Source organism: Pristis pectinata, chromosome 3 (assembly GCF_009764475.1).
Source record: "Pristis pectinata isolate sPriPec2 chromosome 3, sPriPec2.1.pri, whole genome shotgun sequence".
Classification (NCBI taxonomy): Eukaryota; Metazoa; Chordata; class Chondrichthyes; order Rhinopristiformes; family Pristidae; genus Pristis; species Pristis pectinata.
The window spans coordinates 69,113,369-69,178,036 of NC_067407.1; the positions used below are offsets into that span (position 1 = coordinate 69,113,369).

Here is a 64,668-nt window from a genome sequence, read left to right on the forward strand (position 1 = left end):
TCCCTATATACTCACGACTGCGTGGCCAGATTCTGCTCTTTAACTCTATCTACAAGTTTGCAGATGTTACCACCGTAGTGGGCCGTATCTCAAATAACGATGAGTCGGAGTACAGGAAAGAGATAGTTTAGTGACATGGTGTCATGACAACAACCTTTCCCTCAATGTCAGCAAAACAAAGGAGCTGGTCATTGACTTCAGGAAGGGGGCGGTGTACGTGCACCTGTCTACATCAACAGTGCTGAAGTTGAGAGCTTCAAGTTCCTAGGAGTGAACATCACCAATAGCCTGTCTTGGTCCAACCACATGGACACCATGGCCAAGAAAGCTCACTAGCACCTCTACTTCCTCAGGATGCTAAAGAAATTTGGCATGTCCTCTTTGACCCTCACAAATTTATATCAATGCACCATAGAAAGCATCCTATCTGGATGCATCACGGCTTGGTATGCCAATGCTTTGCCCGGGACTGCAAGAAACTGCGGAGTTGTGGACACAGCCCAGCACATTACGGAAACCAGCCTCCCCTCCATGGACTCCATCTATACCTCTCACTGCCTTGGTGAAGCAGCCAGCATAATCAAAGACCCCACCCAGCTGGGTCATTCTCTCTTCTCCCATCAGGCAGAAGATACAGGAGCCTGAGGGCACATACCACCAGGCTCAAGGACAGCTTCTATCCCACTGTGATAAGACTATTGAATGGTTCCCTTGTACAATGAGATGGACTCTTGACCTCACAATCTACCTTGTTTGATCTTGCAACTTATTGTCTACCGGCAATGCACTTCCCTGTAACTATGAGAATACTGATCAACCATATGCAATTCATTAATCTGAACTTTTTAACAAGATATTGCTTTTAATTAACTATGGTGTTTGCTGACCGTTGAGCTTGTTAACAGAAAAATCTCTCGGCTGGGGAGAGCTGTTCAGCCAAGCAGACAGGAGACAGCAGTTTCCATCATATTCAACAGCTATCACAGCGCCAGCAACCCAGGTTCAATTAGATAAGCCTACAAGAGGAGAGGCTGTGCTTGATTTGTTATTGGGAAATGAACCTGGTCAGGTGTCAGATCTCTCAGTGGGAGAGTATTTTGGAGATAGAATTATGATCACTATCTCCTTTACTATAGCATTGGAGAGGACTAGCAAGGTGTTTACTTGGAGTAAAGCGAATTATGAGGCTCTCAGGCAGGATGTTCTCAGGGAAAAGTACAGAAGAAATGTGGCAAATATTCAGGGGATATTTGTGTGGAGTTCTGCATTGGCATGTTCCAATGAGACAGGGGCGTCATGAGAAGATACAGGAACCGTGGTGTACAAAGGCTATAATAAATCTAGTCAAAAGGAAAAGAAAAGCTTACAAAAGGTACAGAGCTAGGTAATGTTAGAGATCTGGAGGAGTATAAGGCTAACAGGAAGGAGCATAAGAAGGAAATTAGGAGAGCCAGAAGGGGGCATGAGAAGGCCTTGGCGGGCAGGATTATGGAAAACCCCAAGGCATTCTACAAGTATGTGAAGAGCAAGAGGATAAGATGCGAAAGAATAGGGCCTATCAAGTGCAGCAATGGGAAAGTGTGTATGGATCTGGAAGAAATAGCAGAGGTACTTAATGAATACTTTACATCAGTATTCACACCGGAAAAAGATCTGGGGGATTGTAGTGAGGACTTGCAGCGGGCTGAAAAGCTTGAGCATGTAGATATTAGGAAAGAGAAGGTGCTAGAACTTTTGGAAAGCGTCAAGTTGTATAAGTCGCTGGGACCGGATGAGATGTACCCCCAAGCTGCTGTGGGAGGCGAGGGAGGAGATTGCGGAGCCTCTGACGATGATCTTTGCATCATTGATAGAGACGGGAGAGGTTCCAGAAGATTGGAGGGTTGCGAATGTGGTTCCCTCTTTCAAGAAAGGGAGTAGAGATAGCCCTGGCAATTATAGACCAGTGAGTCGTACGTCAGTGATTGGTAAACTGATGGAAAAGATCCTGAGAGGCAGGATTTATGAACATTTGGAGAGGTATAATATGATTAGGAATAGTCAGCATGACTTTGTCAAGGGCAGGTCCTGCTTTATGAGCCTGATTGAATTTTTTGAGGATGTGACTAAGCACATCGATGAAGGAGAGCAGTAGATGTAGTGTATATGGATTTCAGCAAGGCATTTGAGAAGGTACCCCATTGCAAGGCTTATTGAGAAAGTAAGGAGGCATGGGATCCAAGGGGACATTGCAATGTGGATCCAGAACTGGCTGGCCCACAGAAGGCAAAGAGTGGTTGTTGAGGGGTTGTATTCTGGATGGAGGTCGGTGACCAGTGGTGTACCTCAGGGATCTGTACTGGGACCCTTGCTCTTTGTGATTTTTTTTAATATAAACTACTTGGATGAGGAAGTGGAGGGGTGGGTTAGTAAGTTTGCGGATGATGCAAAGGTTGGAGGTGTTGTGGATGGGCTGTCAGAGGTTACAGTGGGACATAGATAGGATGCAAAGTTGGGCTGAGAAGTGGCAGATGCAGTTCAACCCAGCTAAGTGTGAAGTGGTTCATTTTGGTAGGTCAAATATGTTGGCGGAATATAGTACTCGGCCTTTTCTCCTTGGAGCGACAGAGGATGAGAGGTGACCTGATAGAGGTGTATAAGATGATGAGGCATTGATTGGATAGATAGAGGCTTTTCCCCAGGGCTGCTATGGTTGCCACAAGAGGACATAGGTTTAAGGTGCTGGGGAGTAGGAATAGCTGAGATGTCGGGGTAAGTTTTTTTTTACTCAGAGTGGTGAGTGCATGGAATGGTCTACCAGCAATGGTGGTGGAAGCTGATACGATAGGGTCTTTTAGGAGACTTTTGGATAAGTACATGGAGCTGAGAAAAATAGAGGGCTACAGGTTAGCCTAGTAATTTCTAAGGTAGGGATATGTTCGGCACAGCCTTGTGGGCCGAAGGGCCTGAATTGTGCTGTAGGTTTTCTATGTTTCTAATTCCAGCCACTGTCTGTGAGGGGTTTGTATGTTCTCCCCATGTCTGTGTGGTTTCCTCCAGGTGCTCCAACTTCCTCCCACATTCCAAAGACATACGGGTTAGGAAGGTGTGGGCATGCTATGTTGGTGCCAGAAGCATGGGAACACTTGCAGGCTGCCCCCAGAACACTACACAAAAATGCATTTCACTGTGTTTCGATGTACGTGACTAATAAAGGTATTTTATCTTAATGAAGGAGACCTTAGGACTAGGAGGTCTGTCAACACATGAAGCAGGTCCTGCCAGTCCCCAGAAATGGCCCCCCACACCTCTGCACCAAATGACTGGACCAATACCCTGCTCCAGCCTCTGCACTCTGTTCTCATGGCTCTCTCCTTCCCATACCTTTAGTATTACTTGCCAATGTGGTACTTTATCAATTGATTGCTAAGACTGACACAAAGTAGCAATGTCAAGTTTCCCACATCACGTGCAATAATCAGAAGATGCTACAGTTCCACCTCACAACTTGCAGGATTTTTGTATGAACAGTTCCGAACATACGACAATGGGTCAAAACCTGTTGCGAAATGAAGGCGGTTCTGCACGTGTTTGAGACTCCCAAACAGGGAAGGGTCAAACATTGATCAGGCTGTTCTCACAAGTTAAACATTGAGATCATTCAGCCCCCTTCTACCATTCAATGTGACTGTGACTGATCATCCACTTCTGCACCCAGCTACCTCCTCTCATCCTCTGCTCCCTTCAGTATTAAAAAGTATACAGTACCTATCTATCTGAATAATTTAATGCCGAGCCAGAGAATTCCACGAGTTCATCAGCCTTGAGGAAATTTCTCCTCATCTGTTCTAAATGACATAGCCCATATCCTGACGCTGTGACCAACAGTGGAGTTGAATTCCACTAGTCATTGTGCTCAACTATCTGCAACTGAACAAGCCCATTCATGTGAAGGAATTGCACAAGGCAATGTATATCCCTGAATTACATGTAATTGTTGCATAATAAGTGACTTAATATATTTAATGTTTCATTTTAATTTTTTCAAATGTCAGAAATATTCAAAATCTTTAAAAAAAAACAAAAAAAAAACTACAGATGACACACAATAAATGGCAGAAGCACTCAGATCTTACAGCATTTGCAGAAACAGCTGTTGATCTTTCATCAGTGGTGTTTGACCAGTGGGAAAGCCTGACTTCAAAACTCTCCCAGCCATTTGGTGAGCACCTCCACGTCAGACCTCTATCAGAACCCAGTCAGCATCTGGGATCTGCAAAAGGCAAGTCTATATTTCAGTAGCTAGCATAAGCCCATGATGTTCAAGATGCCCCTTTACTGGATGAGCTTGTTACTGATCCAACCTGCCTCTTTGTGAGTTTGTGAACATAAATTCATTTAACACAAGCAGTAACAGGACATCAGAGTAATTCTTCAGGGCAGAGTGGAGAATGTGTAAGTGTGACAAATCTCACCATTCCAAAGCTTAAAATATGAAAATGTTCCAGTGAACTTGACAGATAAAACACAGAAGCCAATATAAATTTCTATCCTTTCATGACAAACTTTTATTCAAGACAGAAATGAAAGTCACAGTTTTCAGCAGCTCAGAGAAACTGCAACACTCCTCCCTCCTGTCACTAGAGCCTTGAGCCACCCAGACAGGAGGGGGAATTTTTCATCCTATTCCTTTTACACAATAGATGGAACTTAAATATTCACTATATGTGCCACTGTAACACAAACAATAGATGAAGGAGCATTTTATGTTGTATTTTGCTAACTAACACTAAAATACAAATTATGTCTGACAAATATTATGGCTGTATCTATAGTTGCTTTAGCCATCCAGTTCTCCACTTTGAACCGCATCATGGTAACTCTTTCCTTTGTCCTGCTTTTCCTCTGGATAAAGTTTGATAAGATCATCAATGCGAAGGATGGTAATAGCAGCTTCTGTTGCAAACTTCAGACTCTTAGTTTTCACCATAGTTGGCTCAAATACCCCAGCTTGCTTGTTGTCTCTTGGCTTACCATTCACTAAATCAAGGCCAATCCTATGTAAGGAAAGAAAAGTGTGTTGTATGTTTCAAATAGGGATTTAAAAATGAGGCTAGGCAATCAGACCAAGAAACCTTCACATCAACCTCACTTGGAGCTTGACCATGACACAAAGTCCCTAAATCGCCTATGAGAGCCAAAATAATCATTCCCTCTAAAAATAATCAAATCTAAGACATCCTATAAAAGTTGTGGGGGAAAGGGACTCAGCTTCAATAGAATGTTCTTCCGCTATTCCAGGCAGCGAACTTGCCTCCTTTGCTAATGATAATTCACCCAACAAAGATGGATTAAAAACCTATTATAAATGAAAAGTCCATCAAAACCAAAGCCATGCCAGAGTTAAATTTTAATGTGCAAGAAGTTGTTACAGTTGGTTTTGCTCTGTCTCTTCAATGCCTTATTTCTACTGTGGACATGAACACAGAACAGTACAGCAGAATCTGTGCCAACCATGATCCCAATTTAAAGTTATTCCGCTGTAACTTGCCTGAACTAAACAGACAAAGTGAACTTATCACTTTAACGCAAACACCCTTTTAACAATGTAATTAATAATTACTGCCAAATTGTCTCATTCCTCCATCTTATGAATTTTTGGATAGTTTTAGAATGTCTTCCCCCTCTCCCGACTTTTCTTCATTCTATTTTCCTCGCTCAAGCTATTTTCTTTCCGCGCCCAATTTTACACTGAATTTCTGCTGACCTCATAATGTACTGACAATGGGCTGAATGTGTCAACGTTCCATGGATTCACCTTCTCCATATCTCCTGTCATTGGTTTGAAGAAACAACCTTTCATTGCTCCATTTTCTCAAGTTCCAGATGCCCAGTCTGCCTCACTCCATCAGTCAGCTTCAGCCTTACCACCAGTCAGGTCTAATGATGGCAGTTCACCTCCGATGTTTTGCTGAAAAAAATTTCTTTCCACTAAGGTTGTATTTAATTTAAACAGTGGAATGGCCTTGAAACTAAGTCTTCTATTTGGAATTATCCCACAAGTGGAGGCAGTTTCCTCAGTCCTTGGGAATGACGTGAAGTTGAAAGCAGGCCAAGCCTGAATGTTACTTATTGACTAGGTTCCCAACTACACATTAAACTGCCAGCAAGTCTGAACTGTAGAACCTCTGTCCAGTGCTGCTCCTACAGTATGAGCAAAAGTGACAAGTGCGTCAATAACTATTCCACTCACTCTGACTGTTGATCCCAAAACAAACTAATGGAATTTAATCTGGGCAAATGCGAGGTATTGATCTTTGGCAGACTAAATGTAAAGGGATAATACACTGTTAATGGCAGGACCCTTAACAGTGTTGATGTACAGTGGAATCTTGGGGTTCAATTCCATAGCTCCCTGAAAGTGGCTGCACAAGTCGAAAGGGTGCTAAGGAAGACATATGGCATGCTTGCCTTTACTGGTCAAGGCAATGAGTTCAAGAGTCAGGAAGTTATGTTGCAGCTTTATAAAACTCTAGTTAAGCTGCATCTGGAGTATTGTGTTCAATTTTGGTCACCCCATAACAGGAAGGATATGGTGACAATGGAGACGGTGCAGAAGAGGTGAATGCTGCCTGCTATAGGGAGAAACACACAAAGCGCTGGAGGAACTCAGCTATGAGGTTGGATATACTCGGGTTGTTTTCTCTGGAGCAGTAGAGGCTGACGGGCACGCCTGATAGAAATTTAGAACATGGAAAAACTATAGCACAATTCAGGCCCTTCGGCCCACAAACCTGTGCCGAACATGTCTCAACCCTAGAAATTACTAGGCTTACGCGTAGCCCTCTATTTTTCTCAGCTCCATGTACCTATCCAACAGTCTCTTAAAAGACCCTATCGTATCCACCTCCACCACCGTTGCCGGCAGCCCATTCCACGCACTCACCACTCTCGGAGTAAAAAAAACTTACCCCGACATCTCCCCTATACCTACTCCCCAGCACCTTAAACCTATGTCTTCTTGTGGCCACCATTTTAGCCCTGGGGAAAAGCCTCTATCTACCTGATCAATACCTCTTATCATCTTATATACCTCTATCAGGTGCCCCCTCATTCTCTGTCGCTCCAAGGAGAAAAGGCCGAGTTCCCTCAACCTACTTTCATAAGGCATGCTCCGCATTCCAGGCAGCATCCTAGTAAATCTCCTCTGCACCCTTTCTATGGCTTCCACATCCTTCCTGTAGTGAGGCGACCAGAACTGAGCACAGTACCCCAAGTGGGGTCTGACCAGGGACCTACATAGCTGCGACAATACCTCTCGGCTCCTAAATTCAATTCCCCGATTGATGAAGGACAATACACCATATGCCTTCTTAACCACAGAGTCAACCTGCGCAGCTGCTTTGAGTGTCCTATGGACACGGACCTCAAGATCCCTCTGATCCTCCACACTGATAAGAGTCCTACCATTAAGACTATATTCTGCCATCATATTTGACCTACCAAAATGAACCACTTCACACTTAGCTGGGTTGAACTGCATCTGCCACTTCTCAGCCCAACTTTGCATCCTATCTATGTCCCACTGTAACCTCTGACAGCCCTCCAAACTATCCACAACACCCCCAACCTTTGTGTCATCCGCAAACTTACTAATCCACCCCTCCACTTCCTCATCCTGGTCATTTATAAAAATCACAAAGAGCAAGGGTCCCAGTACAGATCCCTGAGGTACACCACTGGTCACCGACCTCCACTCAGAATACGACCCTTCAACAACCACTCTTTGCCTTCTGTGGGCCAGCCAGTTCTGGATCCACATTGCAATGCCCCCTTGGATCCTATGCCACCTTACTTTCTCGATAAGCCTTGCATGGGGTACCTTATCAAACGCTTTGCTGAAATCCATATACACAACATCTACCACTCTCCCTTCATCGATGTGTTTAGTCACATACTCAAAAAATTCAATCAGGCTCGTAAGGCAGGACCTGCCCTTGACAAAAGCCATGCTAACTATTCCTAACCATATTATACCTTTCCAAATGTTCATAAATCCTGCATCTCAGGATGTTTTCCATTAGTTTACCAACCACTGAGGTGAGACTCACTGGTCTATAATTCCTTGGGCTATCCCTAGTCCCTTTCCTGAATAAGGGAACAACATCCGCAACCCTTCAATCTTCCAGAACCTCTCCCGTTTCCATCGACGATGCAAACATCATCATCAGAGGCTTCACAATCTCTTCCCTTGCCTCCCACAGCAGCCTGGGGTACATCTCATCCGGTCCCGGCGACTTATCCAACTTCATGCTTTCCAGAAGTTTCAGCACCTCCCTTTTCCTAAAGCTTTTCAGCCCGCTGCAAGTCCCCGCTACAATCCCCCAGATCTTTTTCCGTAGTGAATACTGATGTAAAGTATTCATTAAGTACCTCTGCCATTTCTTCCGGATCCATACACACTTTCCCACTACTGCACTTGATAGGCCCTATTCTTTGGCATCTTATCCTCTTGCTCTTCACATACCTGTTAGAATGCCTTGGGGTTTTCCCTAATCCTGCCCACCAAGGCCTTCTCATGCCCCCTTCTGGCTCTCCTAATCTCCTTAAGCTCCTTCCTATTACTTATACTCTTCCAGATCTCTTAACATTACCTAACTCTCTGTACCTTTTGTAAGCTTTTCTTTTCCTTTTGACTAGATTTATTATAGCCTTTGTACACCACGGTTCCTGTATCTTCTCGTGACTCCCGTCTCATTGGAACATGCCAATGCAGAACTCCACACAAATATCCCCTGAATATTTGCCACACTTCTTCTGTACTTTTCCCTGAGAACATCTGTTCCCAATCTAATCTTCCAATTTCCTACCTGAGAGCCTCATAATTCCCTTTACTCCAAGTAAACACCTTTCTAGTCTGTCCCTATCTCTCTCCAGTGCTAACGTAAAGGAGATAGAATTATGATCACTATCACCAAAATGTTCACCCACTGAGAGATCTGACACCTGACCAGGTTCATTTCCCAATACCAAATCAAGCACAGCCTCTCCTCTTGTAGGCCTATCTACATATTGTGTCAAGAATCCTTCCTGAACACACCTAACAAACTCCACCCCATCTAAACCCCTGGAGATGCCAATTAATGTTTGGGAAATTAAAATCCCCCATCACAACAACTCTGTTATTCTCATACCTTTCTAGGATCTGCTTCCCTATCTACTCCTCAATATCCCTGTTACTATTGGGCGGCCTATAAAAAACACCCCATAAAGTAATTGACCCCTTCCTGTTCCTAACCTCCACCCACAGAGACTTCGTAGACAGTCCCTCCACGACGTCCACCTTTTCCGCAGCTGTGACACCATCTCTGATCAACAGTGCCACTCCCCCACCTCTTTTACCTCCCTCCCTGTCCTTTCTGAAACATCTGAAACCCGGCACTTGAAGCAACCATTCCAGTCCCTGCGCCATCCAAGTCTCCGTAATGGCCACCACATCATAGCTCCAAGTATTGACCCAAGCTCTAAGCTCATCTGCCTTGTTCACAATACTCCTTGCGTTAAAATAGACACATCTCAAATCTGTCTGAGCACGTCCCCTCTCCATCACCTGCCTATCATACCTACTACTAGCTTTTTCTATTTGAGAGCCAAACACCTCTTCCCCAGTCTCTCCAGTTCGGATCCCACCCCACAACAATTCTAGTTTAAACCCTCCCCAGTAGCCTTAGCAAACCTCCCCGCCAGGATATTGGTCCCCCGGGAGTCAAGTGCAACCCGTCCTCTTTGAACAGGTCATACCTGCCCCAAGAGAGGCCCAATGATCCAGAAATCTGAATCCCTGCTCCTTACTCCAATCCCTCAGCCTAACCTCCTCCTCATTCTGTTCCTATACCCACTGTCACTTAGCACAGGCAGTAACCTGGAAATTACTACCTTTGAGGTCCTGCTTCTCAACTTCCTTCCTAATTCTCTATAGTCTTTTTTCAGGACCTCATTCCTTTCCCTAGCTATGTCATTGGTACCAATATGTACCACGACCTCTGGCTGTTCTCCCTCCCGCTTCAGGATATCTTGGACGCGATCTGAAACATCCCGGACCCTGGCACCTGGGAGGCAAACTACCTTCCAAGTTTCTTTCCTGCGTCCACAGAATCGCTCGTCTGCCCACCTAACTATAGAGTCCCCCATCACTAATGCCCTCCTCTCTCCTTCCCTACCCTCCTGAGCCACAGGGCCAGACTCTGTGCCAGAGACACTGCCACTGCTGCTTCCCCCAGGTAGGCTGTCTCCCCCAACAGCATTCAAGCAGGAGTACTTATTATCAAGGGGTACAGCTACAGGGGTACTCTCTAATACCTAACTCTTCCCCTTCCCCCTCCTGACTGTGACCCACTTGCCTGACTCCCGTGGCCCCGGTGTGACCACCTGCCTATAACTCCTTTCTATCACCTCCTCATTCTCCCTGACCAGACACAGGTCATCGAGCTGCACCTGATGCAGACGTAGCCCTCCCGGAGGCAGGGAAACTCCGGGAACTCCCACATCTGACGCTGAGTACAGGATACCACACTCATACCCTTTCCTTTCCTCAAGTCACCTACCTTTCCTCACCCCTTTACGCCAAAGCCCAAAACACTCTGTTCCCTCTCACTCAGCTGCCCGCTCCAAAGCTGCCCGCTAGATATGGCAGTTTGCTTTTTAAACTGCCCGTGCTACGCCTGCGCAGTCCAGCCCCCACTCCTCCCGATTAAAACTTATAAGACACTTAAAACAGAACCTTATAAAAATCTAACCCTAATAACAACAACCCTATTAAAAACTAACCCTTCTAATTAAAACCCTATTTAAAAAGATAAAAAAGAAAAACTTATATGCTCCGAAGTCTTCCGAAGCGAAACCCACGAAGCCTCTGAAGTTTTTTTCTCTCCCCACTTTTATTTTGTAACTTATAAGATTATGAGAGGCATAGATAGAGTAGACAGCCAGTATCTTTTTTTCCAGGATTGAAATCTCTAATACTAGAGGGCATGCACTTAAGATGAGAGAGGGCGCAAGCTCAAAGCAGATGCACAGGGCAAGTTTTTTTTACACAGAGAGGTGGGTGCCTGGAATGCAATGCCAGGGGTGGTGGTGGAGGCAGACACAATAGAGGTTAGATGAATATCTAATACATGAATATGTAGAGAATGAAGGGATATGGACCATGTGCAGGCAGAAGGGATTAGTGTAATTAGGTGTCATTGGCTTAATTAGTTCGGCATAACATTATCAGCTGAAAGGCCTGTTCCTGTACTTCACTGTTCTATGTACTTGATAGAGGCATACAAGATTATGAGAGGAGAGTGGACAGCCAGCACCTTTCTCCCAGTGCGGCAATGGCAAATACCAGAGAACTTCTGTTTAAGGTGAGTGGAGGGAAGTTTGGGGAGATGTCAGAGGAAGGTTTTTTTTACACTAAGAGTGGTGGGTGCCTGGAATGCACTACCATGGGTGGTGGTACAGCTTGATAAAATAGGGACATTTAAGAGACTATTAGGTAGGCACATGGATGTAAGAAGAATGGAAGGTTATGGGTTGTGCAGGAGGGAAGGGTTAGATTGTGGAGTAGGTTTATATACGTTGGCACAACATCGTGGGCTGAAGGGCCCATACTGTGCTCTGTAATCAGAGTCACACTGAAAATCAATAAAAATTAATCTTTATGCTTTGGGGCTTGAGTGATCTGAAAGTTTGTGTAGGCATTACCACCTTTTTTGATCTTGGGGTAATCTGCTTGGAATAGGACTCAGGTTCAGTCTGAACTGTCCCCACAGATCTTAACTGTTGAAACCTTTTATAGCAAAGAATGAACCTTCATTATCAACGCTATATAGCAGAATCTGACAACGCATCCACCTCACAAACCTTGATCCCTATTCAGTGGATCAGGATCCTGAAAATCTCTACTGAAATTATTTATGGTCCTTGAAGACTCCATATCCATTCTTCAGCACTTTTCTCTCTCTCCTTTTCCACAATCTTCTGAATATTATGCTCTGGCATTCAATGTACTGAAGAGCAACTGTTAAAATTGCAAGAGCTGCCTCATTCTTGAAAAACCCCAGAATGAAAGGCAACAGGATAAGATACCAGAAGACTGCAAAGACAGCTTGTTTGATTATACTTTTCCTAATCCCATGTAATACTTGAAACATGCGACTTCTGGGTGGATGAAATGAGCCCATGTTTTGCCCACGACACACCATGTAAACAAAATGTAACTTTTAAGAGGTTTCCAAGGTGCTGTTTAACCTTTACTCGATCAGAAGAATCATCCTTTGAGGAAGGAGAAGCAGAGTACAGGGTATAAAGGTAGAAAGGTGGATGGGCTAAAGTGCATTTACTTAAATGCAAGAAGTATCAGGAATAAGGGTGATGAACTGAGAGCTTGGATAAGTACATGGGATAATGATATTGTGCCTCTTGCAGAGACTTGACTGTCACCAGGGCAGGAATGGATATTGAATATTCCTGGTTTTCAGTGTTTTAAAAGGGATTGGGGGGGGTAGAAGAAGAGGAGGGGTGGCAATACTGGTCAGGGATACTATTACATCTGCAGAAAGGGTGGATAATGTAGAAGGATCCTCTCTAGAGTCAGTATGGGTGGAAGTTAGGAACAAGAAAGGAACTGTTACTCTACTGGGAGTATTCTATAGGCCCCATAGTAGCAGCAAGGATACGGAGGAGCAGATTGGGAGGCAGATTTTGGAAAGATGCAAGAATAACAGGGTTGTTATCATGGGAGACTTCAACTTCCCAAATATTGATTGGCACCTGCTTAGTGCCAAAGGTTTAGACAGGGCAGAGTTTGTTAAGTGTGTCCAGGACAGATTCCTGTCACAGTATGTTGACAAACCGACTAGAGGGAATGCCATATTAGATCTAGTATTAGGTAATGAACCGGGTCAGGTGACAGATCTCTTGGTGGGTGAGCATTTGAGGGACAGTGACCACTGCTCCATAATCTTTTGCATTGTCATGGAAAAGGATAGGAGCAAAGAGGACGGGAAGATATTTAATTGGGGAAAGGCAAATTATGAGGCTATAAGGCTACAACTTGAGTGTGTAAATTGCGATTACATTTTTGAAGGGAAATGTACTATGGAGATGTGGTCGTTTTCAGATATCTCTTGCAGGATGTTAGGGATAAATTTGTCCCGGTGAGGCAGAGAAAGAATGGCAGGGTGAAGGAACCATGGGTAAAAAGAAAGGTGGAACAACTAGTTAGGAAGAAGGCGGCAGCACACATAAGGTGTAAGCAGCAAGGATCAGATAGGGCTCGTGAGGAATATAGAGTAGCAAGGAAGGAACTTTAAGAAGGGGCTGAGGAGAGCAAGAAGGGGACATGAAAAGGCTTTGGCGAGTAGGGTTAAGGAGAATCCCAAGGCTTTTTTCTCTTATGTGAAGAGCAGAAGGATGACGAGAGTAAAGGTAGGACCGATTAGGGACAAAGGTGGGAAGTTGTGCCTGGAAGCTGTGGACGTGGGCGAGGTTCTCAATGAATACTTCTCTTCAGTATTCACCAAAGAGCGGGGTCTTGATGACACTGAGGACGGTGTTGGTAAGGTTAATGTTCTAGAGCATGTAGATATCAAGAGAGAGGATGTGTTGGAGCTGTTAGAAAATATTAGGACAGATAAGTCCCCGGGGCCTGACAGAATATTCCCCAGGCTGCTGTGCGAGGCGAGGGAGGAGATTGCTGAACCGTTGGCTAGGATCTTTGAGTCCTCATTGTCCATGGGAATGGTACCGGAGGATTGGAGGGTGACAAATGTTGTCCCCTTATTCAAATAAGGCAGTAGGGATAGTCCAGGGAATTACAGACCGGTGAGCCTTACATCTGTGGTGGGCAAGCTGTTAGAAAGGATTCTAAGAGATAGGATCTATGAGCATTTAGAGAATCATGGACTGATTAGGGACAGCCAACATGGCTTTGTGAAGGGAAGATCTTGCCTCACAAGCCTGATAGGGTTCTTTGAGGAGGTGACCAGGAAGGTTGATGAGGGTAGTGCAGTAGATGTGACCTACATGGATTTTAGTAAGGCATTTGACAAAGTTTCATATGGTAGACTTCTTCAGAAGGTCAGAGGGCAAGGGATCCAGGGAGGCTTGGCCGTGGGATTCAGAATTGGCTTGCCTGTAGAAAGCAGAGGGTTTGTGGTGGAGGGAGTGCATTTAGATTGGAGGGCTATGACTAGTGGTGTCCCACAAGGATTGGTTCTGGGACCTCTACTTTTCGTGATATTTATTAATGACTTGGATGAGGGGGTGGAAGGGTGGGTTAGCAAGTTTACAGACGACACAAAGGTCAGTGGTGTTGTAGATAGTGTGGAGGGCTGTCGAAACTTAGAGAGATATTGATAGGATGCAGAGCTGGGCTGACAAGCGGCAAATGGAATTCAATCCGGAGAAGTGTGAGGTGGTACACTTTGGAAGGACAAACTCCTAGGCGGAGTACAAGGTTAATGGCAGGATTCTGGGCAGTGTGAAGGAGCAGAGGGATCTGGGGGTTCATATCCATAGATCACTGAAAGTTGCCTTACAGATGGATAGGGTAGTTAAGAAAGCTTATGGGATGTTAACTTTCATAAGTTGTGGGATCGAGTTTAAGAGCCATGAGGTAATGATGCAGCTCTACAAAACTCTGGTTAGACCACACTTGGAGTACTGTGTCCAATTCTGGTCGCCTCATTATAGGAAGGACGTGGAAGTGTTGGAAAGGGTGCAGAGTAGATTTACCAGGATGCTGCCTGGATTGAAAAGTATGGATTATGAGGAGAGACTAAGGGAGCTAGGGCTTTACTCATTGGAGAGGAGGAGGATGAGAGGTATACAAAATATTAAGAGGAATAGACAGAGTGGACAGCCAGTGCCTCTTTCCCAGGGCACCAATGCTCAATACAAGAAGGCATGCCTTTAAGGTAATGGGTGGGAAGTTCAAGGGAGATATCAGAGGGAGGTTTTTCCACCCAGAGAGTGGTTAGTGCATGGAATGTGCTGCCTGGGGTGGTGGTGGAGGCTGATATGTTGGTCAAGTTCAAGAGATTGTTAGATAAGCATATGGAGGAATTTAAAATAGGGGGGATATGTGGGAGGAAGGGGTAATTTAAAGGTCGGTACAACATGGAAGGGCCTGTATTGTGCTGTATTGTTCTATGGTTCTATCCAGTGGGCTACAGTTATAATTACAGATAATGACACATACTACCTGAAGCAGAAAACTGTACTTACCATTTCAAATTTTTGCGCTCAGGATTTACCTGGGCTTCATTGTGGAATGCACGCAATTTAGCCACCAGGTCAGTTGAATCCTGAGCTGCATTTACTGCCAGAGTCTTTGGAATAACCAACAGGGCCCGGGCAAATTCAGCAATTGCTAGCTGCTCACGTGATCCCTAAAAGGAAAACAAAAATTTCAAATACTTCAAATATATTCACCAACTTTTGGTCAATGTCTCCAAAATAAACGAGTGACAATTAATCTACTACACATCTTGAAGGTATCAAAAGAGGACACACAACAATTTAAATGGCCAGCAGGAAGGAAAACTAGAAAGCTTTGTATTTTGCCTTTTTACTGGAAATGCTCAAATTAAAATCCATACCAAACTAGTTGCATAGTTCTCCAAGTAGATGGACAGTGCAGCTTCCACTGCACCACCTCCTGGTACTATCGACTTGGACTCAAGAACTCTCTTCACCACACAGAGTGCATCATGGAGGGAGCGCTCCATCTCATCACACATGAAATCATTTGCTCCGCGCAAGATGATGGAAGCAGAAGTACGACTCTTTGTGCTTAAAAACAAGATGAAAAGCCCGATCAATTTGGCAGCATCACTTAACAGGCAAAATTAAATTCAACTCACTTTAAACTTACTACACTAAAGAAAGTGGAAAGCAAGTCACAACTCGTAATGTGTATTTTAGAACTTAACTTATACAAGCACAAATGTTATGCATTCAAGGTACTTAATAGGAAGAATTATCAAACAACACTGAACACTGAGAAACCCAAGGAGATAACAAGGCAGATGAATGAAAAGAAAAACAGGAAGTTTCAGGATGGGGGCAGAGGGGAAGAACTTACAAAGCTTAACAACCAGGCTTCTAAAACTCAGTCATGCACAGGACATCAAAGGTGCACAAAGGGACAGAATTGTACAGCTGGAGGGGGAATGAGTCCATGAGGTAAACTGAATACAAACATAAATTTTAAAAAAACACTGCCGTACGAGGCCCCAAATGTAGAGCAACAGGCCTTGGTACAGAAATAGAATAAACAGGAGCAGGAGGCCCTTCAGACCTGCTCCACCACTCAACACCATCACAGATCCTCCACCAATACTATTCCTCCATTTGCCCCACCTCCTTTAATCCTTTTGTCATGGATTTAATGGCGCGGTGTCCACTGGTTTTTGTGGAAGAGAATTCTGAAGGTTCACCACTCTCTGGGTGAAGATATTTCTCCTGATCCCCCATATCCTGAGGGTGTGATCTCTGGTTCTGGACCCTCCAGCAATCCAGGAGGGAGGAGGTTTAGAGGGGGAATCTTGGAGTCTGGTACACGCTGCCCTGAAGAGGTGGTGGAGGCAGAGACCCTCACAACATTTAAGAACCATCTGAATAAGTACTTGAATAGACAATACATTGAAGGCTACGGACCTAACGTTGATAAATGTGATTAGTGTGGATGGGTACAATGGGCAGCATGGATACAGTGGGGTGAAGGGCTGTTTCTGTGTTGTACAACTTCGTGGCAATGAAAGTTGATAACTTCAAATTTATCTACATTAAACTGCATCTACTCACTTACCCGACTAAACCACACTGCATAGTTTAAATTTCAGATCCCAGCTCTCAGCTTTGTGCTATTGCCATCAGACATTTAGTTCCCTCACCCGATCACTGACATGCCTAGTGAATATTGGGGGTAAATCACTGATCCCTGCAGCATCCCATTAGTCACTGCTGGCCTCACAGAGAAGTTTTATTTCTGATGTTTCCTGTCAACCAATTCTCAATTCATGAAATAAGAAAATGCTGGAAACACTCCACAGGTCAGGCAGCATCTGTGGAGGGAGAAGTATTTCAGGTCAAAGACCCATTGGCAGAATTGGGAAAAAGAATTTTTAAATCATTTTCCCAATTCTTTTTTAAAAAGGTAGTTTTAAGTTGCAGAGAAGGTGGCATGAGGGTTAGACAAAGGTAATATCTGATAATGGAAAGCCAGGGTTAACATCAAATGAGTTAATGAGGCAGTTAGAGGGCAACAGCAGACAAGATGCTTGAAGTGTTGCTAGGTGATGGGGCATGCCCAGCAGGTCAGTCTATACTAATAGAAAGGAAAACTGAACCAGCATCACAGACGGATGACTTGCAGCAGAAGACAAAGTTCTGATACAGAAAGGCAAATACCTAAAGTTGAATTCAATTTAGATCTAGAAGGGTGCAAGGTGCCCATTCAGAAGATGAGGTGTTGTTCCTCAAACTTACACTGGACCTTGTCGTAACAGTGCAGGAGGTTACAGACAGCTAAGTCAGAATGGGACTGGGATGGTGAATTAAAGTGGCCAGCAACAGGAAACTAAGGGTGGGTCCTGCGGATTGAGCGCAGGTGCTCAGTGATCACCTGATAAGTATTTGGTTTCTCCAATGTAGAGGTTCACGTTGTGAACATCCAGTGCAGTAAATTAGATTGGAAGAAGTGCAACTGGATCACTGTTTCAGCTGGAAAGACTGGGTTCTTGGAGGCTGAGAAGAAAAGTCATGATGGCACAAATATTCCATCTCCTACAGTTGCAATCCATGCCAGCACATTACCCCTAATCTCATGTGCTTTAATTCTGCACACGATTCTCTTATGTAGGACCTTATCAAAACCTTCAATCAAAATACACGTCTGCAAGTTCTCCCTTATTTATTTTGTGAGTTGCACCCTCAAAAAAAACTCCAGTATGATTTCCCTTATTCTGTATCCAATCCTGTTAATGCTTTCCAAGTGTTGTGTGATTACAAATTTTACGACAGATTCTAGTATTTTCCTAGGGATGGCTGTTAGAACCAAGACACCAATTTCTGTTGGACACTGCAACCATGCTAGATCTTATCTGAAACTAGATCCACCATCTGCAATTCCCAGAGAGGATAAATGAAGAACACAATCCTGGCAAGGTTCTCCGTACTTCGGAGCAAAGTCATTCAAACCTGCACTGAATGCCACCCAAGCTGAGATTTAAATTGACCCATATTTTGCACTCCTACCAAATTAACTTTAATCTAAATAGTAGGGTGTGGGTTCAACAAATTGGAAAAGTATGGATAAAGTAAAAGGGAAGAAGAGTGCAGGAGAGGTCACTGAAGTCTCCAGAATAAGGCAGAAAGTTTAGAAAAGGATAAGAATTTAACTTCAGACAACATGGAGGCAGATTTGAGAAAGGGGTGGCGGAACACAGGACTGAATGTGTTATATTTGAATGCACGCAGGAAACAAAACAAGGAAGATGAGCTTACAGTGCAGTTAGAAATCAGCAGGTACAATGTTGGGGCATCACAGTCGTGGTTGAAAGAAGATTACAGCTGGGAACTAAAAATCCAAGGATACATATCCTATTGAAAAGACAGGCAGGTAGGCAGAGGGGGTGGGGTAGCTCTGTTGGTAAAAAATGAAATCAAATCCTTAGCAAGAAGTGACAGAGGATCAGAAGATGTAGAATCCTTGTGGGTAGAGTTAAGGAAATGCAAGGGTAAGAAGACCCCAATGGGGGTTGTATACAGTCCTCTGAAAGGTAACAAGGATGTGGGGTACAAATTAGAACAAGAGATAGAAAAGGCATGTAAGAGAGGCAATGTTATGGTGGTCATGGGGGACTTCAATGTGTAGGTAGACTGGGAAAATCAGGTTAGCACTGGATCCCAAGAGAAGGAATTTGTAGAATGCCTACAAGATGGCTTTTTAGAGCAGCTTGTGGCCGAACCCACTAGGGAAAAGGCAATTCTAGGTTTGGTGCTGTGCAATGAACCAGATTTGATTAGGGAGCTTAAGTCAAAAGGAACCCTTAGGAGGCAGTGATCCTAATATGATAGAATTCACCCCCGCAGTTCGAGAGGGAGAAGCTAAAATCAGACGTATCAGTATTACGGTTGAGATCAGTATTACAGTTAAGTAAAGGTAACAACAGAGGAATGAGAGAGGAGCTGGTCAAAGGTCCCTAGCAGATATGACAGTAGAGCAGCAATGGCAGGAGTTTTTGGGAGTAACTCAGAAGACGCAGGATAATTTCATCCCAAAGAAGCCACAGCATTCTAAAGAGAGAATGAGGCAACCGTGGCTGATAAGGGAAGTCAAAGACAGCATAAAAGCAAAAGAGAGGGAATACAATATTGTAAAAACTAGCGGGAAGCTAGAGTGTTGGGAAGCTTTAAAAACCAACAGAACGCAACTAAAAAAGAATAAGGAGAGAAAAAAAATGAAACATGACGTAAGCTAGCTAATAACATAAAAGAGGAAGACACCGGCAACATGCCAGAAATTCGAGAGAATGGGGGGGAGGGGGGAGGTGTGGTGGGTTGGGGGTTGCCAGAACTGAGTGTTGTCGCAATTACTAAGGAGAAGGTGCTTGGGAAGCTGAAAGTTCTGAAGGTGAATAAATCACCTGGACCAGATGGACTACATCCCAGGGTTCTGAAAGAGGTAGCTGAAGAGATTATAGAGACATTGATGGTAATCTTTCAAGAATCACTAGAGTCAGGGATGCTTCCAGAGGACTGGAAAATCACTAACTCTACTCTTTAAGAGAGGGAGACAAAAGACAGGAAATTATAGGCCAGTTAGCCTGACTTCAGTGGTTGGTAAGGTTTTAGAGTCCATTATTAAGGATGAGGTTTCGGGGTACTTGGAAGTACATGACAAAATAGGCCAAAGGGAGATGTTGCCTGACAAGTCTGTTAGAATTCTTTGAGGAAATAACAAGCGGGATAAACAAAGGAGAGACAGTGGATGTTGTTTACTTGGATTTTCAGAAGGCCTTTGATAAAGCGCCGCACATGAGGCAGCTAAACAAGTTATTTACTAGCATGGATAGAAGGCTGGCTGACTGGCAAAAGGCAAAGAGTGGGAATAAAGGGGGCCTTTTCTGGTTGGCTGCTATAGGCGAGTGGTGTTCCACAGGGGTTGGCATTGGGTCCGCTATTTTTCATGTTATATGTTAATGATCTGGATGACAGAATTGATGGCTTTGTGGCTAAGTTTGCGGATGATAGAAAGATAGTGGAGGGGCAGTTAGTGTTGAGGAAGCAGGGAGTCTGCAGAAGGGCTTGGATAGGTTGGGAGAATGGGCAAAGAAGTGGCAGATGGAATGCAGCGTAAGGAAGTTTACGGTCATGCACTTTGGTAGAAGAATTAAAGGCATAGACTATTTTCTAAGTGGGGAGAGAATTCAGAAATCGGACGTGCAAAGGGACTTGGGAGTCCTAGTGCAGGATTCCCTAAAGGTTAACTTGCAAGTTGAATCGGTAGTAAGGAAGACAAATGCAATGTTAGCATTCATGTTGAGAGGACTAGAATATAAAGGCAAGGATGTAACGCTGAGGGTTTATAAGGCATTGGTCAGACCACATTTGGAGTATTGAGAGTAGTTTTGGGCCCCATATCTAAGGAAGGATGTGCTGATGTTGGAGAGGGACCAGAGGAGGTTTACGAGCATGATCCCAGGAATGAAAGGGCTAACTAATGAGAAGCGTTTAATGGCTCTAGGCCTCTATTCGCTGGAGTTCAGAAGGATAGAAGGATGAGGGGGGATCTCATTGAAACCTACCAAATATTGAAAGGCCTGGGTAGAGTGGACGTGGAGAGGATGGTTCCAATAGTGGGAGAGTCTAGGACCAGAAGACATAGCCTCAGAATAAAAGGACGCCCCTTTAGAACAGAGATGAGGAAGTATTTCTTTAGCCTGAGGCAGGTGAATCTGTGGGGTTCATTGCCACAGACGACTGTGGAGGCCAAGTCATTGGATATATTTAAAACAGAGGTTGATAGGTTCTTGATTAGTAAGAATGTCAAAGGTTACGGGGGGGGTGGTGGGAGGCAGCAGAATGGGATTGAGAGGGAACAATAGATCAGCTATGACTGAATGGCAGAGCAGATTTGATGGGCCAAATGGCCTTATTCTGCTCGTGTCTTATGGTCTACTATCCTAAAATGCCACTCTCAGCTTCCATAGAGTCATACAGCATGGAAACAGGCCTTTCAGCCCCAACTCATCCATGCCGAATGTGTTGCCCAGTGAGCTAGTCCCATCTGCCTATGTTCGGCCCATAGCCTCTAAACCTCTCCTATCCACGTACTTACCTAGATGGCTTTTGAATGTTGCTAATGTGCCCGCCTCAACCACTATTTCTGGCAGTTCATTCCAAATACACACCATGAAGAAGCTGCCCCTGATGACCCCTTTAAATCTCTTGCTTCTGATCTTAAACCTATGCCCTCTTGTTTTTAGCAACCCCTCCCTGGGAAAAAGACTATGTGCTTTCACCATCTATGCCCCTTATGATCTTATATACCTCTAACAGGTCACCCCTCAATCTCCTACGTTCCAGGGAATAAAGTCCTAGTCTACACAACCGCTCCTTGTAACTCAAGTCCAGGCAACATGCCAGTAAAACTTTATTGCACTCTTTCTAGTTTAACATTATTTTTTCTCTCACAGGGTGACCAAAATGGTATACAGTACTCCAAGTGAGGCCTCACCAACGTCTTATATAACTGCAATATAACTTCCAAACTCCTATACTCAATGCCCCAACCGATGAAGGCCAGCGTGCCAAATGCCTTCTTCACCACCCTGTCTACCTGTGACACTGCTTTCAGCAAACTATGTACTTGCACTTCCATTGGAACAGTAATTGCTATCAATTTCAGAAAGGGTAACCATATTCTCTATGTATGCAATTACTAAGAAGCACTAACATTCTTTTGATTATAGTTAGCTTTATAGTTGAAATCATTCCTCTCCACCCCACGTGCACCCCCCGCCCCCCCCCCCCCACATAATGAACAGGCTGATCAACCATGGAAACCAAGACAGCCACGTTATACTGTATATACCTGTCCAATGTTCATTGATATTTCCATTTTAATAAATGGAAATAAAAAAAAGCTACACAGATGCTGGAAATCTTAAATACAAATCAAGAAATTATAGGCCAGTGAGCCTCACATCAGTGGTAGGGAAGTTACTGGAGAAGATTCTTAGGGATAGGATTTACATGCATTTGGAAAACCATGGCCTGATTAGGGACAGTCAGCAAGGCTTTGTACGGGACATGTCACCTCGTATAAACTTGATTGAGTTCTTTGAGGAGGTGACAAAGGTGATTGATGAGGGTAGAACAGTCTGCATGAATTTTAGTAAGGCATTTAACAAGGTCCCTCATGGTAAACTGATCCCGAAGGTTAAGATGTATGGGATTTACAGTGACTTGATAGATTGGATTTAGAATTGGCTGGCCCATAGAAGACAGAGAGTAGGGGTGGAATTGTGTTATTCTGGCTGGAGATGCATGACCAGCAGTGTTTCGCAGGGATTGGTGCTGGGCCCTTTGTTGTTTGGTGTGTATATATATATCAGTAAGATTGCAGATCAACTCCCTAAAAATGGCTACTCAAGTAGATAGGGTGGTAACGAAGACATATAGCATGCTTGTCTTCATTGCTCTCATACACAATGTCCCGACCAATGAAGTCATGTTGCAGTTATATAAAACTGGTTCAGCCGCACTTGGAGCATTCCCAGTGAAGGAAGAACGAGAGCAGGACACATGGGTGTTTCTCAGCCAACACACAATATGCGGAGTGGCTGCCTTCAGTTGTATGCTTAATGACAGGCTTGCTACCTGAACAACTCATTGTACCGACTACATGCAAAAGCACAAGGTATGTATCAGTAGAATTCTGGTCGTGGCGGCTTTGCAAAGGGCGCAGAAGAGGTTTACCAGGATGCTGTCTGGTAAACAAACTTGAGTTGTTTTCTCTGGAGCATTGGAGGCCGAGGGGAGACCTGATAGAGATTTATAAGATTATGAGAGGCAAAGATAGGGTAGACAGAATCTTTTTCCCAGGGTAGAAATGTCAAGTAGTAGAAGACATGCATTTAAGGTGAAGGGGGAAAGTTTGAGAGAGATGTGCGGGGCAAGTTTTGATTTTTTTGTTACATGGAGAGTGGTAGGTGCCTGGAATGCACTACTGGGGGTAGTGGTGGAAGCAGATACAACAGTAGAGTTTACGAGGCTGTTAGATAGACACATGAATATGCAGGGAATGAAGGGATATGGATCATGTACAGGACAGTGGGAGCTGCATTCCCAGTGTTGGGATCTGCTGGTCTACATTCCCAGTGAAGGAAGATGGGAACAGGACACATGGGTGTTTCTCAGCCAGCACACACACTATGTGTGGAGTGGCTGCCTTCAGTTGTACACTTAATGACAAGCTTGCTACCTGAACAACTCATTGTACCGACTACATGCAAAAGCACAAGGTATGTATCAGACCATGTCATTACTATTAACACAACAGCAGTGCCTTAGTTATACATGGTTGAATTTTCTTTATCCCACGCGTATAACTGGTCACACTATTGATAAGTGTGGCAGCAAATAAATGGGAGGTCCTGAACCAAATATCACAAATAATCCCTCAGATTAAAATTAGAAACAAATATTGAAATTGACTGGAATAATCTGGACACTGCCATGTCCATAAAGCACCTGGTAGGACTAAGTAGCAAGGTCAAAGAATGTACTTTGGTGCGACACTACGGGAACACACAGTCTACAGTTTTGTTCTCCTTAACTGATTCAGAATAAGGGGTATGTAGGAAGTGATGAATATCTGGAATTCCCTACTCAGGAAGGCTGTAGAGGCTCAATGATTTAATTCATTTAGAATGGGGATTGATAGATTGCTGGATATTGAGGAAATCAAGGGTCACCAGAACCAGATGTGGGCAAGGTGCAACTGGTATTGGTTAAGGAGCTCCACTATTTGGATCCAGTGATGAAGGGATCACAATTTGTTTCTGAGTTAGGATCATGTATGACTTGAGGGAATATTTCAATAACTAGTCCTCTGAGGTGGAAGATGTCATGGTCTCCAGAAACTACTGCAGAGGTCTTGGAGAGGTTTATCTGCAGTTTTCGTGTGCCTTTGGTGGAGGGAGTGAATGTGTAGTGTGGTAGATGGTGTGCCTTTCAATTAGACAGCTTTTTCCTGGATGGTGCGAAGCTTCTTGGATGAATTTGGAGTTTGATTCATCCAGACAAGGAGAGTATTCTTTCAGAATCCTGACTTGTGCCTTGTGGTTGGTGGCAAGTATTTGTGGTGTCAGGAAGTGACTTGCTTGCCACAGGATGTCCAGCTTCTGACCTGCTCTTGTAACAACATTATGCGTATTTCCAGATCAATGAAATTTCCGGTAAATAGTGCTTCCCATGAAGATGATAGGGAACTTGGTGATGGTATTGCATATTGTGAGGAGATAAGCTCTTTCGTTGGAGATTGTCATCACCTACAAGTTGTCTGGCAGAAATAATACTCACCATTTATCAGACATTGTGGACTGCTTCATTATCTGAGGAATTGTGAATGAACTGAACACTTTGATATCACTTTCAATGGAGAGAAGATTATGGTGAAGCAGCCAAAGATGGTTAAATCCCAGACACTATCTTGAGGGAATCCTGTCGGGATGTCCTTGGGCTAAGTTGATGTCCAGCAACCATAACTGTACTCCTTGGTGCTAGATGCAATTCATGTCAATGCAGCTAAATTTACTGCTAATACAAAGCTGGGTGCCAGTGCGAAGAAGATGCAGAGAAGCTTCAAAGAGATAAGGGCAGACTAAGTGAATGAGTAAGAATGTGCCAGATGGATATTAAGTGGAAATATGAGGTTAATCAGTTCAGTTGAAAATATGGAAAAATGTTATGTTAAGAGGGACCTGGGTATCTTTGTACACATTACCAAAAATGAACTTGGAAGCTAGAGGAGTGATATATTTGTGATGGAGGGAGTGTAGCACAGGCTCACCAGGTTAATTCCTGGGACTGTGGGTTTATTCTATGAGAAAAGACTGGGTTTTGTTCTTTCAAGAGTTGAGAAGAATGGGGGGTGATCACATGCAAACAAAAAATCCTTTAAAGGCTAGGTGGAGAGTTGATGTTTCCCCTCGCTGAAGTGTCTTGAACCAGAGATCACAGGCTCTAAATAAGGAGTTCGCCATTCAGGACAGATATGAGAAATTCCTTCACTGAGAGAGTACTGAGTGTTTGGAATTCACTACTGATGAAGGCTGTGGAGGCTCAGTCACCAAGTTTATTTCAGATGGAGACAGATTTTCTTTACATAGAGAGATTGAGAAGATTTGTGAATATGGAGGAATTCTGGACTGAGTTGAAATATCAGCCACCATCTTACCGAATGGCAGAGTAGGCATGATAGAACATAGAACAGTACTGCACAGAAACAGGCCCTTTGGCTCACAATGTTGTGCCAAAGTAACTAAACTAGTAATTAAATGCCTCATGAAACTAATCCCTTCGGTCTACACAATGTCCATACCCCTCCATTCTCTGCACATTCATGTGCCTATTTAAAAGCCTCAAACACCTCTATCGTTTCTGCTTCCACCACCACCACGGCAGTGCATTCCAGACACCTGCCACTGTGTAATAAAAACTTGTCCCACATACCTTTTGAACTTACACCCCCCCCCACCTGAAATGTATGCCTTCTAGTACTGGACATTTCAACCCTGGGAAAAAATACCGGCTGTCTATCTATACCTCTCATAATCTTATAAACTTCCATCAGGTCTCCTCTGAGCCTCCACCGCTCCAGAGAAAACAACCCAAGTTTCTCCAACCTCTCCTTAAAGCATATGTCTTCTAATCCAGGCAGCATCCTCTTTTGAACCCTCTCCAAAGGCTCCACATCCTTCCTATGATGGGGTAACCAAAACTGAATGCAATACTCCAGATGCAGCCTAACTAGAGTTTTATAAACCTGCAACTCCCTGACTCACGAACTCAGTGCCCCAACTTATAAAGGCAAGCATGCCATACATCTTCTTTACCACCATATCAACCTTTGCAGCCACTGTCAGGGAGCCATGGACTTGGACCCCAAGATCCCTCTGTAGATCAACACTGTTAAAAGTCCTGCCATTGAGAGGGCGGGGAGAGAGGGGGAGAGAGGGGGAGAGAGGGGGAGAGAGGGGGAGAGAGATAGGGAGAGAGGGAGAGAGGGGAGAGAGGGGTAGAGAGTGGGGGAGAGAGGGGGAGAGAGGGGGAGAGAGGGGGAGAGAGGGGGAGAGAGGGGGAGAGAGGGGGAGAGAGGGGGAGAGAGGGGGAGAGAGGGGGAGAGAGGGGGAGAGAGAGAGACAGTTTTAATCACAAACAGCAGACGTCCCAGTAGGGATCCCTGTGCAACGCTGCTTGCCTTGGACCTTCACCCACAATAAGTCCCATCAACCACTACCTCTGCCTTCTATGGGCAAGCCAATTCTGAATCCAAACAGCCAAGTCCTGTGGGTCCCGTGCATCTTTAATCTTCTGGTTGAGCCCACCATGAATGTCCTTGTCAAATGCCTTACTAAAATCCATGTAGACAACATCCACAGCTCTGCCTTCCATCACCTCTTCGAAAAACTCAATCTGGTAAGACATGACTTGCTCCGCACAAAGCCATGCTGACCGTCTCTAATCAAGCCATGGTTTTCCAAATGCTCATAAATCCTATCCTTAAGAATACTCTCCAATAGCTTCCCTATGGCTGTAGGGCCCCCTCCTGCTTCTATTTCTTATTTTAATGTGCCTGACTTCCCCTTTGCTCGAAGTTTCCAGTGCTCTAGCAATACACAAAAGCATAGGAGTAGGCCGCTCGGCCCCTCAAGCCTGTCCCACCATTCAATTATGATCATGGCTGATATACGTTGGCCTCAACTCCCCTCCTGTGCCAGTTTCCCATAACCGTCAATTCACAGGTCTTTCAAAAATCTACCTCCACCTTAAATATTTTTAATGATCTAGTCTCCACAACATGACAGATGCAAGACAAGATGGGAAAATGCCAAGTTATCCACTTTGCATAAACCAGAAGAGCGGAGTCTTTTTCAAATCGTTAGAGAGCAAGATGATGTTGAACAGGGGTCACTGTAAGCCAACGTGTAGGTGCAGTAAGCAATTAGGAAGGCATTTTGGCCTTTACTGAGAGTGGATTTGAATATAGGAATATGCAATTGTACGATGACTTGGAGAAACTGCATCTGGAGTTTCATGCAAACATCAGAAGAAATATTCAAAGCAAACGGACTTTGATTAAAAAAAATCCCTCATTTACACAAACAAAACAAAATCCAGGGTATAAAGTTCAAAAGATACATTCTTTCCCACCAGGTACTTACTTCTTAATCAGAATTAGTTCATCATCACATATTCTTTCTTGAACCACTTCTTCAGCCTGGCCTAACATGGAAGCTTCAAATGTCTCCTCTCCTTCCAGGTTTGTCAGTGTTGAACACATTGTTGCTACAAACAAGGGGAAGAGTTGAAGACTGCCTTTAATCAATGCAGCAATATATAAATTGCATCATTAAAAATGTAGATAGACAAACAAATTATTCCTTTCATAAAAATGAAGAACACAATGCCACATAAGATCTCGCAGCTCTAAGAAGGTCACGGGTTCTGATTGCCACACTAGAAGAAGGTGATTGCATTGGAAGGGGCGAGAGAGATTTCTGAGCACATTGCCCGCAATGCAGCGTTTCAGCTATGAGAGACAAGATAGATTGGGTTAATTTATTTTTGAAGGCGGCAGAGAGGGGACAGGGTCTGATTGAAGCCACAGAACACTACAGCACAGAAAACAGGCCATTCGGCCCTTCTAGTCTGTGCTGAAACTTTATTCCGCTAGTCCCATTTACCTGCACCCAGTCCATAACCCTCCAGACCTCTCCCGTCCATGTATCTATCCAATCTATTCTTAAAACTTAAGAGTGAGCCCGCATTTACCACATCAGATGGCAGCCCATTCCACATTCCCACCACTCTCTGAGTGAGGAAGTTCCCGCTAAACCTTTCCCCCTTCACCCTTAAAGCCATGTCCTCTTGTACTTATCTTTCCTACTCTAGGTGAAAAGAGCCTACTCGCATTTACTCTGTCTATACCCCTCATAATTTTGTAAACCTCTATCAAATCTCCCCTCATTCTTCTACACTCCAAGGAATAAAGTCCTAACCTGTTCAATCTTCCCCTGTAACTCAACTCCTGAAGACCCGGCAACATTCTAGTAAATCTTCTCTGTACTCTTTCAATCTTACTGATATCCTTCCTATAGTTAGGTGACCAGAATACTCCAAATTTGGCCTCACCAATGTCTTATACAACCTCACCATAACATCCCAACTCCTATACTCAATACTTCGATTTATGAATGCCAGGATGCCAAAAGCCTTCTTTACAACCCTGTCTACCTGTGACGCCACTTTCAGGGAATTATGTATCTGAACTCCCAGATCCCTTTGTTCCTCCGCACTCCTCAGTGCCCTACCATTTACTGTGTATGTTCTACCTTGATTTGTCTTTCCAAAATGCAACACCTCACACTTGTCTGCATTAAATTCCATCTGCCATTTTCTGGCCCATTCTTCCAGTTGGTCCAGATCACTCTGCAAGCTTTGAAAGCCTTCCTCACTGTCCACAACGCCTCCAATCTTAGTGTCATCACTAAACTTGCTGATCCAATTTACCACATTATCATCTAGATCACTGATATAGACAAAAAATAACAATGGTCCCAGCACAGATCCCTGAGGCACACCACTAGTCACAGGCCTCCAGTCTGAGAAACAATCATCCACTACCACTCTCTGTCTTCTCCCACACAGCCAATTTCGAATCCAGTTTACAACCTTTCCATGGATACCTAGTGTCTGAACCTTTTGAACTAACCTCCCGTGTGCGACCTTGTCAAAGGCCTTACTAAAGTCCATGTAGACAACCATCCACAGCCTTTCCTTCATCTACTTTCTTGGTAACCTCCTCAAAAAACTCTACAAGATTCATTAAACACGATCTACCATGCACAAAGCCATGCTGACTATCCTTATGCAGCCTTTGGCTGTCCAAATACTTGTATATCCGATCTCTCAGAACACCTTCCGATAATTTACCTACTACTGATGTCAGGCTCACCAGCCTGTAATTACCTGGCTTACTTTTAGAGCCTTTTTTAAATAACGGAACAACATGAGCTACCCTCCAGTCCTCCAGCACCGCACCCGTGGCTAAGGGCATTTTAAATATATCTGCCAGGGGCCCTGCAATTTCTACACTAGTCTCTCTCAAGGTCCAAGGAAATATCTTGTCAGGCCCGGGGGATTTATCTACCTTTATTCGCTGTAAGGCAGCAAGCACCTCCTCCTCTTTAATCTCTATATGTTCCATGACACTACTGCTTGTTTCCCTTCTTTCCATATACACTATGCCAGTTTCCCAAGTAAATACTGATGCAAAAAAAACGGTTTAAGATCTCCTCCATCTCCTAAGGCTCACACATAGATGACTACCCTGATCTTCTAGGGGACCAATTGTGTCCCTTACTATCCTTTTACTCTTCATATACTTGTAGAAACCCTTCAGGTTTACCTTCACATTATCTGCCAAAGCAACCTCATGTCTTCTTTTTGCCTTCCTGATTTCATTTTTTTTTAGTGTTTTCTTACTTTTTCTATACTCTTCAACTACCTCATTTGTTCCTAGTTGCCTATACCTGCTATACCCCTCTCTCTTTTTCTTAACCAGATCGCCAATATCCCCTGAAAACCAAGGTTCCCTATGCTTGTTAACTTTGCCTTTAATCCTGGCAGGAACATGCAAACCCCGCACTCTCAAAATTTCGCCTTTGAAGGCCTTCCACTTACTGAACACATCCTTGCCAGAAAACAACTTATCCCAATTCACTCTTCCTAGATCCCTTCTCATTTCCACAAAATTGGCCTTTCTCCAATTTAGAACCTCAACTCAGGGACCAGACCTATCCTTATCCATAATTAACTTGAAACTAATGATATTATGGTCATTGGAGATCAAGTATTGCATTCTCTCTCGTTGGTACCTCTATATATTGATTTAGAAAACTTTCCTGAACACATTTGACAAACTCCAAGCCATCCAGCCCTTTCACAGTGTGGGAGTCCCAGTCAATATGTGGAAAGTTAAAATCCCCTACTATTACAACTTTCTGTTTCTTACATCGGTCTGCTATCTCTCTACAGATTTGTTCCTCCAATTCTCTCTGACTATTGGACAGTCTATAATACAACCCTATTAGTGTGGTCACACCTTTCCTGTTCCTCAGCTCCACCCATATGGCCTCTGCAGACGAGCCCTCCGGGCTGTCCTGCCTATGCACAGCTGTGATATTTTCCCTGACGAGTAATGCCTCCCCCTCTATCACATCTGAAACAACTGAACCCTGGAACATTAAGCTGCCAGTCCTGCCCCTCCTGCAACCAAGTCTCACCAATAGCAATAATGTGGTAATCCCATGTGCCAATCCATGCCCTACCTGCCTTACCTACAATACTCCTTGTATTGAAATAGATGCACCTGAGAACATCTCTATCATGTACAAGCCTTTGACTTCTGTCAATACCTGCAGTCCTCGCATGACCTTTTTCCTCCTCCACCTCACTATCTGCTCTAACACTCTGGTTCCCCTCCCCCTGCAAATCTAGTTTAAACCCCTCTGCGCCCCCCCCCCCCCCCCCGAGCAGCACTAGCAAACCTACCCGCAAGAATGTTAGTCCCCCGTTCCTTGAAAGGAAGCCCTCCTTCCTGCACCAATTCCTTAGCCACGTATTTAGCTGCATGATCCTCCTATTTCTAGCCTCACTAGCTCGTGGCACAGGTTGAGATTGCAACTTTGGAGGTCCTGTCTTTCAACCTTGCACTTAATTCTCTAAACTCTTTGCAGGACCTCCTCCTCTTTCCTATCCACGTCATTGGTCCCTACGTAGACCACGACATCTGGCTGCTCACCCTCCCTTGTGAGAATATCGAGAACTTGATCCAAGATATCACAGACCCTGGCACCAGGGAGGCAACAGACCATCCAGGATTCTCAATCTCTCCCACAGAACCTCCTATCTGTCCCCCTAACTATCGAATCCCCTATCACTACTGCTTTCTTCTTTTCCCTCCTTCCTTTCTGAGCCGAGGGTCCCGTCTCGGTGCCAGAGACAAGACCACTGCAACTTGTCCCTGGTAGGTCATCCCCACCAGCAGTATCCAAAATAGTATACTTATTGTTGATGGGAACAGCCACGGGGGTGCTCTGCTCTTTCAGTCTATACCCCCTTCCTTTTCCTGGCAGTCACCCAGCTACCTACCTCCTGACTTTTAGGGGTGACTATCTCCCTGAAACTCCTGTCTATTTCTGCCTCTGCCTCACAAATGATCTGGAGTTCATCCAGCTCCAGTTCCCTAACTCAGTTTGTCAGGAGCTGCAGCTGGATGCACCTTTTACAGGTGTAGTCATCAGGGACAAGTGTGCCGTCCCTGAGTTCCCACATACTGCATACAGAGCACTCAACTGCCCTAACTGCTGCCTTCATTTCTTACTCCTGTTAATTAAATTAAAGGAACTTACCCCGCCTTACCTCAATGGGAGCAAGCTCGTCCTCAGCCTCTCGAGCCAAAGCGTCAAAGCTCCACTCCTACCCTGAGCCACTCACACACTGGCCACTCCTCTTCAGTTACCCCTCCTTATATTTGTCCCTGCCAATTATCTCAAGTACTCATTCCCTCTAATCAACACTCTGTTTTAAATACTCAGCCCCTACCTGAGAGGGACCCACTGCTCTAACAGCTCCCGGGCCAATATGAGGGGCACAGATAGATAATGAGGAACTCTCCTTAGCAAGGATTTCTATAACCAGAGGACAGAAGATTAAAGCAAAGGTAGGAGATTTAGAGGGGTTTCGAGGAAGAGTTTTTCGTACCTAAAGGGTTGCTGAAATCTAGAACACAGTGCCTGAGGGGGTGGTGGAAGCAGAGTCTCACAAAATAGTTAACAAGATAAACACCTCAAACACCATGGCATTGAGGCCTACAGGCCAAGTGCTAGGAAATGGGATCAGTTGGTATGATGGCCAGCATGGAAATGGTGGGCTGAAGGGCCTGTTTCTGTACTGGATAGCCAAGGGTCTGCCAAGATTTTGTAACTACCTTTCAAAAACTTACTCTTAGTCATAGTCATGGAGCAATACAGCATGGATACAGGCCCTTCAGCCCAAAGAATCCATAGCAACCACAGTACCCACCCAGCGATTCCCTATTTCCCTCGTTCAACCTGTATCCCCCTAAGCCACTCCCCTCCATGTATCTATCCAAGTGCTTCTTAAGTGATACTATTGTACCTGCCTCAACCACTTCCTCTGGCTGTTCCATATACTCGCCACCCTCTGTAATGAAAAAGTAGCCCCTCAGGTCCCTTTTAAATCTTTCCCCTCTCACCCTAAATCTGTGCCTCCTAGATTTGGACTCCCCTAACCCAGGGTAAAAGATTGTTAACATCCATCTCATTTATGCCTCTCATAATTTTTAACATTTCTCTAAGGTCACCCCTCATTCTCCTCTGTTCCAAGGAATAAAGACCTAGCCTGGCCAGCCTCTCCCTATAACTCAAGCACGGTATAAAACTATACACAGTACTCCAAGTGCGGCCTCACCAACAACTTATACAACTGCAACAAAATGTCCCAGCTCCTATACTTGATGCCCTGATGAAGCTCAGTGTGCTAAACGCCCTTTTCACCACCCTGTCTCCCTGTGATGCCGCTTTCAACGAACTATGCGCTTTATTCCCAGGTCCCTCTGTTCTATTACACTCCCTAGTGCCCCACCAGTCATAGTACAAGTCCTATACTGGTTTAACTTTCTAAAATGCATCACCTCACACTTATCTGTTTGCCACTCCTCGGCCCACTTCCCTAACTGATCAAGATCCCCCTGTAATCTACAATAACCTTCTTCACCATCAACAACACCTCCTAATTTTGTGTAATCCGCAAACTTACTGTTCGAGCCTTGTGCAGTCGCATCTAAGTCATTCATATAAATAACAAATAACAAGGGTCCCAACACCAACCCCTGTGGCACACCACTAGTCACCAGCCTCCATTCTGAGAAACAGGAACATTCTGCTCCTGGACTCTTGATATCACACTCTTAAAAACCTCCCATTTGCCATGTGTTCCTTTCCCTTCAAACACGCTGACCCAATCAACCTCTGCTAGATCCTGCCTAATTCCTGCTAAATTAGCCCTGCTCCAGTTTAGGACCCTAATTGTGGGCCTGTCCTATCCTTTTCCATCACTATCTTAAAACTAATAGAATTGCTCCCTGACTGCCACTTCAGTTACCTGCCCTATTTCGTTCCTTAAGAAAAGGTCCAGTATTGCAGGGTCCTCTGTATATTGACTCAGTTGGTCTTCAGCAGGACCATTTCTCTACAACGGAAGTGTAGAGATGGTATCAGATACAGGCGACCCCAAGTCACGGGGGAGTGGGTGTGCTCCTAGGAAACGACCCCATCACCATTTTCCGTAACATGAAGCCCTATCATCTGCACATGTGTCAAGAAATTCAAGTTAAAAAAAAGATATTCTGTATCTGAGAATATTTTGGCAGTGATTTGTATATTCCAACAGGGTGAATTTCTGTACTCTGGGGTTTGCCTGTACACGCAGACAGGCCAACAAACCAGAGAACGGGTCACCTCACCCCTTCCTTTTTATACTATCTCTATCTTTTGGTCCAGATGAAGGGTCTCGACCCGAAACATCGAATGTCCATTTTCCTCCACAGATGCTGCCTGACTCACTGAGTTCCTCCAGCTTTTTGTGCTCTTACCTCCACTTGCTTTTGCAATTCTCTTTAAATCTCTCTTCAGACATCTGCGCACTGCCATAGCACCAGCATCCACAAAATATTTCAGACACATATCATCTATGCCGCCAGTGGTCAGAATGACATTGGCACCTGTGGCCAGGATTTTCTGGATTCGTTCTTTTGTAATATCAGACTCTCTGTAGGTAAAATACAGAAAGATTAGTACCCATATTGTACATCAAAATGTCAAAAACACACCCCAAAATCCCTCCATATATCAACGCTGTTAAGGGTCCTGCCATTTTCTGTATACTTCCCTCTTAGTTTTGACCTCCCAAAGTGTTACACCTTACACTTGTCTAGATACAAGTCTACCTGCCATTTCTCCCTCCATATTTCCAACTGATCAATATCCTATTGTATCCTTTGACAACCTGCACAGTATACAGGAAATGGAAGGACTATTAGGAGCATTGATATAAGGAGGGAGTCCAAATCCATGGCTCCTTGAAAGTGGCAACACAAGTACATAAGGTGGTAAAGAAGGTGCATGGCATTCTTGTCTGCATCAGTCAGCATACTGCATACAAAAGACAGGAAGTCATATTGTAGCTGGCTAAAACTTTGGTTAGGCCACATTTTGGAGTATTGTGTGCAGTTCTGGTCGCCCCATTACAGGAAGGATGGAAGCTTTGGAGTGGATGCAGACGAGGTTCACCAGGATGCTGCCTGGATTAGAGAGCATGTGCCATAAGGAGAGTTTGGACAAGCTTGGGTGTTTTCTTTTGAGCAGAGGCTGAGGGGAGATCTGATACAAGTTTGTAAAATTATGAGAGGTGCAGATTGGCTAGTTAGTCAGAGTGTTTTTCCCAGGGTAGAAATATTGAATACAGAGGACATAGATTTAAGGTGAGAGGGGCAAGATTTTTTCTTAAACAGAATGGTAGGTGCCTGAAACACACTGTCAGGATTGGTTACAGAAACAGACATGTTAGTGGTGTTTAAGAGGCACTTAGGCACATGAACATGCAGGAAATGGAGGGATTCGGATCATGTGCGGGCAGATAGATTTAGTTTAATTTGGCATCACGGTCGGCACTGTGGGCCTGTTCCTGTGCTGTACTGCTATGTTCTAACTTTCCTCACTATCCACAACTCCACCAATTTTCACGTCACCTGCAAACTTGCTAATGTTACTTTTTGTTCAAGTCAATTATATATATAATTATACATACATACACACACACACACACATACATAGCGGCATGCAAAAGTTTGGGCACCCCTGATCAAAATTTCAATTACTGTGAATAGTTGAGTAGAAGATGAGCTATTCTCCAAAAGTCATGAAGTTAAAGACGAAACATTCTTTTCAATATTTTAAGCAAGATTAGTGTATTATTTTTGTTTTGTACAATTTTAGAGTGAAAAAAAGAAAGGAGCACCATGCAAAAGTTTGGGCACCCCAAGAGATTTGAGCTCTCAGATAACTTTTACCAAGGTCTCAGACCTTCATTAGCTTGATAGGGCTATGGCTTGTTCACAGTCATCGTTAGGAAAGGCCAGGTGATGCAAATTTCAAAGCTTTATAAATACCCTAACTCCTCAAACCCTGTCCCAACAATCAGCAGCCATGGGCTCCTCTAAGAAGCTGCCTAGCACTCTGAAAATTAAAATAAATGATGCCCACAAAGCAGGAGAAGGCTATAAGATAGCAAAATGTTTTCAGGTAACCGTTTCCTCGGTTCATAATGTAATTAAGAAATGGCAGTTAACAGGAACGGTGGAGGTCAAGTTGAGGTCTGGAAGACCAAGTAAACTTTCCGAGAGAACTGCTTGTAGGATTGCTAGAAAGGCAAATCAAAACCCCTGTTTGACTGCAAAAGACCTTCAGAAAGATTTAGCAGACTCTGGAGTGGAGGTACACTGTTCTACTGTGTAGCAACACCTGCACAAATATGACTTTCATGGAAGAGTCATCAGAAGAAAACCTTTCCTGCGTCCTCACAAAATTCAGCGTCAGAAGTTTGCAAAGGAACATCTAAACAAGCCTGATGTATTTTGGAAACAGGTCCTGTGGACCGATGAAGTTAAAATAGAACTTTTTGGCCGCAATGAGCAAAGGTATGTTTGGAGAAAAAAGGGTGCAGAATTTCATGAAAAGAACACCTCTCCAACTGTTAAGCACAGGGGTGGATGGATCATGCTTTGGGCTTGTGTTGCAGCCAGTGGCACGGGGAACATTTCACTGGTAGAGGGAAGAATGAATTCAATTCAATACCAGCAAATTCTGGGAGCAAACATCACACCGTCTGTAAAAAAGCTGAAGTTGAAAAGAGGATGGCTTCTACAACAGGATAATGATCCTGAACACACCTCAAAATCCACAATGGACTACCTCAAGAGGCACAAGCTGAAGGTTTTACCATGGCTGTCACAGTCCCCCAACCTAAACATCATGGAAAATCTATGGATAGACCTCAAAAGAGCAGTGCTTGCAAGATGGCCCAAGAATCTCACAGAACTAGAAGCCTTTTGCAAGGAAGAATGGGCGAAAATCCCCCAAACAAGAATTGAAAGACTCTTAGCTGGCTACAGAAAGCGATTACAAGCTGCGATACATGCCAAAGGGGGACCATGCCTTTGGTAAGTACTGACCATACAGGGTGCCCAAACTTTTGCTTCGGGCCTTTTTCCTTTTTTGTTATTTTGAAACTAAAAGATGGAAATAAAAAAGTAATCTTGCTTAAAATATTAAAGAAATCTGTCATCTTTAACTTTATGCCTTTTGGAAATCAGGTCATCTATTCACAGTAACAGTAATTTTGACCGGGGTGCCCAAACTTTTGCATGCTACTGTAGATATATCACAAACAACAGAGGTCCCAGCACTAATCTCTGTGGAACAGCACTGATCACAGACTTCCAGCCAGAATAACACCTCTCCACCACTACCCTCTGGATTAAAAATTAGCTTGGTCGTGGAAGACAAACTACCAAGTCTCTGTGAATCACATGCATCTTAATCTTCTACCTCAGCTTTCTCAACAATCTTCTCCAATAATTTTTTTCTACCACTGATGTAATAAGGCTCACTGGCCTATAATTTCCTAGTTTATCTCTATTGCTCTTCTTAAACATAGGAGTAACATTGGTTATTTTCCATTCCTCTGGGATCTCGTCTGTGGCTAAAGAGGACACAAAGTTCTCTGTCAAAGCCCCAACTATCTCCTCCTTACCTCTCGCAATAACCTGGGATAAATCCCTTCAGTCCCGGGGATATATCCACCTTTAAGAGACACAACCCTGTAATAGATAGCTGGGAACGCAAGGGTTAACAACTGGCAGTGTAAGAGTTAATAGTATGCTTCTCATTGTAAACGGGTTCTCAAGGTAAAGAATGATCTCATGTATGGTGTGGTTTAGTTTTGTCTAGTTTCAATGCCAGATGCAAGTGGAAAAGAAGTAGTTTTTTTAGACATATCTTGTTATGCTAGCAATTGCCTGTGTAAGAGTAACTTCTTACCTAGTTTTCCCTCGAAAATGGGTATAAAGGTATGCTGTATCCGAGTCCCCCACTCCCGCTAGCGAAAGCTAATAAAGCATTTATTGTAAGTTCTTTGGTTCTGCTGTTGTCTTATTTTTTTACAGAAGTGCAGGTCGACTTTGACATTTGGCGTAAGTCAGCAGGATTTCACAGGGACCTGGCCACCTCCAGACTGAGTAAGTGGCCGACAGCGTTCGGAAGGTCAACAGGAGAAAAAGGTGCCTTCAGACCCCTTGTGTCTGACTCCTACATTGACCTCCGGGAACATTGTGCTCCCTCATCCGAGGTTGATCTGGTTCCCCTGTCGAAATCCCAAAGAACCAGCAGAGAATAAAGAGATTCACAGGTAGGAGTACGTTATTTTTTAAGAGATAGTTGTATGGTGAAAGAAGAAGAGTTCGTCTTGTGTAACACTGGGGCACAGTGATACAGGGACAGAGATCTAAGTACTTAGAGTTCATATGGTATAAGTTCGTTGGGAATTAAAGTTCATTTGGTATTGGAGTTCGTATGGAGTAAATAAGTTCCTCTGGAAGAATAAAGTAGTACTACAGAGTTCATTTGGGAAACGGAGTTCGTTTTGAAATACTGTTTGTTTGGGAAACATAGTCTGGGATAAATTGTAATTTGATCCAAGGCAGTGAGGCCAGGGTAAATTGTGATTCGGACATCAGACACAAATCAGAATGGGAGAGTCTCTTGGAGGAGGTACCCCGGTGCAGCAGATGTGTTACCTGCACCCAGAACATCAAAAACAGTTTCGACAGTTGTCTACAGCTTTAAATGAGAAATTAGGTAATAAAGAGTGGCCGATCAGTGGTAATGGTGCGCATTAAGTCACCTGTTTAAAGGACGTCAAGGGAGATATTTAACTTAATTTTTTTTTAAGGCTCTAATTTCCGTCTTATCTTATTTCATGCTATCTTACAATTTCATGTTAAGTCCACTCTTTAATTTCAAGAGTGCTTTTGAGTTTGTGGTAGAAATTTATGTTTTTTGAAGTGATACTTTAACGTATATTGTTTTTGGGTCATTTTTGTCTTTCATATTATGTAAGATTTTTTGGAAATGCAGTTTTAATAAGTTAACTTTTGAATAGTTAATGAACAACATTATGTACTGAGGAGGGATAATGCACGTCAAAGAGGGATTGAGTTATGTGCGAGGGAGGGTGCACCAAAAAAGGAAATGGGAGGTTTTAAAGGCTGAGTATGAATGGTATGACAAACAAGAAAAGAAGTGTAAAGATAACAAAGTACAGCATCAATTGCTTAATAAAATGGCCAGAAGCAGTAAAATTGATAACGACCCCGGGACCCACTGTCAGGCATGGCGATCCTATTCTTGCAGAATGATGAGGATGAGGAATTGGAAGATTCCTTGTGGGCAAGACCACCCCCGTATGCCCCTGAGGGACCCCTAGATTACCAAGCTCCAGCACTGCCAGCACAGGCAGAGCCATGGCCTCAAGCCGAGGCTCCCGACAAGGATGAGCAAGCAATACAAGTAATAGCTGACGGTGTGAAAGTAGCCCCCAGACAAACGAGAAAGAAAGTCCCTGAGGTAACAATGCACCCTGTTCGAGTACTCCCCAATCCCCGAGTGGGTGCTCATGGCCAGGAAGACACTATGGAGATTTATACACCGTGGAAACCTCAAAAGATGTTATTAATTGCTTATCATGCCCCAGATAGAAACAAAGATCCTGTTGGATTCGTATATATACCATCTACCCAGACCACGTATGGGGCACAACCCTTTTCCCTCTGTCATGCTATACTGAATCCTGAAGAGAATATTAAGTGGAAAGCAGCAATGCTGCTTCCTGCAGGAGGGGGGAAATCCTATTGATACATATGAAGATTTAAATCAGAAAAATGATAATCTGAATCAACAAGTTACTATCATGTTAACAGCTCTCTCGGAGAGTTTAAAACGACCAATTGATATAAGGGTCTGGAACGTAAACCTACTCTTAAAGAGACAGCCCAGGAATTTTGGGAACGTTTTACTACAGCATATCAGAAATATGCTGGAGATCAGGCATATAATAATGAACATCTTAAAAACTCTTATTACATTCTTCTGGATAAAATGACGGGTTAAGTTTTGAGGTTTAAACATTCAGCATTCACCAAAGTTAACATCAAAGAATGACTATCTCCAGTCATACCTCTGTCGGATTTGGTCCAATTTTTCAGGGTCAGAGATGACAATTTGAACACCCAGCTTCATTTTTGTCTTTTGCAGGCTGAAGTCCAAGCATGCAATCTTAGCACTGACAATTCTTTTGGTCATTCCTAGACATAAGAAGGTTTCAATTAATCTTAATTCATTCAAAATAATGTTAGAGACTAAGTGTAGGCTGTATGACCCCTCATCCATAGAATGATCAGTATCACCAACTTGCCTCTCCTATACATCACTGATCCCCTTTATCCTCAATAAACTTTTCCCAGTTAGTACAATATTGCTAACCAATTTCTCTCTAAACTAATAACAACTTGAAAGTGTATACTCTACATTGTATATCAAATGCCTTCAGCTACTAGTACAGGTCAAAACAAAAATGTTAATAAATAAAAAAATACATTTCAAAGTAAATTAGTGGAATGCTGAATACCTTCAGTTTGAGCTACTACAGAATATATTCAGTGAACAGGTGAGGAGCAACTAAGGCAGGATTGAACTTAGTTGCCATGTTCATTAGTTTACAGTTGATTAGCCTTTCAATATTCACAGCCCAGGAACATAACAGGAAAAACAGACAACTGTGCTTCCAGAACCAGTCACACTTGGAATGCCATAAAAATGTCACTTAATTCAAGAAATGCTCGATAGATTGGAAAATTAGAAAACACAGCTCCATTATTTGAAAAATATGGAACATTGAGCTGAAAACATTAGTGATTCAAAGATACTGTTTTAAAATGTAACGGCAATCAATCACAAAAATCTTGAATACTACCTTGCGAACCAACTGTAGCATTAAGTGCATATCCATTCACCAAAATACTCTCTCTTTGACTGCGTCCGTGTGCCTTTAGCACATTAATAGCTTTGATCGGATATCGAGCCTGTCCCTTGGCATCTGTGAATTTTACTGCATGAACAGCATCTACCACCATGTTGGCAAAGAAGTCTGCATCACTGCATGTCAGGTCAAGGTTCACAACAACTTGACTTTATCCAAGAATACCCAAAATAAAGCATCTGAAAACTCAAATTTACACCAATGGCGGAAGAACTATGTATTAAACAAACTGCTCCCCAATATCAGAACCAAGTCAGATATAAACATAATTTATGCATTAAAGGTCAATGGATAGTTCCCAATCATTGCAACATTTCTAATCCACACAAGATAAGCTGCCAACTATTGGATCAAAGTTGTCGTTACATATAAAATAAAGACATGTTGAAACACAACAGCAAATAAGTATTGGTTAATAAGCAACACAAGGCCAAACTACTTTGTAGAAGAAATTAGTCAAAAAGAAAAAAAGTTCTAAATATGATACATTTACATCTGGATAGATGGAGAATTATAAACAGTGCTATGTGGCAAGGTGTACTGTTAAGCATAAGGGTTCATTTTGATGAAAAGTACTGTGATGCTGCACGAACTCAGCAGGCCAGACAGCATTCGTGGAGAAAAGCAGGCGGTCAATGTTTCAGGTCAGGATCCTTCTTCAGGACTGAAGATAGGAAAAGGGGAAGCCCAGTATATAGGAGGGAAAAGCAGAGCAGTGATAGGTGGACTAAAGAGGGGAGGTGGGATGGGCACAAGGCAGTGATAGGTAGATGCAGGTAAGAGATAGTGACAGGCAGGTGTGGGGGAGGAAGGGAGAGCAGATCCACTGGGGTAAGAGTCAAAGGTAAGGAGAGAAGGGGAAAAAAAGAGGCTAGGAAAGGGAAGAAGAGAAGAAGCATGGTGGGGGGTGGGGATTACTTAAAGTGGGAGAATTCAATGTTCATGCCGTTAGGCTGCAAAGTTCCATGACAGAAAATGAGGGGCCGTTCCTCCAGTTTGCGCTTGGAATTCTTCTGGCAGTGGAGGAGGCTGAGGACTGACATATCGGTGATAGTGTGGGAGGTGGAGTTGAAGTGACTGGCAACAGGGAGATGCAGATCGCGGTTACGGACAGAGCGTAGGTGTTCTGCAAAATGGTCACCTAGTCTGCGTTTGGACTCACCAATGTAGAGGAGGCCACACTTGGAGCACTGAATGCAATAGATGATATTAAGGGAGGTGCAGGTGAATCTCTGTCTCACCTGAAAGGACTGTTTGGATTCCTGGATGGAGGTGATGGTGTAGGGGCAGGTGTTGAACCTATGGCAGGGGCAGTGGAAAGTTCCCAGGGTGAACCATAGAAGAACCATACAGCACAAAACAGGCGCTTCGGCCCACCATGTTGTGCCGTCCATCAGACCACCCTCACACTACCTAACCCCTTCCTCTCGCATATCCCTCTATCTCACATTCCTCCATATGCCTATCCAACAAGCTCTTGAACCTGTTCAATGTATCTGCCTCCACCACCACCCCAGGCAGTGCATTCCATGCACCAACCACTCTCTGGGTGAAAAACCTCCCTCTGACATCTCCCCTGAACCTCCACCCATAACCTTAAAGCCATGCCCTCTCGTCTTGAGCATTGGTGCCCTGGGAAGGAGGCGCTGACTGTCTACTCTATCTATTCCTCTCAATATTTTATATACCTCTATCATGTCTCCTCTCATCCTCCTCCTTTCCAGTGAATAAAGCCCTACCAGTGAATAAAGCTCCCAGTGGGAGTGGAATGGGTGGGGGGGGGGAGGGGGGGGGGAGGGGTGAACCAGGGAATCACGGATAGAGCGGTCCCTGTGAATGGCAGAAAGGGGTGAAAAACAGTTTGAAACATATTTCAACTACTCATTGTTCTAAAACCATCTACTAATTTCAAATATTTGTTTCTTTTAAGGAAACAGAGTAGAAATAGTAAAAGAAAAATACTTCAAGTACTATAAATCTAAAATTTAAAACAAAACAGAAAATACAGGAAACACAGCAGGCCAGACAGCACCTGGGGAAAGAGAACGTCTTAGGTCAAAACTACAAAAGACTGGACTTTTCAACCTGAATGAAAACACACTATCCTAGATGGACACATTTAAGTGACCACTACAGTAAATTTCACAAGCCATAACTGAACCATTTTGCTTAGCAAGAATGATAACATCAGAAATGAAGTTGGGAATAAAAAGTTCAACAAAATGCACCAGCCAGTCTTATTGGAAAGATACACGCCAATTATCTTTGATGACATTGATGTTTTAGCAGCATTGACGAGACACTCTCTGCCCAGCTCATCTGTATTAACAGTCAGATTTTCCTGGATATAACGGACAGCCTCCCTACAAAAAGTAAAATATATTATTTCTCAATTTTATTGAAAAGCTATATTCGATAATTTTATTCAATATTCAATAAATTCTTACAAAAGCAAACTAGAAAACACCAATATGAAATGTGTAACTAAATCTCTGAAGGTAGCAGCACAGGTAAGTAAGGTGGTGAAGGCAGCATACGAGATGCTTGCCTTTTTAAGCCAGGGCATAAAGTATAAGAACAAATAAGTTATGGCACAACTTTATAAAACATTAATTGGGCCGCAGCTGGAATACCGTGTACAGTTCTGGTTGCCAAACTAGGCAGGACGTAATGACACTGGATGCCCAGAAGGATGGGTTTCAGTTACAACTAGGGACTGGGCTTCCTTATTAGGAGACCAGTCAGTGCAGATCAGTCATAACATCTCCTCCTCACTGACAATCAACACAGGCGCACCTGAAGGATGTGTGCTTAGCCTATTACTCTGCTCTCTCCACACTCATGACTGTGTGGCTAGGCACAGCTCAAATGGCATCTATAAATTCACCGATGACACCACTGTTGTTGGCAGAATTTCAGATGGTGATGAGGAGGCGTACAGGAGTGAGAAAGATAGGCTGGTTGAGTGATGTCGCAAGAACAACCTCACACTCAACGTCAGCAAGACAAAGGAATTGATTGTGGACTTCAGGAAGGGGAAGTTGGGAGAACACACACCAGTCTTCATTGAGGGGTCAGCGGTGGAAAGGGTGAGCAGCTTCAAGTACCCTTGGCATTAACGTCTCTTAGGATCCATCCTGGGCCCGAGAGATTGATGCAATCACGAAGGCACGCCAGCAGTTCTACTTCATTAGGAGTTTGAGGAGATTTGGTATATCACCAAAGATACTTGCAAATTTCTACAGATGTACAGCGGAGAGCATCACTGCCTGGTGTGGAGGCTCCAATGTGCGGGATTGAAAGAGGCTGCAGAGGGTTGGAGACTCAGCCAGCTCCATCACAGGCATAACCTTCCCTGCCATCGAGGACATCTTCAAGAGGCGGTACCTCAAGAAGTCAGCATCCATCATTAAGGACCCTCACCACCTGGGACATGACCTCTTCACGTTACTACCATTGGGGAGGAGGTACAGGAGCCTGAAGACCCACACTCAACTTTCAGGAACACTTTTTTCCCCTCCACCATCAGATTTCTGAATGATCCATGAACACTACCTCATTATTCCTCTTTTGCACTATTGATTTAGTTATTTATTTAACTTATTTAGTTAAATGCTCAGTCTTTTTCCCAGGGTGGGGGAATCAAAAACTAGAGGACACAGTTTACAGTGAGAGGGGAGAGATTTAAAAGGAACCCAAGGGGCAGCTTTTTCCACCAAGAGGGTGGTCCGTATATGGAATGAGCTACCAGAGGAAGTGGCTGAGGCAGGTACATTAACATCATTTAAAAAGGCACTTGAAAAGGTACATGGATAGGAAAGATTTAGAGGGATATAGGCCAAACACAGGCAAATGGGACTAGCTTAGGTGGGATTCTTGGTCAGCATGGACTAGTTGGGATGAAGAACCTGTTTCCGTGCTGCATGACTATCACTCAAGTTTCAAGGTAGTTAGGGAGAAGGTTAGGGTCCTAAATTAAGAGACAGTCAATTTCCATAATATAATACAGGATTTGGAGAAAGTAGATTGGGAGCAACTTTTAATAGGGAGGAAGTTCAGGGTCAACGTGAGGGTGGAATGCAAGGATAGCAAGATTAGGGAACCACGGGATGCTGAAAGGTTGATGAAGAAAAGAAAGGAAACATACGATAGGTATAGACAACTGTAAATGGCAGAATCCCCGTAAGGAATAGAGAGACAATAGGAGAGAAAAGGGAAATTAGGAGGGCACTAGAGACCGTGAAATATCATTCGCAAACAAGATTATTGTGAATCCCTAGACATTCTGTAAGTATATTAAAAGAAAGAGAAAGCAGGGAAAAAGTTGGCCCCCTTAGGGACCTCAGCAGCATGAAGCCTAGGGGATGTGGGCAATGTCCTGAATTAAAACTTCTCATCTGTACTTACCATATCCCTCCTCCTGGTTGAGAAAGAGTTCAAGATGGTGATGTTACGGAGCATATTAACGTTAGGGAAGAGAAGGTACTAGATATCTTGGAACACATAAAAGTGGATAAACCCCCTAGAGCCTAATGAGATGCATCCCAGGCTGCTACAGGAGGCAAGGGAGGAGACTGCATCTCTGTTAGAAATGGGTGATGTATTGGATGACTGGAGGATATAGATGTTGTTTCTTCATTCAAGAATGGCGGCAGGTACAAGCCAAGGAACTACAGGCCAGTGAGTCTTACATCAGTGGTAAGTAAGCTTTCGGAAAAAATACTAAGGGACATCATTTATCTTCATTTAGAAAAGCAGGGATTGATTAGGAATAATTAGCATGGCTTTGTTCATGGGAAATCCTGTCTCACAACTTTGATTGAATTTTATGAGGAGGTGACCAAGCAGATTGACAGGGTAGATGTTTTCTACATGCACTTTAGTAAGGCCTTTGAAATGGTAGGCTGGTCCTAAAGGTTAAAGCCCTTAGGATTCAGAACAGTCTGGCAAAATTGGATCCAAAATCAGTTTGATACTAGGAGAAAAAGGGTGATATTGGAGGGTGGCTTTTCTGATTGGATGTCTGTGGTGGTGTACCACAAGAATCAGTACTGGGACTCTTAATGTTCATCATTTACATTAGCAACTTGGATATGAATGTACAAGAAATCATAAGTTTGCAGATGACAAAAAAAAAATCGCCAGCGTTGTAGACAGTGAGGATTTTTTTTTAAAACAGCTGTAGCACGATATGAATCAGCTGAAAAGTTGGGCAGAGCAATGGCAAATGGAATTTAATCCTGACAAGTGCAAGGTGATGCAGTTTGAGAAGGCAAACAAGGGTAGATCATGCACTGTAAATTGTAAGGCTCTAGGGACTGTTGATGAACAGAGGGACCTTGGGGTACAAGTCCATAGATCCTTGAAAGCAGCAAAGGCGGCATATGGCATGCTTGCCTTCATGGTGGCATATAAGAGCTGGGATGATTTGTTGAAAAATAAGACAGTGGTTAGGCTACACTCCAAGTATTGTGTGTAGTTCTGCTCGCCACCTTAGAGGAAGGACTGGATTATGCTGAAGCGGGTGCAGAGGAAATTCACCAGGATGTTGCCCGGATTGGAGCATTACAATCGCAAGGAATGACTGAATAGACTGGGTCTAGTTAGACAGGATAGATAGTAAAAATCTTTTTCCCATGGGTTTCTAAAACAAGAGGGCATAGGTTTAAGGTGAGAGATAGGAAGTTCAAAGGGTTCCGAGTGGGAGTTTTTTTTCCCCCACACAGTTGGGAGTCTGGAATGCACCACCTGAACAGGTCGTGGAGGCAGATACTTTTACAACAGTCTAGAAGTATTCAGACATACTTGAATTGCCATGGCATAGAAGGCTAGGGTCCTAATGCAGGTAAATGGGATTAGTGTAGATAGATAGAACAGGAGGCACAGACACAGTGGGCTGAAAGACCTGTTTATGATGTACGATTACTAGCATTTTTCCTACTACTGAAATTAGGCTAACAGGTTGATGGTTCTCCATTTCCTCTCTCTCCCTTTCTTAAATACTGGTGTCATACCTGCTACCCTCCATACTGGAATAATTCCCACAGTTTAGAGTAATCTGCTTAGACATCTGTACAGCCATATAATTTCGCGCAGAAGCAAATTCAGCACAGTGTCATGAATGGCAATATTTTTCTCCCCACAAACAATAACTAGCAAGTCACAATACAAGTCAAGCTAGCCAAACGATGTGGGTTTTCGCAATGTTCATTCATTTCTCAAATTTAACAAGTGAACATTATTCAGCAATACAAATCTCCAGATGAAAATTCAGGTATATTTTTTGTTTAAAATCAAGACTACACACACTAAAATAACATAAATCATCATGTGTACTCTCTTTTAGAGTACATGAGGTCTATGAGGAAACAGTCACAATAGCAGTGATCACATCCTTCCTGTGTTTCAGAGTTCATCCAGTGTAAAATGTAACTGCAATAAATAGACGATGAAATGCATATTTAGATCATGGAGGAGATAGTTAAGGGTCAGCCCCAACGATTTATGGAAAGGACAAAGTAACAGCCAAACAACACCTCAGCATGGGAACAATTTTCTACATAATCAACTGAAAAAGTGGGCAGATGGAATTTAACTCAGACTAGCACAAAATGATTCACTTTGGAAGGTTAAACCAGGGCAGGACATACACAGTGAAAGACAGGGCCTTGGGAGTGTTGTAGAACAGAAAGACCCAGGGGTACAAGTACATAGTTCCATAAAAGTGGCATAAAGCTTCATTGGGCAGGGCGTTGAGTACAAGAGTTGGGATGTTATGATACAGCTGCACAAAACGTTGGTGAGACTGCATCTGGAGTATTTTGTGCAGTTCTGGCTGAATGTGATTAAGCTAAATGGTGCAGAAAAGATTCACAAGGACGTTGCTGGGACTCGAGCACTTGAGTTACAAGGACAGAATGAATAGGCCAGGACTGTTTTCCCTGGAGTGAAGGAGGCTGAAGTGTGACCTTATAGAGGTTTATAAAATCATTAGGGGCAGATAACGTGGATGGTCACAGTCTTTTTCTCAGGGTGAGAGAGTCTAAAACTAGAGAGTACGTTTAAAATGAGAAGAGAAAGATTTAAAGGGGAACTAAGGGGCAGGTGGTAGAGTCAGGTATAATTACAACGTTTAAATGACATTTGGGCAGGGACATGGATGGGAAAAGTTTAGAGGGATATAGGCCAAACACAAGCAAGTGGGACTAACCCAGGTAGGCACCTTGACCAATGTGGATGAATTGAACCAAAGGGCCCATTTTCATGCTGTATATCTCTATGACACTGGGAAAGGGCAAGCACAATTATTTCAAAAGCTTTAAAAAACAATGTAAACAGCATGAATTTGCCCACCAAACAGAATGCTTTTTTAAAGACACTGTTACTGGGTCAAGTCCACTGAGTATATTTTGACACGCAGACAGAATGACTAGTTATTAGAAAAGTAAAATTTGTATCATATCCACTAACTGTTGTAAATTTCTCTTTCCACATCCCCATCCTAAACTTGGCTTCACTTTCAATTACATCTTTTCAGCCTATAGTTGTGTCCTGTACTATTAGCACTGTCAATGTTTCCCAATAAAATGGATCTAATAAACTCAAAACTTGCCTGACTGCCACTTGCCCACTCACCTACACAAGGCAAACTTCAACTTCTGTACTTGGGGAATGAATATCTCATGCACGAAAAACTAATAGCGAGTAAACTGCAAACGACTCCAGAGATTGTACTGCCTGCACCTGACTGAATTTTTCTTTTATTCATTTTTCAGTCAGAACTTACTTGCAAGCAAGACGATAACCACCAATGATTGATGTTGGGTGAATTTTCTGTTTGACCAATTCATCTGCACCCTTCAAAAGCTCTGCAGCAATAATAACCTGTATTAAAGACAATGAAATAAAAGTCATAAGTAACACTCTCCGTCCACAACTTTTGCTTGATCTAGTATTCAAAAAAGAAAAAGGCAAAGTTAAAAGCAGACAACATCTTTAACCCACATATAAAACTAAGATGCTGGAAGGAGTAACGAGAGAAAGAATGGCGCCCCTCAAAAGTGGGCATCTTTTGTGTGGAGCCACAGGAGATGGGTGAGGTCCACAATGAGTATTTCTCCTCAGTTTTTACTGTGGAGAAGGACATGAAGAGTTCAGACTGTGAGATAGTTAATGGAGAACTTTTGGATATAGTCTGCATTAGAGCAGAGGAGGTATTGGATGTCTTAAAATGTATGAAGGTAGATAAATCTCTAGGGCCTGACCATGTATATAGAACCATAGAACAATACAGCACAATACAGGCCCTTTGGCCCACAATGTTGTGCCACCCTTCAAACCACACCTAAGACTATCTAACCCCTTCCTCGCACATATCCCTCTAACTTAAATTCCTCCATATGCTTATCTAATAATCTCGTGAACTTGTCCAATGTATCAGCCTCCACCACTACCCCAGGTAGCGCATTCCATGCACCAACCACTCTCTGGGTGAAAAACCTCCCTCTGACATCTCCCTTGAACCTCCCACCCAATACCTTATAGCCATGTCCTGTTTTGAGCATTGGTGCCCTGGGAAAGAGGTGCTGGCTGTCCACTATTTATTCCTCTCAATATCTTGTATACCTCTATCATGTCTCCCCTCATCCTCCTTCTCTCCAATGAGAACAGCCCTAGCTCCTTTAGTCTCTCCTCATAATCCATACTCTCTAATCCAGGCAGCATCCTGGTAAATCTCCTCTGCACCCTTTCCAACGCCTCCACATCCTTCCCATAATGAGGCGACCAGAACTGGACACAGTACTCTAAGTGTGGCCTAACCAGTTTTGTAAAGCTGCATCATCACTTCGCAGCTCTTAAACTCAATCCCCCGACTTATGAAAGCTAGCATCCCATAAGCTTTCTTAACTACCCTATCCACCTGCGAAGCAACTTTCAGTGATCTGTGGATATGAACCCCCAGATCCCTCTGCTCCTCTACACTGCCCAGAATCCTGCCATTTACCCTGTACTCCGCCTTGGAGTTTGTCCTTCCAAAGTGTACTACCTCACACTTCTCCGGATTGAACTCCATCTGCCACTTCTCAGCCCAGCTCTGCATCCTATCAATATCCCTCTGCAAGTTTCGACAGCCCTCCACACTATCCACACCACCACCAATCTTTGTGTCATCTGCAAAATTGCTAACCCAGCCTTCCACCCCCTCATCTAAGTCGTTAATAAATATCACAAAGAGTATCTAAGAACACTGTGGGAAGCTAGAGAAGAGATTGTGGGAGCCCTGGTTGAGGTATATGGATCATGGTTAGTCACAGGTGAAGTGCCAGAAAACTGGATGGTGGCTAACGTTGTGCCTTTATGTAAGAAGGGCAGCAAAGAAAAACCTGAGAACCATAGACGACTAAATCTAACATCTGTGGTAGGTAAGTTACTGGAGGGGATTCTGAGAGATAAGATATACAAGCATTTGGAAAGACAGGGGTTCATTAGGGCTTTGTGCATGGGAGATCATGTCTCACAAATTTGAATTGAGTTTTTTGAAAAACTAACCAAGAATGTTGATGAGGGCAGGGCGGTAATGTGGTATACATGGACTTCAGTAAGGCCTTTGATGAGGTTCTGCATGGTAGGCTGCTATGGAAAATTAGATCACATGGGATCCAGGGAGCGCTAGCTAATTGGCTTGATGGTAGGAAGCAGAGGATGACGTTGAAAGGTTGTTTTTCAGACTGGAGCCTGTGACTAGTGGCGTTCCCCAGGGCTCGGTGCTAGGCCCATTGCTATTTGTCATCCATAATCAATGATTTGGATGAGAGAATGTACAAGACATGGTTAGTAAGTTTGCAGATGACAATAAAATAGGTGGTGCTGTGGACAGTTAAGATCAGCTGGTTAAGTGGGTCGAGGAATGGCAAATGGAGTTTAATTCAAATGAGTGCGAGGTGTTGTATTTTGGGAAAACAATTCAGGGTAGGACTCTCACAGTGAACAGTAGGACCCTGGGGAGTGTTGTAGAACAGAGGGATCCAGGAGTTCATGGTTCCATGAAAGTGGCATCGCAACTAGACGGGGTGGTGAAGGCGGCTTTTGGCACGCTGATCTTCATTAGTCAGGGCACTGAGTCTCGAAGTTGGGATGTTATGTTGCAGTTGTACAAGACGTTGGTGAGGCTGCATTTGGAATATTGTGTTCAGTTTTGGTCACCCTGTTAAGGAAAAGGTGCCATTAAGCTGGAAAGAGTGCAGAGGAGATTTACAAGGATTTTGCAGGGACTCGAGGGACTGAGTTACAGAGAGAGGTTTAGCAGGTTGGGACTTTTTTCATTGAAGCATAGGAGAATGAGGGGCGATCTTATAGAGGTGTATAAAATTATGAGGGGCATAACCCTTTTTCCCCAGGGTTAGGGAAATCAAGAACTAGAGTGTAAAAGTTTAAGGTGAGAGGGGAGAGATTTAATAAGAACCTGAGGTGTAACATTTTCCACCCAGAGGGTGGTCAGTACATGGAATGAGCTGCCAGAGGAAGCAGTTGAGGCAGGTACATTAACAACATTTAAAAGGTACTTGGACATGTATATGGATAGGAAAGGTTTAGAGGGATATGGGTCAAATGCAGGTAAATGGGACGAGCTTATACGGGCATCTTGGTCAGCATGGACCAGTTGGGACAAAGGACCTGTTTTACATGCTGTATGAGCCTATGACTCTAAATGCTTTAAGTAAGTGGAAAAAAATTACCCATGCATTGTCTAATCATAGCAACTCAGTCACATTTATTCATATATCAATGTCAGAAATAAGGCCAGGATTAAGATGACACTTGCTCTGCCACTCAATAATGACGTCTTACCTTTTACCTGGGCACCACCTTCCTGCACTAACCTTGTTTCTTGAACCTCATTATCTAAAAATGTATCAATGTTCTATCTTGAAAAAACACAGTAGCTGAGCCTCCACAGCCCTCTCCTGAAGGGAATTCCAGAGAATCATCATTCTCCAGGTGAAGAAATTTCTATTCTCTACTCTGAAAGGCCAATTCCTTATTTTAAGAGCCATTCAGCATAAAAAGAGACCCTTCAGCCCATAATGGCCATGCCAATCGAGTGCCCACCTACACAAATCCCTTTTACCAGCACTTGTTCCATAGCTTTCTTGGCCTTGACAATTTAAGTGATTACGGAGGCAGAAGGAATTCTGCAGATGCTGGAATCTGGAGCAATACACAAAGTGCTGGAGGAACTCAGCAGGTCAGGCAGCATCTATGGAGGGAAATAAACAGCCAATGTTTCAGGTCAAGACCCTTCATCAGGGCTGGAAAGGAAGAGGGCAGAAGCCAGAGTGAAAAGGTGGGGGAGGGGAAGAGCACACGCAGGCAGATGATAGGGGAGTTCAGCTGATAGGCAAGTCCAGGCGAAGGGGAAAAGAAGGTGGAGCATGGGGGGGGGGGGGGGTGGAATGTAATAAGCTGAGAGGGGATAGGTAGAAGAGGCGAAGGGCTAAAGAAAAAGGAATCTGGTAGGAGAGAGCAATGGAACATGGAATAAAGGATGGAGGAAAGGAGATGGGCAGGTCATCGAGGCAGGGGAAGCAAGCCACAGGAATAAGGGAAAACAAAGGAGGAGGGAGGGAGAAAAAGGGGTGGAGTTACTGGAGGTTAGAGAAATAGATGTTGAGGCCATCAGGTTGGAGACTCCCAAGGCAGAATATGAAGTGCTGTTCCGCCAACCTGCGTCTGGTCTCAATGTGGTAGCAAAGTGGTAGCAGAGGAGACTATGGATAGACGTGTCAGTATGGGAGTGGGACGTGGAATTGAAGTGGGTGACCACCAGGAGGTCCTGGCTGTTGTGGCGGACGGAGTGAAGGTGCTCGATGAAGCGCTCACCCAATCTGTGTTGGGTCTCACTGATGTACAGGAGGCTGCACCGGGAGTACCAGATGCAATATGATACCGGACTCATAGATGAAGCGCTGCCTCACCTGGAAGGACTGTCTGGGGCCCTGAATGGTGGTGAGGGAGGTGGTGTAGGGACAGGTGTAGCACTTGGTGCAGTTGCAGGCATAAGTGCCAGTGGGGTTATCAGTGGGGAGGGATGAGTGGACAAGGCAGTCACGGAGTGATCAAGTAGCTACTTTCTAAATGTTGTGAGAGTTCCTGCTTCCAACTCTCACTCAGGCAGTGCGGTCCAGATTTCCTCATATCTTCGCTAAACCTCTTACCCTGAACTTGGGTCTTCTATTTAACACCACGGCCTGCTCTGTTCCACAGGAAACTTGTACACCAGAGTCCATTTGTTCCTCAATACTCCCTAGGGACTGACCATTCCTGCCCTATGTCCTACCCTTATTAGTCCTTCCAAAGAGCATCACCTTGCACTTATCAGCATTAAATTCCATCTGCCATTGCCCTGCTCATTTTACAATTGACTAAAACTTTCCTGTAACCCAAGACTACCCTTCTCACTATCAACACCACCACCAAACTTTACGTAATTTTCAAACTTACTAATCATACATCCCGTATTCATATCCAAATCGCAAATGTATTTGTCAACACCAAGGGTCGCAATACCGATCCCTGTGGTACACCACTGGTCTCAGACTTCTGATCACAAACAACTCTCCATCATCACTTTCTTCTTCTCATCACCAAATCAATTTTCAATTCAATCTGCCAACTTGCATTGGATCCCATGGGCTCTAACCATTTGGACCAATCTCCCAAGTGGGACCTCATCAAAGGCCTTACTTAAATTCATATAGACTATATCAACTTCACAGCAACATGTTTTGTTATGTTTTTGAAAAATTCAATCAAATTGGTCAGGATCTCCCCACACAAAGCCATGCTACCTTTGATTAATCCTCATCTTTCCAACTGTGGATTAATCCTGTTCCCCAAGAATTTTTCTAATAACTTCCCCACCACTGATGTTAGACACACAGGCCTGTAGTCACCAGGCTTATCCAAGCTGCTCTTCCTGAATAAAAGGCACCGCTTTTGCTGTCTTACATCCCATTTTAGTTGAAAAATAAGTTAGCACTTATGTGTAAATTTATTCAGTAAATATTACATTGTTGTCGACATACATGACTGCATATAGACAACAAATGGATAAACCACATTGGCCAGGATTAGTTAGAACCCTGAATCTTGGACTTACCTGCAAACCACCCCTTAGTTCATGATAAAATAAATAAATCAACAAAAAATCTCAGAAAATATAATCAACAAATATTTGCAATAACATTATTGAATTTTTAAATAAATCAGCACTTGATAAAAATGTACTCACCACCGATGTTGTACCATCTCCTACTTCGTTGTCTTGAAGATCAGCTAATTCACATAATACCTTGGCAGCTGGATGCTCTACTTCAAGCAGCTTCAGAATTGTAGCTCCATCGTTAGTGATGGTGACATCCTGTACAAGATTAGAAGTGTGTACAATTTGGAAGTATATCCAACAATTTGACATTTGTTTCATTCTCCTAGATCCTTTAAAAATCACTTTTTCATTGATACCTTAACATTATGTTTTTCTCTTAGTCCCAAATCACCAAAACACTATTTGCTTTGCATACAGTGCTGCTACCTAAAACAATTAAATATGTTTACTTTCGCTCTGAGCTTTGCACCTATTCAAAAGCACCCCCATCAAATGTCTACCTGCAAAATCTCATCAGTTTTCATGTCACATTACCCAAGGAGAGTAGCACTGAAGTTATTTTGGCCAACAATTCATAAAACACACATTTCCACAAAATAGAACTTTCTCTCCTCATGGTTATGTCCATTGGTGCTACGAACCACTCCAATACTTAATGCTTCAGTGACTGTATCTTCGTGCAATAACAGAAGGTCTTCAACAATTTCCAGTTTTTGAGGTGGTCTCATGTCTCCAAGTCTTCAACAATGATAGTATGGCAGTTTAGATTCAGAATTGGCTTGCCCGTAGAAGACAGAGGATAGTGGTGGAAAGGTATTATTCTTCTGGCTGGAGGTCTTGATCAGTGGTATTCTACAGAGATCAGTGCTGGGACCCATGTTGTTTGTGATGTATATAAATGACTTGGATGAAAATGTAGATGGATGGGTTGGTAAGTTTGCTGACAACACAGAGTTGTGGATAGTGTACAGGGCTGTCAAAGGATACAGCAGAATATAGATATGGGCTGAGAAGTGGCAGATAGAGTTTAATCTGAGCAAGTGTGAGGTGTTGCACTTTGGGAGGTCAAATGCAAGGGACATAAATGACAGGACCCTTAACAGTATTGGTGTACAGAGGGACCTTGGGGTCCAAGTCCATAACTCCCTGAAAGTAGTCACGCAAGTAAAGAAGGCAGTAAAGGTGGCATATGGCATGCTTGCCTTCATTGGTCAGGGCATTGAGTCAGGAAGTCATGTTGCAGCTCTATAAAACTTTGGTTAGGTTGAACTTGGGAGTGTTGTGTGCAATTCTGGTTGCCCCATTACAGGAAGGATGTCGAGGCTTTGGAAAGGGTGCAGAGGAGGTTTTCCAGGATGCTGCCTGGATTAGAGGGTATGAGTTGTAAGGAGAGTTTGGACAAACTTGGGTTGTTTTCCCTGGAGAGTCAGAGGCTGAGGGGAGACCTGATGAAAGTTTATAAGATTATGAGAGGCACAGATAGGGTAGACAGAATCATTTCCCCAGTTTAGAAATATCAAGTACTAGAGGACTTGCATTTAAGACGAAAGGGAGAAAGTTTAAACAAGATGTGCGGGGCAAGTTTCTTTTTACACAGAGAGTGGTGGATGCTTGGAATGGGGTGCCGGGCAGATATGACAATGGCATTTAAGATGCTGTTAGAAAGACACATGAATATGCATGAAATGGAGGAATATGGATCATGTACAGGCAGAAGAGAATTAGTTTAATTCAGCGTAGACATTGTGGGCTGAAGGGCCTGTTCCTGTGCTGTACTGTTCTATGACATCATTAGTAACATTTAAAAAGAACCTCAAAAATAAAATCAAAAAATGCTGGAAATGCTAAGCAGCCCAGGCAGTACCTGTAGAGAGAACCAGTTTACATGTCAGTCGTTGATCCACAATTAGAACAGAAAGTAAGCTGATGAAAGTGCACCCACCTAAAACGTCTATGCTGATTCACTTTGCACAGCCACTGACCTGCTGAGCATAGCCAGTATCTAGTTGTTTTTGTTTTCAAAATTCCCCAAGCTGTCACACTTCCCTTTTCCAGAAACCATAATAAGTGGTATTCCAAACCACATCCTCATTGTGATCGCCAAACCAAAGTCAAATCTGGAATCTTTCAATCTAACTACCAGGAACAATACCCCTAGGAAGGCAAACAGGATGATCACTTTCCAAATATTTTAAAATTTCAAACAACTGGAGTAAAGAACATGACAGGACTGCACCAACAGGAAACCATAGATCTTTAACAAATGGGCCCAGCATATTGTCTTGGACCCTCTCCCTCTACACACCATTCTAGCTGTCAAATTGCATTGATGGCCCACCCCACCCTCTCCCTTCTGCCCTCCCGACCCACCTGCATCCATCCACTTCCCCCCCTTACCTGTTCCATCCTTTTGCTGATGCAAGTACATAACAGTGTAATGAGTTCTACTTACACCAATATCATCCACCAACATTTTATCCAGACCAACTGGTCCCAAGGAGCTTTTCACAATGTTGGCAATGGAGGCTGCTGCCATCACTATATAAAAAAACAAGCAAAGGTAACAGTGCAAGATGGCAAACTAGAATAAACTTTTGAAATATAATATTCACCCCTTCAGCAATTGTTCTATACCAGTACAACTAAAGGAAAACTACAGATGCTGGAAACCTGAAATAAAACAAAATGGAAAAAATACACAGTACGTCAGCCAGAATCTGTGGGAAACAAATTGACTTTTCAGGTATTGAAACATTATTGAGCTTTTCCAGCATTTGTTTGGCATCTCAATTATGGCAATATCTTTGTACCTTGTATCTTTCCACCACTTAAGTAAGCACACAATATTTCCAAGTACCACAATAAAACTGTAAAACTTGAGTGGGGTAAATTGAGGAAATTAGTTCATTTCAGAGAGTCAAAACATTCATTGACAATTCCTTTCCTCCCACAGGTGATCAAGTTGAGTTCCTCCAGCAGATTGTTCATTCCATTCCACCCCCCCCCCCCCCCCCCCCCCCCCAGTAACTTGCCCATTAGGAATCTGGGATTCCCCACCCCCATAATTCCTCAAATCATACACAGATAGTGAAATGTTTCCCTCCATTTATCCAGTCTAAACCTATTATGTACTTGAATGTGCTGTAACACACAGGGTCAAAGTGGAAGTAATGGAATAGGGCTTCTGAAAACGTGCCATTAATTTCTGTAATTCCATGAAGGACATGACTCCCTAAAATCCTCAATTTTTAAAAAAATTGCCACCATTCTCTACAATCCATATTTAATTTGGTGGTTTTCTCAGCTTTTATTGGAGCCACTTATGCAAACTACAGCCTAGGTAGCGCAAATACTGCGGGGATGGTGTACAGGGTAGCATCCCTCCATGGCATGAATAAGATTAAAGCAATACAAATAGTTAATCCACCTCCCCAACAAGGCCAATTGAAGACAGCAGCTGAATGAATAATGTGATGTATCAGATATGTATATGCAATACTCAACATATCAAGTGAGGGAAGTGATAAGAGTTTGATAACAGAATTAAGGAATAGCCTCCTAGGTTGTAACCATTTGAGAAAGAATGGAGAAGGAGGTCGTATAAAAGATGCATAAACTATGTCCATTGCTGAAAGGATCAGGAACCAAGACTACACATTTCAAGTGACTAACAAAAGTGTGACTTGAAGGAAAATAAGCAAGCAGTTGTGCTAAAATCGGGGAGGCCATCTGCAATATCATTGGACAGTACCTGGCAAATGTTGACTGGGAGCAGCTATTTGTAGGTAAATCTACATTTGGCAACTGAGAGTCCTTTAAAAGTGAAATAGTTAAAGTTCAGGCCAATGTGTTCCTGTAAGGGTTAAGGCAAGGAGGGTGAGTCTAGGCAACCCTAGATGTCAAGGGATATCAAGGTTTCATTAAAAAAATGGTAGTAAGTGTAGAGCACTATAGCAGTAGAATGGAGAGTGTAGGGGGACACTTAAAAAGAAACTAGGAGGACAAAGAGGGGCCATGAAACATCACTGGCAGATAAGATTAAGGAAAGTGCAGAACATTTTTGCAAATATGTTAAGAGCTGGGTGGCAACAAGGGAAGTAGTGGGGCTCATTAGGGACCAAAGGGGTGGAGCCAGAGTATACGGGTAAAGTACATAGTGAAATTCCAGAATATATTACGATTAAAAAAGCAGCGATAAAGGTGGATAAATCCCTAGGGCCCATTGAGATGTACCCCAGGCTACCATGGGAGGGATACCTTGACAGAGACTTTAAATCTTTGCTGGCCACATGCGAGGTGCCAGATGGCTGGAAGAGAGAAAATTAGGTGCCTTTATTCAATAAGGGCAGCAGGAATAAACCTAGTAATTGTAGGCCAGTTAATGTAACATCAACGGTAGCAAATTATTGGAAAATTATTGCAGAGGTTGGGATTAATCGGGGATAGTCAGCACTGATTTATTGGTGGGAAGTCCTGTCAAACTTAAGAGTTTTTTTTTCGAAAAGTTAAGTATATACTTGGAGGGCAATGCAAGTGATGTGCTTTACGTGGACTCCAGTTAGAGCCTGTGGAATCCAAGGCAAGTTAGCTCGGCTATAGGAGCCAGAGCTGATGGTGTAAGGCAGTTTCTGTGGCTGGAAGCCTGTGACCAGCGATCTACAACCATTGCTGTTCGTCACTGACATGACTGAGCCCTGCAGTATCAGTGCTGAGAAGCAGGGAGCTACTGCAGCAGGCCCGGCTCCCGGCGTGATCCAACCCACCGTGACGGGGAGCGAGCGCCAACCCCATTTCCCATCAACAGACACTGCCCCCACCCCAACCAGCACCGCTTCACTACAGCTTTCCCCCTCCCAGACTACAAAAGGTTCTGGAACATTCCCGACCACGTGTGTACGGCCCGGCCCGGCCCGGCCCGGCTCCCTCGGCAGCTACTCTTCTCTTCCCCCCCCCCCCCCCCGTATGTGGATCCCCCCACCACCCACCGTGCGAAGACCCTCCCTCAACGTTCTGGGAAAGGATGGATGAAATGGAGAAGGTTCTGGAACATTCCCAACCACGTGTGTATCGCCGGGCCGGGGATCTCTCTCTCTCTCCCTCTGCCTACCCACCCACCAATCAACTACATGGGGAGACTTCCCCTCACCGTTCTGTGTCCGGACCGAGTCCCCCGACGACCGCTGTCCCAACACGTTTAACGGACCCTCCATAGCGGCCATCTCCGAGCACGGCGGAAGGGCGGGGCGCGGAGCACTCTGGGTAACTGCCGCCCTCTGCTAATTAATTCAACGCAGGAACCACATTAACGTCCTGAGTCACATATGGTTCATGTCATTTTAGGGGATCGCTGGTTCTGCTAATGATTCCCTTTGTTTCTTGGCGTTTTGCCGTTGGGTTCTTTAATCCGTTGCCCGGGAAACGAGGCCGGGTCCTGAGGTGCAGCCGGCGTGTGCTGATCGGGCACTTCCGTCTGCACCCGGATCATCCCAAACCCCAGCATCCGGATCACCCCTCCACCCGGATCACCCCCAAACCCCAGCATCCGGATCACCCCTCCACCCGGATCACCCCAAACCCCAGCATCCGGATCACCCCTCCACCCGGATCACCCCAAACCCCAGCATCCGGATCACCCCTCCACCCGGATCACCCCCAAACCCCTGCATCCGGATCACCCCTCCACCTGGATCAACCCCAACACCCTGCACCTGGATCACCCCTGCGTCCGAATCACCCCCAAACCCCTGTGCCCAGATCAGCCCAAACCTCTGCATCCGGATCACCCCTCCACCCGGATCACCCAAACACCCTGCACCCGGATCACCCCTGCACCTGGATCACCCCAAACCCCTGTGCCCAGATCACCCTAAACTCCTGAAAACCAGGTGAATGCAGCAGGGTCACTTCCTCAGAACATCAACACTTGAATCATTTGGTTGCAGACTCAGTGCTGGTAAATGCTATCAGTCTCGGTATGTGATGCTTAGAGGCGGAAGGGTCTGTCTCTGTGCTGTACGAGTTGACGACTGTATGAATGGAAAAAATAATTAACAGAAGTAAAAAGTGATCAGAACTAGCAAAGTAATTCGTTTTGAATTAACAATTAACAGATTAAAATGTGTGAAATAAATCCCTTATTTGTACATCATCAAATCATGAAGATCAGGGTCAGGGACGTCTCATATCAGGCATTCTAAAGGGGGAGGTTGAGCAGCCAGAAGTTAAGATAGGATATCTTTATTAGTCACATGTACATCAAAACACACAGTGAAGTACATCTTTTTGCTTAGTGCTCTGGGGGCATAGCGCAAGTGTCGCCACGCTTCCAGCACCAACATAGCATGCCCACAACTTCCTAACCTGTATGTCTTTGGAATGTAGGAGGAAACCGGTGCACCCGGAGGAAACCCATGCAGACATAGGGAGAGCGTACAAACACCTTAAGACAGTGGCCGGATTTGAACCCAGGTCGCTGGCACTGTAGAGCGTTATGCTAACCACTACACTACCGTGCCTGCCCATTGGTAGGTAAGTAGGAAAAAGGACAAGGTCCTGAAAAGTGAACATGGGGAACTAGGTAAGAAAAGCAGGACCTCACAGATAGTAATCTCTGGATTGCAGCCTGTGCCATGCGCCAGTGAGGGTAATAAGTTAATTTGGCTGATGGATGTGTGGCCTCCACTTTCTCTGAGTTTCCCCTCTGAGTTCCTCCAGCATCCTGTTGTTTTTTTCATCTAGATTCCAGCACGTGCAGTCCTTTGTTTCTCAAGAATTACTTAGATGAAGTGTTTGAGATATACTCGTGGTAACCTTTACAACATACGTTTGTTTATCGGGGTCAATAACTTAGTTCAGATTCTAGTCCAAGCAGTTTCTTAAACAATAAGCTTTATCTGCATTGATTAATAACAGTGTTAGGTTTAATACAGGATATGACTAGAATTGGATACAATGTAGATTTATGAAAGATAAATCATGTTTCACAAATCTAGAATTTTTTTTTAATGTTGGACCAGATTTGCTAAATGGATATGATGGATTTGGATTTTGAAAAGGCCTTTGATAAAGTGCAACACAAGGGATTATTAAACAAAATTAGGGCATGGTATTGGAAATAACAAATATATGGATTGAGGATTGATTAATGGACAGAAAACGGAGGGTCATATTTAGGGAGTGAAAGTTGTGTTGGCCTTCACTCCAAGAGGATTTCAGACCAGGAGCAAGGATGACTTGGCCTGGTGAGACACCATCCAGAGCTATGTGCAGTTATGGTCTCCTTATTCGAGGAAGAATGTTCTTGCTGTGGAGGGAGTGTAACAAAGGTTCACAGGACTGGCTCCTGGGAGGGCAGGGTCATACAGCACAGAAACAGGCCCTTCAGTCCAACACATCCATGTCAACCAAGGTGCCTATCTGAACTGGTCCCATTTGCCTGCATTTGACCCATATCTCTCTAAACCTTCCCTATCCACATACCTGTCCAACCATCTTTTAAACATTGTAATTGTACCTGCCTCTGGCAGCTCATTCCGTATACCCACCACCCTCTATGTGGAAAAACTTGCCCACCAGGTCCTCTTTAAATCTTTCCCTTCTCACCTTAAACCTATGCCCTCTAGTTTAAGACTCCCCTACCCTGTGAAAAAGACTATGACCATTTACCCTATCTATGCCCCTATTAATTTTATAAACCACTCTTAGGTCACCCCTCCTCAAACTCCTTGATTGATTTAGAGCTACTTTCAGTATCCTCCAGCCTGTCTCCAGAATGGACACAATTTGCTGTACTAACTTTGGATCTGCTGAGGGAATGTGAAGAGATCAGATCTCCCTCACATTATCAATGTAAAAAAAATGATGAGGATAAAGCATCCTCAGCTGCTCAGTCTGCTTCCAGAGATAACGTCCAAAAGTCTGCCTCATCTAAATTTGAAATCTTGGCAGAACAGAAAAAAAACCTGCCAATGCTGGGAATCTGAAATAAAAGCGAGAATGCTGGAAACATAGTTAATGTTTCAAGTTGTTAACTTTCTGCTGAACAGAGAAAAGTTAGAAATCAAACATGCTTTACGGGAAAGAGTGAGACAGCAGGCCAGTTCTAAGGCTGGTTATCTACAATAAGACACTCGATTATATTAAAGATAGGCAGTAAATGCTGGCCTTGCCAGCAATACCCAGATCCCCATAAGGGAATTTATAGAAAAATTAAATTCATTGTTAAGCCCAGAGGACTTTAATGTGTGGTTGGAAGATGAGTTGCTATTCCTTGAGCTTATTTTGGGCTTTGTTCAATCTACATAAGCGGCTAAAGATAGAGTGGTCAGAGTAGAATGGATAATTAAAGTGTTAAAAAATCAGAAGTTCAGGATCAGCTTTGCAAACCGAATAGACGTGTTTTGCAAACTCATCATCCAAACTACACTTAGTTTCTCTGGTGTAGAATAGGCCTTCTTCCTCTTCTCTACCCAACAACCGGGGACCCAAACACACCTTCCAGCTGAAGAGTAATTCACTTGTATCTTTTCCAATTTAGTACTATGTTCAGTGCTCACAAAGTGGTCCCTCTATAGTTTCACATCTCTCTCTCTCTATATATATATACCTATCTCTCTATATCTTTCTACCTATCTATCTCTTTCTATCTATCTATCTATATACCTATCCCTCTATATCTCCCTCTATATCGTCTTCTGGGTGAAAAACATTTCCTCAGCCCTCCACTCTTATCCTTCTACCAGTCACTTCAAATTTATGCCTCTGGCTTTTGACCCCTCTGCTAAAAGAAACAGGTTTTTCCTATTTAGTCCTGACAAAATTCTCATAAAATGTGTCTCCATTCTTTCCAGTGTAATTATACATGCTGTAACGTGGTGACCAGAACCTTACACAGTTCTCAAGTTGTGGTCTAACTAGTGTTGTGCTTAGCTCTAGCATGACCTCCCTGCTGTGCCTCAGTCAATAAAGTATTCTGCATGCAAAAGACAAGCTGCTGGAGGTACTCAGTGGGTCAGGGAGCATCTGTGGAGGCCAAGGGATGGTTGATGTTGCTGGTCGAGACCCTGCATCAAACTGAGAGTGTAGAGGGAAGACAACCGGTATAAAGAGATGAATGGGAGGGGGTGAGGCAGGAGCTTGCAAGTGATAGGTGGACGCAGGTGAGGAGGGATTGATGGGCAGATGGAGTCATTTGGGGTAAGAAAAGGTGGAGATAGTGACAGAGGCTGGGAGGTTACAGCTAGGGGCAACAAAGGGCTGCAAATGATGGAATTTGATAAGAAAGGAAGAGGGTGAGTTGAATTAGATAAGGGAAGGATGGTGGGCAGATGGACAGTAGGGTGAAGGGAGAGGAGGGGATGGGAGATAGAGTGTGTGGGTGATAGGCAACAACCCCTCCTCACCTGGATCCACCTATCATTTGTAAGCTCCTGCCTCCCTCTCACCCTCACCCCTTTATACTGGCTATATCCCCTGTATACCCTGTCCTGATGCAGGGTCACAACCTGAAATGTCGACCATCCCTCTGCCTCCACAGATGCTGTTCGACCTGCTGAATTCTTTGCTCCAGATTCCATCATCTGCAGTCTCGTATTCCAACTATTCTGTATGATTTATTTTTATCCACCTCATTGACGTGTCTTGTTTCTTTTAAGGATTGTTATTCCAAAACTTCTAATCCCTGTGAATATCAACTGCTACTGGACATACAAACATCCAAAATAAAATGTGGATGGTTGTTTAAAGGTGCAGGATTCTTTAGTGAGATGTATGATCTAGATCTGTCTGGCGGTACAGAGCAGTACAGCACTGGACAGGCCATTTGGCCCATGATGTTGTGCCGATCTTGATGGCAATTTATACTGTGTCCTCCTCCTGAGTAGCATCCATATCCCTCCATTCCCTTCATATTCATGTGTCTATCTAAAAGCCTCTTAAATCCACCAAACTGCCTGATTCCACTACTACCCCTGGTAACCTATATGAGGCACCTGCCACTTTCTGCGTTAAAAAAAACTTGCCCCTCATGTCACCTTTAAACTTCCCCCCTCTAACCTTAAAAGCATGTCCTCTGGTGTTTGACATTTCTATCCTGGGGAAAAGATCCTGACCATCTACCCTATCTATGCCTCTAATAATTTTAAAAACCTCTATCAGGTCTCCCCTCAGCATCCGATGCAGTAGGGAGAAAACCCAAGTTTGTTCAACTTGTCCTTATAGCTCATACCCTCTAATCCAGGCAGCATCCTGGTAAACCTCTTCTGCACCCTCTCCACATCTTTCCTATAATAGGGCGACCGGAACTGCACACAATACTCCAAGTGCAGTCTGACTGAAGTTTTATTTAGCTGCAGCATGACTTCCTTACTGTTATACTCATCGCCTCTGCCAATGAAGGCATGCATGCCATATGCCTTATTTACCACCTTATTCACTTGCGTAGCCACTTTCAGTGAACTATGGACCTGGACCCCAAATTCCCTTTGTACCTCAATGCTATTAAGGGGCCTACCATTAACTGTATACTTTCTCCTTTCATTTGACCTCCCAAAGTGCAACACCTCACATGTGCCCAGATTAAACTCCATCTGCCACTTCACCACCCATATCTGTAACTGGTCTATATCCCGCTGTATTCTTTGATAGTCCTTTACACTGGCCACAACTCCACCAGTCTTGGTGTCATCTGCAAACTTGCTAATCCACCCGTTTACCTTTTCATCCAAATCATTGATATATATTACAAACAACAGAGGTCTCAGCACTGATCCTTGTGGAGCACCACTGGTCATGGACCTACAGCCAGAAGAACAGCCTTCCACCCCTACTCTCTGTCTTCTATGGGCAAGTCAGTTTCGAATCCAAACTTGCAATTCACCCTGGATCCCATGCATCATTATCTCCTGAATCAACTTATCTTGAGGGACCTTATCAAATGCCTTAAAGTC

General features: G+C 43.8%; 1 protein-coding gene across 1 annotated transcript; it reads right to left on the reverse strand.

Annotated features, from left to right (window-relative positions):
- Positions 1-4,519: 4,519 nt before the first annotated feature.
- On the reverse strand, positions 4,520-59,093 carry tcp1 (t-complex 1). The gene is made up of 12 exons (XM_052011387.1): positions 58,869-59,093; positions 56,175-56,260; positions 53,849-53,977; positions 48,344-48,441; positions 42,810-42,920; positions 40,492-40,673; positions 39,697-39,823; positions 33,998-34,173; positions 27,483-27,606; positions 15,627-15,819; positions 15,253-15,416; positions 4,520-5,036 (listed from the first exon to the last, which is right to left on the reverse strand). The coding sequence occupies exons 1-12, from the start codon at positions 58,939-58,941 to the stop codon at positions 4,820-4,822; spliced, it is 1,680 nt and encodes a 559-aa protein (XP_051867347.1). The 5' UTR covers positions 58,942-59,093; the 3' UTR covers positions 4,520-4,819.
- Positions 59,094-64,668: the final 5,575 nt, after the last annotated feature.

Coding starts and splice junctions, on each gene's coding strand:
- tcp1 (XM_052011387.1), bottom strand. CDS start 58,941: ATGGCCGCTATGGAGGGTCCGTTAAACGTGTTGGGACAGCGGTCGTCG. Junction 56,261..58,868: donor CTCGGTCCGGACACAGAACG/GTGAGGGGAAGT, acceptor TTTTTTATATAG/TGATGGCAGCAGCCTCCATT. Junction 39,824..40,491: donor TGCTACAGTTGGTTCGCAAG/GTAGTATTCAAG, acceptor TCTTATGTCTAG/GAATGACCAAAAGAATTGTC.